Raw genomic sequence first — 72,089 nt, 5'->3', positions numbered from 1 at the left:
ACTCAGGAGATCTTGTTTTTTTCTACTTCCTATGTAGATTAAATCTATGTATGTCACTCTTAGCATCCTCATTGTTTTCAAGGTTCTCTGCGATTATGATTTCTAGGCTGATTTTCTTTATGTTTAAAAACTACTTATGAGTGAATACATATGAGAATTTTCTTTCTGGGTCAGAGTTACTTCACTCAATATGATCTTTTTAGCTCCATCCATTTGCCTGCAAATTTCAAGGTATCATCATCATCATTATTATTATTATCATTATTATTTGCTGTATAGTCCTCCATTGTACAAATTACCACATTTTCTTTATGCATTCTTCAGCCGTGGGGCATTTAGGTTGTTTTCAGTTTCTGGCTATGACAAACAAAGCTGCTATGAACATAGTTGAGCACCTGTCCTTGTGGCACAATTGAGCATCCTTTGGATATATACCCAAAAGTGGTATTGCTGGGTCTTGAGGAAGGTAGTTTCCTAATTTTCTGAGAAATCGCCACACTGAAATCCAAAGGAGCTGTACCAACTTGAATTCCCACAAGGAATTCAGGAGTGTTCCCTTTAACCCACAACCTCTCCAACATATGTTGTCATGAGTGTTTTTGATCTTGGCAATTCGTATAGGTGTAAGATGGAATCTCAGAGTTGTTTTGATTTGCATTTCTCTTTGATGACTAAAGATGTTGAACATTTCCTTAAGAGTCTTTCAACCATTTTAGATTCCCCTATTGAGCGTTATCTGTTTAGGTCTGTACTCCATTTTTTATTGGATTATTTGTTATTTGATGACCAGTTTCTTGACTTCTTTGGATATTTTAGAGATCAGACCTCTGTCTGATATGGGGTGGGTGAAGATCTTTTTTCCATTCTGTAGGCTGCTGTTTTGTTTTGTTAGCCATATCCTTTACTTTACAGAAGCTTTTCAGTTTCAGGAGGTCCCATTTATTTATTGTTTCTCTCAGTGTCTGTGCTGCTAGGGTTATATTTAAGAAGTGGTCTCCTGTGCCAATGCATTCAAGTGTACTTCCCACTTTCTTTTCTATGAGGTTCAGTGTGGCTGGCTTTATGTAGAGGTCTTTGATCTATTTATACTTGAGTTTTCTGCGTGGTGATAGATATAGATCTATTTTAATTCTTCTAAATGTTGATATCCAGTTATGCCAGCACCATTTGTTGAATATGCTTTCTTTTTTCCATTTTATATTTTTTGCTTCTTTGTCAAAAATCAGGTGTTTGAAGGTGTGTGGATTAATATCCGGGTCTTCAATTCAGTTCAACTGGTCCTCCTGTCTGTTTTTATGCCAATATCAGGCTGGTTTTAGTACTGTAGCTCTATAGTAGAGTTTGAAGTCGAAGATTGTGATGCCTCCAGAAGTTCTTTTGTTGTACAGGATTGTTTTAGCTATCCTGTTTTTTGTTTGTTTGTTTTTGTTTTTCCATATGAAGTTGATCACTGTTCTTTTGAAGACTGTGAATAATTTTGATGGGATTTTGATAGGCATTGCATTGAATCTGTAGATTGCTTTTGGTAAGATTGCCATTTTTACTATGTTAATTCTACCTACCCAAGAGGATAAGAGATCTTTCCATTTTCTGGTGTCTTCTTCAATATCTTTCTTCAAAGATTTGAAGGTCTTGTCATACAAGTCTTCCACTGTTTGGTTAGAGTTACTCAAAGTACTTTATGTTATTTATGGCTACTGTGAAGGGCAATGTTTCTCTGATTTATAAGTCTATTTATCATCTGTGTAAAGGAGGGCTACTCATGATGCAGTGAGTGCCATTGTTCTAGTCACCCCATTGATCACTCTGGGTTCCTGGAGGTCACTCAGCACTCCCCGGGGTGGAATATGATTCCTTCTAAATTCTGTGAATAACATTGGTTAATAAAGAAATTAATTTTTTGGCCTGTGCAGAGCAGAATAGCGATAGATGGAGAAAACTAAGCTTAATACGGGGGAAAAGAATGCAGAGTGAGTGAGCAGCCATGTAGTACTGGTAAGCCATAGCCATGTGGTGATACTCAGATTAATGAAGATAGGCTGGTTTAAAATATAAGAGTCAGCCAGAAATAGGCTTAAGCTATTGGCCAAATAGTATTGCAAATGATATCGTGTCTATGTGATTATTTCAGGAGTCTGGGCAGCTAGAAAACAAACAAGCAAACAAGCAGTGTCCCACAACACTGGGGTTTTCTCTGCTACCATGGAGTTTACTGTCTCACCCTGCTCTGGCCTAGGTTGTCAGCTCAGGCATGTTTCTGTAAAGGTCCCTAGTCTGGATCTGCTCCTGTAGATGTCACTGACTTGGGGTTGGTCCTGAAAAGATCTCTGGCTCCAATCTACTCCGGCAGAGTTCCCAGACTTGGGTGCACCCAGACCGCAGAGGTCTTTATTTTTGAAAGGGAGTCTCATGAATCTCACGCTAGCCTTCTACTTACTATGTAGGGTACAGTGACCTTAAACTTCTGACAATTCTCGGCCTCCATTGCCCAAGTGCTAGATAGCAGTCAGGTATTCTCAGCTTATGTGGCACCAGGAAGCTAATCCAGGCGGGGCCTTTCCCATGCCAAATTCTTTATCAACTGAGTGACTGACTTCAGTATCACTTGTTCTTAATCTTCTCATTCTACAGAAACTAGAAACGCTTGGTATATACCATGGAGAAGGGAATGATTGTGTTTTCACTGCCATTTTCCTCACCAACAGAAACGTAAGCCTTGATGAAAACTCACCAAGATGTTCATGGACAGGTTATTGTGCCCCAGACTGATATTGTATTTATCTGTAGAAGCGGTAAGTGATTGTCTAATACACTGATATATTATACATGTATATCTATATTGTAAACAGAACATGAAGACAGGGAACTCTTGTTAGACTGTGGGATTAGTATAATAAAGTTGAGTGTTAGTGGAGATGTGATGTGGCAGAAGCGGCACACATAGAACCCTGCTAAGCATGGGTTTCCACTCTAACATGACAGCTTTGACCGAACCATTGAAGAAACAGCCAGATGAGTTATCACTGGTGACAGAATCTTATATTTCCATTTCGAATTCCTGACTCTCTTCCTCCGTTCTTCACATACTTAGATCAAAAACCTCTGATCTGTGTGAACTACAGCACATCTGTGTTCACATGGAGTTCAATGACAGAAGAGGAATCTTGCCAGTTCCTCTAGACTTAGACAAGTTAAGGTCAGAGGGGAAGGCTAGAGGAACTAATTTGTGTGGGATTACTTTACTAGAAAGAAAATGAACTCATACAAATGGTCACTGTTTATTCTTTCTCACTCAATGATATTGACCTTTCATTTCCTTACAATAACAATTCCTCTTTTGTTTCTCAGATCTTCTTTATCCCAAATCTTAAGCATTTGCACACTTTGAAATTACTAAACTGGCTTAAATATGAGGTTGAAATACTGAGGCTTTGTTGCTTATCCAGAATCTCTTGATTACAGACCGGGTGGCAGAATTTTTCAGATAATTGCATTTAACAAAGAACAACTAAAATTACTTACAAATTTCTAAGAGATAGAAAATTAAGAAAGCCCACTCAGCAGAGAAAGGCATCTTTGTTATAAAGGAGGATCTTCCAAGTCTATTGGAAACTGGAAACCTACTCCACTTATAGTCTTAGGGATTGTCAGTCTCTGGAATTAATATTGGCTTCTTATTTAAGAGAAAAGATACAGTTGAAAAGTCCCAAATGTGAAGAGCATTATTTTCTTTTCAAAATTGCATTTCCTTTTCGGCCTTGCACTCAAAATATATTTTGCCTGCCTTGGTTGATGCAAGTTTGGCAGATGAGAACTTGATGGTGCTTACGGGGTGTGATCAATCTTCACATTGGTGGTGCTCGCAGAACACATCACGTCACTGCAGAAGCCACAGACAGAGCTCACAGGGATTCTAGTGTCAACTCACTCGCAGAGCAAAGGGGGTTCTAACTTCATGGATTTCTATGTTTAGCAAGAAATTTCATGATGTTCTCATTTCCTCTACTAGTTACTTATTAAATCTCATAATTTGCTAAATCTTACAATCTTATAATCCATCCATTAAAATATATTCATACATGTATGTTAAGAAAAATACTTGAATATATTATACATCTTGTTCACCCTTTAAATTATTCTGTAATTGGATATCCTAATCGCCTTAAGTAAGTTCTTCAGTAGTATTTTAGACTAAAAATATTGCTTAAAAAGGCAAGCCAGTCCAGTCCAAATGAACAATGCTATTATTATAAAAGTGTCAATGTAGACTATTTACAATGTGTCAAATGTAACAAACAGGTCTAGAGTAGTGTTGCAAATAATACGCTAGCTGAGAGAGCTGAGTTAAAAGGGACTCAGCCGCTGCCCCTTTTATTTTATTAATGGCTGAGTGCCGAGATTGATGGGCGGTACTGCCTATGGATAGAAGCAATAACGCTTTCTGCTTCATGTTTTTCATGCTGATAAAAAGTTAAGTCTAGAAGGTTGTATCGCACAGAGAATAAACTACGTATGAATTATTTCTATTAAAAAAGATTTCTACATTTGCCGCAAAGCTTTTGAATCCTTCCTTTCACTGAGGTGTCTCACTATGCCTTTGTGTATTTGTTGAATAGCTTTCAATGAAAGCTTTATTTTCCTATGACCATGTACTTGCTTAGGAACATTTCATAGCCTAGAACTCCTGGCCTTTAAAAATACAGTTTATCCACTTATATTACATCTCTAACTCTATCTCTATCTATGTATCTATCTCCATCTCTCTCTCTCTCATATATATATATATGTATATATATACATGTATATATATATACATACATAATATACACACACTCCTACTTCATTACACACACACACAGAGAAATTTATACCAGTCCCCACAATTATAGACTTAATTGTTTCACAATGATCACAAGAAGGCTTGAAAGACAAAGCAGTCTGTTTCTGCTTAGATAAAGACAGAAGCTTTAGAACAAGAGATAGCAATGTTGTGCCCCAGACTGAGGCTGACACCCTGTGAGCCCCTTGGTGTTCTGCTGGTACTAAGCAGGGTTCCAAGGTTGAAGACTGTGGAGCCTAGTTAGCAAGGCTGATGGGAAGAGCAAAGGACATACTACTCATCAAGATGCTGCGCACCACGCCCCTGTCTGCGCTCTATGCGCTAGAACCCAGTTTGCGAGTTTCGGGCAAGGGGATGAAGGTTGAGGAAACACACGCAGAGATAGACCGACACACAGACCTTCCAACACTGGTAGCAAAAAGCCCCTTTTTAATAGCACCATGGAGGCTTAAATACACTGCAGTCAATGGCCAACAGATGAAAATCCCATACTCTGATTCTCTAAGCTAGGCACAGCTTCTAGTAACTTCCATTAGAAGGCTCTAGACAGGGGAGAGCAGCTGAAAGCCAGGACTCAATTAGTCCCAACAAAGAGTCAATGGACTCAGTCACAAGAGGTGCTGGCTATATTCACTGTGGGTTTTTCTTCCCAATTTGCCCATCCCTTCTGGAAACATCTCATAGCCATACCAAGTGTACACTGCTAGTTTTCCAAGTGTCTCAAAACCCAATGAAGTTATCATCCACAGTCAGTCACCATGTTCTTTTGGATTCTTTGTACACCAGTTATGTCAATGTAATTTTTGTCCTAACAAAAGCCCTACAATTTGATGACCACACTTCATACCACTTTATCGTCCTCTCCATGAAGCTGAGATATTTTCATATAGAACTAAGACATGAAGATGTCTTTCACCATGACTTGAAAATATCCACTATAGATTATTACTTTGAAATATTTACTTTGAAATTTTAATCCCTAGGCAGTGGTGCTGTTTTGAGACAGTTGGAGAAGCAGGTCCTGGAATCATGTTGAGACCTTGCCTTGCTGCTTTCTGTCCTGATGTCTGCTTTCCATTGACGTGCTACATACTTCTCCAATTAAAGTGGTTTTCACAGTACATGGTATCAACAACTCATGTGTTGAAAAACTCTGAAATTGTGAGTCAACGGAAGTCTTTCTTCCCACATGTTGTTCTCTTACTACTGGTCACAGTAATGCAACTGTAGTGTCGGAAACAAGAGGACCTAGTAAAAAGTCTGCAGAATATCAGCTCCTGTTATGTGAATCTGTCTTTTCTCCAGATTTCAAATTTTGTTTCTGTTTATTCATCCTTACTCCTTGAAGCAGGCATAGAGCTCAGCAGTAGAGTCCTTTCCTAGTATGTGCAAGGTCCTGTGTTCAATCCCAAGAACAGTGCACAAAGTAAAATTAAATTGAAATAAAGAAATCTTGCTCTTCTCCATCAGAGGTCATACAATCAGCTCCAGAGCCTCATCCTTTAACTTGGCCCTATAATCCATTGTTTTCTACTGCATTGTGATCCTGTTAAAGTAATTTTCTTTTTCTTCCTTGTCTCCATCAGGACCGGCATATTGTTGTTAGCAATAGAAAAAAAAAAGTCTTAAATATGTTCCTTAAAATCAGAAGTATAGTCCTTTGATTATAAATTCCACTGTTATTATAAAGCCAGTCTCTTGTCTTCCTTTCTTAGGAGAAAAGTTGCAAAGTGGAGTTTGTAGTCTCTGTTTCACAAGAGAAATTCCACTGTGTGAGGAAAACATGGACTTGGAACTCAACTTGAGCAGAAACTCTGTTCAAGCCACAACCTCTCTTAACAAATTATGTAAACCATTTTTGAATTTTCTGTAGCCATATAAGGTGATAAAGCATCATTGATTACTGGAAGAATAGTTTATAGTTAGACTCTGCAAGTCACTTAGTGATTCTAAGCGCTGATTTTCCTCTTGACTTGATGGTTCCCCACCAACCCTTTCCACACCTTTGACTCTTGTTCCACAGTGCCATGCTCATCTCTTCTCACCTGCTTACTCAATAATCCCCCTCTTCAGGATCTCTTTACCTCCAGTGTGTTCTAACTCATTTCTTCACTAAACCATCAGAACATTTCTGAAAGAAATTTGTTAAAGAAATATCCCTTTGTTTTTGGAAAACACTCTGAATGAGTTCCTATTGCAAAGTAAGAGTTCAAAATATTTTATATATGGTTAAGACACAGACATTGATAGAGCCAATGTTTCATATTTGTGAGGCTTTGCACTAATACACAGACATGCACAGAGTTCTATGTAATTACTGTCACTATACTAGTGATGCAGGATCTTTAATGATTTATTTTGTCTTATACTTCATTATAAGTAGAGCTTAGGTGTGATATATGTATATGTGTGTACAGGTGTACATGTACGCAAGGCAGAGTATAACCTTGGGGAGTCAATTCTTCCCTTCTACCTTTGGTTGCAGAAACTGAACTCAGAGGCTTGTATGACAAGTACTTTTTGCTCACTGAACCATCTGCCTGCTCCTGAACACCAGCTCCATTTTTAATCTGACTGCCACTCCGCATATTGTCTCATTGCTCACTTGACTTCCAGTGAACTGTGCCAAGTCACAATCTTTTGCCATTGTGGAGGATTTCTAGCTGGCCTGGAGCACCTCTGCAATCAGGTAATTAGTTATTCTTTACATTTCTCTTAATCCAACACATTGTTCCTGACTGCCAGCTCCACTCACTTTTTTCTCCATTCTTATATGAGTTGAATGTCCTCCTACGTTTATATTTATATTTAGACTTATTGCTTTGACATTTTAACATCCAATTGTGTTTTTCTTATGGAAAATGAGAATCTTAATCTGGACATTTCATATTTATTATACTGTACTACTTATAATAGATACCATATGCTGATTTATTCTTTAGCCTATCACTTGTTTACTAATATATTCATTTACTTACAAAGTTAACATATTGTGCTATTGATATATTTATTTTTATAACCATACAGTGACTTAGATGAATAATACATACAATTCATGAGGATTTTGTCATTTATGTAAAGCATATGGAAAAAGAAATTGAGCTGACTTCTTAGAATAAATGCATGTTCAGTCCTAACTTTAGTGATATTTACCATCACAATTTACACATATTAAAGCAGGGTCACCCACTAAGATGTAGGAAACCTACTAGTGGCCACATTACTGTTTTTTTTTTAAGTGTCTCTCTTTCTCTCTCTTCCCCCAGAAACCTGGATTCCAATAGCTCTTCAGCTGGGTATGGGTCCTCTGGACAGCACTCCCATCCTTAAATTTTGATTCTCTTGATGTGTTGTTGGCCAAAGGTACGTAACCACAGTTGCTATGAGTTTGTATGTGCAGCAACTAAGTCAAATCTAGAGGACAGTATTTCATAACACTCTTCCCCAACTGCTGGGTCAGACATTCTTTCTGCCTCCTTTTCCACCATGTTCCTTGGACTATGACAGGAACTGGTGGGGGATGAGACTTGATACGGATGTCCTATCTAGGGCTGGGCACTCACAGGCACCTGTTCCCATCAGCAGTGTGTCTATGCATTTATCCATCCACAGCTATACAAGCTTCTCTGGCCAAAGTTGGGAGGAGCACAAAAATATGTTATAAACTCAAATATTTAGAAGGCAATTTTGCAGCTTGACCATTTAGAAAAAGCAAAAACAAAACAACAGCCGTGAATTTTAGACAGACCTCTCTTTTGTCTCTCATAGTTGCTCTTTAGAAAACTTACTTGACTGTGAAAGAGTGATTTAATTGAAAGCCTAACTTTTTTTTTTCTGTGGGAATACGTATGGAGGAGAGAATAGAGGTCAAAATCTTCCACAGATGGAGATGAAACACTGGGTTTAAACTGATTTAAGATCAGAATTACAGGAATGCGTCCACTGCACTTGAAAGATGTGCCAGCATTAATCTTTCTGCTAATTCTGATTCAGACAGAAACCTTGATGTAAGCTTCAAAATGCCTGGAGGCCACAGAGTGACAGTAGCTACAAGTCTAGCTTGTGATTGGTGAAAGGCAGTTTTCTCTCCAACTTGTAATCCTGAAGGTATCACAGGCCCTGAAATAAAAACTGCAACCTCCTTGTGTTTATTTTATCTGAGAAACTTTTACAAAGTATTTGTGTGTTTTAGAGGACACAGCTATCAGAGGTTGAGAAGGTTCCCAGAAACTAGACATAATCATGTTTAAGAGAAAAGTTGCTGATCTCTAATCACTTTAAGGAGCAGCTATTGGGCCCAGTGTGTGGGAAAACCAAATTTTATATTCTTACACAAACCAGTTCCTCCCTAGCTATTACTTCTCCTCAAAGTTAGTACTATAATTCTCCCAGAAATCTGGGTCTCTTGAGATTTACAGTACTTCCGGCTCACAGTTCATAGTCTGGAATGTGTGACTGTGTGACAGGAAGATCTTCCCATTATTGCTTTTTAATTGTTTTTGTTTCAGAGGAGTTAAGACGGAGTGTAGGCATGTGAAACAAGAAACCAACAGGGAGACACATGTACATATTTGTTTCATTTTGAGTATGCCTTTCAACCGATCCTGGAGCTTAAAGCATGCCTCACCACAGTCTAGTCCAAGGAAAAGCTTCTATTACAGGAATCTAAAACACAGTATACAGATTTTTATGGGAAAAGCTTTCATTATTTTCATTTATCAATATGAGAAAATGCACAATATCTTGTTAATTAAAAAAATATAACAGAGGCTGTCTCTACTCTTTCACCAGCTTTTGAGACCCTGCTTCTCATACTAGATCGTCTTGCTCAGCCTTAATACATGGGAAGGTGCTCGATATTACTGCAACTTGACACACCATGTTTATTGATTAGGATGCCTGCCTGTTCCTGTATTGAGATGGAAGAGGAAGGGCATGTGGGTTGGGAAAAGGAAATGCGGGGAGGCTGTGACCAGGATGTAAATTAAATAGATGAATAAAAATATTTTTATTAGACAATGGTAGATAAGTATAGAATAACCATTGAAGAGAAGCACACACACAAAAGTTACAGGGCAGGCAAAATGGTTCTGTAGGTAATGGTACTGCTGTCTGGCCTGAGAACCGGAGCTCAGTCTCTGGAACTCAGGAATCAGGCAGCAGAAGGAGAACTGACTTGTGCAACTTGTTCTCTGACTTTCACATATCCTGTATCCACCCAGGTTCTCTCTCTCTCTCTCTCTCTCTCTGTCTCTCTCTCTCTCTGTCTCTCTGTCTGTCTGTCTCTCTCTCTCTGTCTCTCTCTCTCTCTCTCTCTCTCTCTCTCTTTCTCTGTCTTTCTGTCTCTGTCTCTGGCTCTCTCTCTCTCTTTGTGTGTGTCTCTCTCTCACACACACCTAAAATCAAGCAATAAAAAATGTAGCAATTCTTTTAAAGTTGTAGCAGGGATAAGAAGATAGTTCCACCAATAAAGTATTTTCTGGGTCAGCATATAGACAAATTTTGATGCCCAACAGCTCCACAAAAAGCTGAGTGGAACACTATATGCTTTTATAATTCCAGAGCTATGGGTAGAATAGGGTAAGAAACATTGAGCAGGGGCAGGAAGATGCTTGTAACTTGCTAGCCAACCAGCCTAGCTGAGTCAATGAGTTCCCATTTTAGTGAGAGACCCTGTCTCAAAAGATATGTGGAGAGTGATCAGTGAACACACCTGACATGGCTTGTGGCCTCCACATTCCCACGAACATGAGCATCTCCTTGTAGCCACTCACATATGCATATACAAATGTTCTTTATCACTTCCTTAAACTTCCCTAGGCCATAGACACAATACTCAGTTGTGAAAGTGGTTTACATAAACTAATCAGAGAAAGTGGTTTATTCCCTTGGTCTTATTGACCTTGCTGAAGGCAGTAGAATCCTAGTACCAGCCACCTGCCTTTTTTCTACTCTAAATGGTGCATGAACACGGTCACCACCTTGTTTCTTTTTCCTCATCTGCGTGCATCCTGGCCTCTTTTCTTTAAGCTGTTGGTGTCAGGCTGAGAGGTTTCTTTATCTGAGTTGATAGGCAGCAGGGAAGCTTGCTTCTGCGTGCTTACATCTTTCAGTGAGGAAGTAAGATTGGGAAACAGATTTATAACAATATATGGATGCACTGAATTAGAAAAGACAGTTTCGGAGCAATGACAAGCTTTTATTTCCCCTCTGATGCACACTCCGCTGAGATATGTCACCGATGTGCCTTGGAGCTTTATGTGCTTTGAAAGCTCTCCCACCCCCTTTCCTGGTTTGTCTCTGTTGTTCTTTTTGTTTCCTCTCCCTTTGTTTGTTTATTCTATGAATCAGGAATATACTTCTCAGGTATCTTCTCTGAAGATGTATAAATAGTTTCTAGTCTAGCATTCTAGGCCTAATTGATAAAAAGGGGATTGCTAACTATATTTATCCTAGCAAACCTTTCAAGAAGCACATACACAATAGACATGCTAAAGTGGAAGGGGGAATGCCCACAAGGTCTCAACTATAAAAAACTACAGGCATCTGAGAAAAGCTGAGCGCAGGAGAATTTACTTCCCCCAGGAAAGAACTTGTAAAGACAACCTGCTCTTATTTCCCAGCTACCCAGACCCAAATAATCACACAGAAACTATATTAATTACAATGCTGTTTGGTCAATGTCTCTAGTGTATTCCTAGCAAGCCCTTAAGTTTTAAATTAACCTGTTTTTATTAATCTGTGTATCACCATGAGGTCATGGCATTAGCTTGTTTTCTACAGGTCTTGTTTCCTTGACGATTGACTGCCGTGTTTTCCCTTTGGCAGTTAGAGCACACCTACTGGTTAACTAATGTCAAATGCCCAGATCTAAAACATACATAACTATAACATTATACAGAATGTAATTTTATACAGATGGATAAAGCTTTATGTGTATATATATATACATATATGTGTATATATATTATGTGTACATATATATGCATGTGTATGTATACACATACACACATATACATGTAATCACAATTAGTGGAAAGAGAAGTAATGAGTTTGAAAGAGAGTAATGGTTTAGAGGAAGTAAAAGGAGTGAGGAAACATTGTAATGATAGTAAAATCTCACAAAATAGGAATAAAAATAAAGTGAATCATCATGTCAGCAGAACCGCACATTATCACACAGAACCACTGCTGGAATAAAACTGCTTTGAGAACCATTCCAGAAATCCACTTCCTAGAGGACACACAGGCTTCTAGAAAGTCCAGACTTATGGTCTCCATATCTCCAGCTGCCCCACTGAAAGGGACACATAATCAGGACACTTTGGAAATGGTGCTTACCTGAGTCTTTACTACCTGGGTCATTAATGTCTTACTCACAGTGAGGTAATTTCCTCTGTAATCTCAGATTTTACTTAGTAGATATTATATTTTAACTAGCAAGATCAAACTTCTAGGTAATATGTTTCTATTTGGAGTATGGGATTTTTATTTTTTGAGTTCAATGTTACTCTGCACCTCAACGTTTCAAATGCTGCAACTTTTCATGGAGATCATGTTGTGATGATCTCCAACCATAAAATTATTTTCATTGCTGCTTTACAACTGCAATTTTGCTACTATTATGAACCATAATGTAAACATAGTTGGAGGTAGAGGTTTGCTAAGGGGTTGCGACCCACAGGTTGAGAACCACTGCTCTGAGGCATACGTGGATCATACAGTTCTTCTCAGACTTTGTGGTCTGATTTAAGGTGTAATGTGTCTGTTAGTAACTACAGAATAAGGGAGCTGTAACATTCTTCTGTTACACAGAGGTGCCTCTGTGCACACTTAGGAAAATTGTGGCTTGCTTTGTATTGTGGTATTTGCAATTATTCACTGGGAACACTAGTATCTATTATTAATTTTGGTGTGTGCATGTATATGTTTATGGGTGGGGGCATGTGTCTAAGCAAATTTAACACAGTTGTGCTGGTCATTATACTGGCAAATTGCAGAGTCTGTCATATGTTCTTTATCAGTCTCGTGTAGTAAGAACAGGAGAAATGCTGGTAACAAGTAATTAAAATAAATGCCATCTAAAATAAAAGCAAATTATTCAGTCACACAGCTAAAAAGTGGAATATCCCCTTGATGAGTGCATTGCGCTGGTGACGATTGTCATCCCAAGGAACTCCTGGGATGCTAGCGAGTACACAGTGGTAACTTCAGTTTTGATTGACAAACTAGTGAATGAATGAATGACCTCACACTGATCACTGACTGTTAGTTCATGCCTTTTTCTCACTAGGTAGAGAACACAGTTTGAAGAAATGCTCAGTGCCCAGGTAATTCCTGATTGATGCTTTCAGAGATTTGGGAGTGCTTTAGCTGAACTTAAACTTTTATTTCTTATTTAAACATTCCCAAATGTGGCATAACACACATTTTCCTCTTAAATTTTATCAGCATTGTATAGAAAGACAGGAGCCTGCGACTTATTATTAGGTGTCTCCCAGCTAAAGTTAGATTCCAGTTTCGTGGGGACCATATACTAGGCCTGTGATCATGGGGAAATAAAAATTTGAAAGATCTCCTAAATGGCAAGAAATGATATCTATCCATTTGCTTATTGTAAGGCTTAAATTGGACCACCTAGTATTAGCTGCCAATACAGAGCATGAAAAAAATACTAGAATCCTTTCCATTACACAATTATAAACCTAACTTATTTTATCTTGTGATTTTTCCAGGACACTTAAAATCCTTTCAAATTATGTTTTCCTAACCTATGAAATCCATAATATATAGTCAAATGTTTAGCAATAGAAAAATGAATAAATAGAGCTGTTACTCAAAGTACCTAAAATATAAAGAAATATCTATTTAATTATTTGTGTATGGGTGCTTTGCCTGCAAGCATGCTTGTGTACTACATGTATGCCTGGCTCCTATAGAGGCCAGAAGAGGGTGTCAGGTCCCCTGAGAGTGGAGTAATAGTTGTGAGCTGCCATATTAATGCTAAGAATTGAACCTGGGTCCTCTGCAAAAGCAGTTAGTGCTCTTAATTGCTGCTGAAGTACCTCTTGATGGACATGAGTTTAACATTTTTGCTTGGATATTTCTGATTTTTTTTCTTGATCACAGATGTATGCCACCATGCCCTGCCTAAAATTCAACTCTAATGCTGACTTTTCCACATGCAGTGTCCTTGAATGGTTGTTCCAAATCACATGTGTCTTTGGAATATAAAGTTTACAAATAATACATTGAAAGCCTTTGTTATCATTCCCTTCTCCATCTCTTCAATATAGAACACTGTACATAGATGTGCAAGGATTCCAACTCGAAAATGTGCCTATACTTTAGTCAAAGTTGGAAAATCGCTAAAGAACCTTGGGAAACAGAGGACAGAGAGACTGGCAAAGATATTTTTTGATCAAGATTTCCCTGGAAAAGCTGGATTTACTGTGTCAGAAAAGAATAAGAAACTCAATGTCATTAAGCATTCACAGCTACCAGGTGTGTCTTAGTTCGGATTACTATTGCTGCAATGAAACACTATGATCAAAAAGAAATTTGGGGAAGAAAGGGTTTGTCTTTCTTTTATTTCCATATCGCTCTCTACCATTGAAGGTAATCAGGACAGAAACTCAAGCAGGCCAGGGACCTGGAGCCAGGAGCTGGTACAGAGACCATGGGCAGGTGGTGCTTATTGACTTCTTCCTCTTGCTCAGTCTGCTTTTCTTTTTTATAGAACCCAGGACCATCCATCAGCACAGGAAGAGCACCACTCACAACAGTCTGAACCACTCCCCCGCTTCTATCACTTATTTTAAAAAAATGCCTTACCTAGGAAGTGGTCTCCTGTGCCAATGGGTTCAAGTGTACTTCCCACTTTCTCTTCTGTGAGGTTCAGTGTGGTGGGTTTTATGTTGAGGTCTTTGATCCATTTGGACTTGAGTTTGTGCATGGTGACAAATATGGATCTATTTTCATTCTTCTACAAGTTGACATCCAGTTATACAATTTCTATTTGTTGGATATGCTTTCCTTTTTATTTTATATTTTTAGATTTTGTCAAAAAATCAGGTGTATGTAAGTGTGTGGATTTATATCTGGGTCTTTGATGTGATGCCACTGGTCCTTCTGTTTTTAATGCCAATGCTAGGCTGTTTTCATTACTGTAGCTCTATGGTAGAGTTTGAAGTCAGGAATGGAGAAGCCTCCAGATGTTCCTTTATTGTACAGGATTGCTTTGGCAACCCTGTGTGTTTTGTTTTTCCATATGAAGTTGAGTATTGTTCTTTTGAGGTCTGTAAAGAATTTCAGTGGGATTTTAATGGGCATTGCATTGAATCTATAAATTGCTTTTGGTAAGACTGTCATTTTTACTATGCTTATTCTACCTACCTAAGAGCGTGGGAGAGCTTTCCATTTTCTGTTGTCTTCTTCAATTTCTTTCTTCAAAAACTTAAACTTCTTGACATAGAGGTCTTTCACTTATTTGGCTAGGGTTACCCCAAAATATTTTATGTTTTTTGTGGCTATTCTAGAAAGTTGTCCATTTCCTTTAAGTTTTCCTGTTTTGTGGAGTATAGGTTTTTGAAGTATGATCTGATAATTCTCTGGATTTCCTCTGTGTCTGTGGTTAAGTCCCCCTTTTCATTTCTGATTTTGCTAGTTTGGATATTCTCTCTTTGCTTTTTGGTTATTTGGATATAGATTTGTCTATTTTGTTGATTTTCTGGAAGAGCCAACTCTTCATCTCATTTATTCTTTGTATTCTTTTCTTTGTTTTTATTTTATTTTTGATTTCAGCTCTTAATTTGATAATTTCCTGTCATCTAGTCCTCCTGGGTGAGTTTGTTTCTTTTTGTTCTTGAGATTGCAGGTTTTCTGTTAACTCACTAGTGTGGGATTTTTCCAACTTCCTTGTGTAGGCATTTAGTGCTTTGAACTTTCCTCTTAACACTGTTTTCATTGTGTTCCATAAGTTTGGGTATGTTATGTGGTCATTTCACAAATGAGCACAGATATTATTCCTAATTTAGTAGTGTAACATTAACAGTGAAAGGTATTTTGCTTAAGGTAGTATACAATGTGTATAGTTCAAGCTTAGATTATGCCTGGCATATGTTTCTTTTAAAAAAGCAAATGCAGAAACGAATACAACTCGTAGTAACTGACTAATGAGGTAAATAACTGCACTGGGGTTGAGTGTCATTGTATAGATTTGCCCTGTGTTCTCTGTGTTACTCTGATCAGTCCCTCACACTAATCATTCATTTGTTCTTTAAAGGAAGAAACCAGAAAATGCTTGGCATCATATATCTACCCTCTACTGATCAATAGCACACACAAAAATCCAAATGAGTGGAGTATCTCTCAAGTTCTGGCTTTAGTTACTCATGGGCAGAAATACACAGGGAACAGTTCTCAGTCTGTTCCTTGTTTGGTACTTACATCAACTAAGCAACCAAATAAATGGTTAACTAGTCAATAATAAATTGAAATTAAAATATCAACTCATTTCTTGATTGAAAAAAAAAGAAAATTCCTTGCAGGTGTACCTACATCCTAATGTTATTGTGACATTTTTTTTCAGCTTTTTATTGATTCTTTGTGGATTTCACAACATTCATCCTGATCCCACTCAACTGCCTTTCGATACTGAGACCTCTCTGGAACTCCTCTTGGTGCTGTCTTGGTATCATGGAGTTCCTGTAGCTTTGGATTTGCAGCTCTGCCCCCTTTACCGGCCCCAGCAGTTCATAGATGAGGTGGGAGCTGGCATGGGCCAACTCATAATCCTGGTTCTGGGCCTGGATGGTAGCTTGTTTGGCCAGTCTGCCAGCTTTCTCTCATGGTCACCACCCAGGTGAGCCCTCCGGCACAGCCCCGGCTAGCTCTCATGAAGTAGCAGACAGCAAGGAGTGGGACCAATTCTCCTGCTCACACACCCTCAGGTCCAGCTCACCCACTCTCACTACACTACCAGGGCCATCTCTACTGTTGTACCCAGGCAAAGTGTAGGGCTCACTCTCCAAATTGCTGCACTTTGTGAGGGCCAGGGCCGACTCTTCTGTTTTCATGTCCCCAAGATTGGCTTTCCAGGCTATTGGAGGTGGCAAGAGATAGGGAGGGGCATACTTCCCTTACCCTTGTCCACCCATGGCATATGAGGGAGAGGGCTGAGGAAGGTCTCCTGTTCTCACACCCATGTGCCTGGTTCACCTAAGCCCCCACCGACAGGTGAGCTCTGTTGTGCTGCCCAGGTGAGGTACATTGCCTGCTTTCCTTAGTGCTACTGCTGCGGAGGGGCAATGCCAATCCTCTCACTCTTATGACCGCAGGGCCAGCTCTCCCACAACATAGTCACCTGCTCCTCCCTCAATGGGGTCAATTCTACGACACTGCTCATGCTTGGTGCAGGGCCTGCTCTCCTGAGTGCTGCAACAGGTAAGGGGCATGAACAGTTCTTCTACCCTCATGACCCAGAAACCAACATTTCCTGCCTGCAGTAGGTGGTAGGGGGTGAGGGGCAAGGAGCAAGGGGCATATCCCTCCCTGTCCCACATGGTAGCATTTTTAAAATTAAAGTTTCTTCTATTCAAATGACTCTAGCTTGTATCGTGTTGACTTAAAGCTATCTAAGGCAATGTGGAAATGGTGTATCAGTAAAATTGGGTAAAGAGAGGTGACAGAAAACTCTGAGGAATGTTTTGGGCTTTATATGTACTTGTTGAACTCTCTACTTAGATAAGTACTGCAGACTGCACAAAAGCTGGTCTGGAGTTGTATCCAGAAATAACAGTTTCAGGGCTGAAAGGATAGATCGCTGGTGTGTCTTAGCCCAGCAATACAAGTCCCTGTGTATGATCCCCAGCACCACACACAAATGCAAAGTTTCAGTGTCAATCATAAATGCTTAGTAGCAGATACGATTTCTGTGGAAAGAGGTCAAAGACAGGAGACAGCAGATTCAGAAAAGTAAACCTGAACTCAAGGCAACTTTGCATTTAGACAGAGGGAGCCCTAAGGAAGGATTGCCATCAGAATCAGACTATAGAGAGCATAAGAAACTGAGAACTGCTGAAGAGAACATCTGTGTACAAACATGAACTTCCTGCATGTAGCATGTGTTTTGCTAATTATTCCATACTACTAATTATTGAATTATTGGATACTCAATATGACTAATATAAAGCATATTTGCAAGCAAGAAAAATAAATGATTCTTTTCATGTCTCCATCTTGAGCATACCTATTTACTATCCTTAACCTTAATTTCTGGTTATGTCCCTCACATACTGTGTACTTATTCATTGGCACTGATATATTTTTGCTTTAATATTTAATAAATTACTATTTTCATTGGAGTTTCAAAGTTTCTTGCAATTATTTACTTTTGGTGTGTGCATTGTGTGGCTATACACTTTGTGGAGTCTGTTCTTTCCCCATAACATGTGGATATTAGGAATCAAACTCAGGTTGTCAGGTTTGGTGACAATTCTGTTACCCACTCAGCCATATTGCTGACCCAATTTTCACTACAGATTGTTTTCTCAATTTTTTGCTTTATATTTATTAGACTAAAGGAATGTGATATAAATGAGAGTTAAAAGAAACCCTTTTTGTTACAAGCATTCCCTTCCTCTTTAATTAAACCAATGTCTATGTGACTATCACCTATCAAGACTAACTAAGCTGGCCCTTTGTCTGCGAGCGAACCAAGCAGCACGGAGTTTCATCAGGGCACCTAGTGAGACATCATTGTGGTGAGCGAGTGCTGCGGCACCCGGGAACAGCCCGCCTACACTTCCTGATCAACCTACAGGGCTACACTGCCCGGTACCTCCTCTCTCTTCCTATCCCATCCAGCTTACATCCAGATCCCCCCACCCTCTGTTTCTCTTCCCCCTCCCTTCCCTGGTGGCAGAGAGCCTCCCTGCTCTGCCTGCTTGGGCGCTGGGTCCCAACCCCAAGCGTAGGGTAAAGGGGAGCTCGGGGGCTTCTTTGTCCCCATAGCCCGCCTGCAGCAAGCAGGGTGGGCCCTTTGTCTGCGAGCGAACCAAGCAGCACGGAGTTTCGATCAGGGCACCTAGTGAGACATCATTGTGGTGAGTGAGTGCTGCGGCACCCGGGAACAGCCCGCCTACACTTCCTGATCAACCTACAGGGCTACACTGCCCGGTACCGCCTCTCTCTTCCTATCCCATCCAGCTTACATCCAGATCCCCCCACCCTCTGTTTCTCTTCCCCCTCCCTTCCCTGGTGGCAGAGAGCCTCCCTGCTCTGCCTGCTTGGGCGCTGGGTCCCAACCCCAAGCGTAGGGTAAAGGGGAGCTCGGGGGCTTCTTTGTCCCCATAGCCCGCCTGCAGCAAGCAGGGTGGGCCCTTTGTCTGCGAGCGAACCAAGCAGCACGGAGTTCCATCAGGGCACCTAGTGAGACATCATTGTGGTGAGTGAGTGCTGCGGCACCCGGGAACAGCCCGCCTACACTTCCTGATCAACCTACAGGGCTACACTGCCCGGTACCTCCTCTCTCTTCCTATCCCATCCAGCTTACATCCAGATCCCCCCACCCTCTGTTTCTCTTCCCCCTCCCTTCCCTGGTGGCAGAGAGCCTCCCTGCTCTGCCTGCTTGGGTGCTGGGTCCCAACCCCAAGCGTAGGGTAAAGGGGAGCTCGGGGGCTTCTTTGTCCCCATAGCCCGCCTGCAGCAAGCAGGGTGGGCCCTTTGTCTGCGAGCGAACCAAGCAGCACGGAGTTTCGATCAGGGCACCTAGTGAGACATCATTGTGGTGAGTGAGTGCTGCGGCACCCGGGAACAGCCCGCCTACACTTCCTGATCAACCTACAGGGCTACACTGCCCGGTACCTCCTCTCTCTTCCTATCCCATCCAGCATACATCCAGATCCCCCTACCCCCTGTCTCCCTCCATCCCTCCCTTCTTGGAGCAGAGTGCCGCCCTGTTCAGCCTGCCTGGGCGCTGGGACTGAACCCGAAGGTGAGTGCAAAGGGGAAGGTGGTAGCTCCTTTGTCTCCATAACCTGCCTGCAGCAAGCAGGGTGGGCCTTTGTTTGGAAGCTAACCAAGCAGCAAGGAGATCGGAACTGGACTCCAGGAGAAGCATCACGGGGGAGTGACATCACTTGGAAGGTACATCAGTTGGCAAGAAGACCTGATCCTGTAAAAGAAGATCCATAGGAGAATATTGGAAGGAAGAGATGGGGAGACGCCAATGCAAGAATTCACCCAACAATCTGAAGAACAACACGAAACCACCAGAAGCCAGCGACCTCACAACAGGAGGACATGAACACCTTAATCATGAAGAAGGAGAAAAAACTGACTTCATGACAGTGATTGACACCCTTAAACAGCATATAAAAAACGCCCTTATAGAAATGGATGAGAAGTATAACAGAAAGTTCGAGGAATTGAGTAAATCAGTGAATGATACCCTAGGAAAGCAAGGAAAAACAATCAAGCAGATAATGGAAACAGTTCATGATTTGAAAAATGAAATGGAGGCAAAGAAGAAAACACAAACAGAGGGCCGGCTGGACATGGAAAATCTAGGTAAACGAATAGAGACTACAGAAACAAGCATAACCAGCAGAATACAAGAGATAGAAGAAAGAATCTCAGAGTCTGAGGATAACATAGAGAAAATAAACGCACTGATTAAAGAAAACAGCAAGTCCAACAAACTCTCATCACAAAACATTCAGGAAATATGGGACACAATAAAAAGACCAAACCTAAGAATAATTGGAGTAGAAGAAGGAGAAGAAGTGCAGCTCAACGGTCCAGAAAATATACTTAACAAAATTATAGAAGAAAACTTTCCCAACCTGAAGAAGGATGTACCTATGAAGGTTCAAGAGGCATACAGAACCCCAAATAGGCTGGATCAAAAAAAAACATCCCCTCGCCATATAATAATCAAAACACAAAATATACAGAATAAAGAAAGAATATTAAGAGCCGCAAAGGAAAAAGGCCAACTTACTTATAAAGGTAAACCTATCAGACTTACACCTGACTTCTCTATGGAAACCATGAAAGCCAGAAGGTCCTGGATAGATGTACTGCAAAAACTAAGAGACCATGGATGCAAGCCCAGACTACTATATCCAGCCAAGCTTTCGTTCACCATAAATGGAGAAAACAAAATTTTCCAGGATAAAAACAAATTTAAGCAATACGTAGCCACAAATCCAGCCTTACAGAAAATAATGGAAGGAAAATCACTAACCAAGGAGTCCAACAAAGACCTCAATAACTCAGACATCTAGAGACCCTTCACCAGCGCAACTCAAAGAAGGGAAACACACAAACCCTACTACTTAAAAAGTGACCGGAGTTAACAACCACTGGTCATTAATATCACTTAATGTCAATGGACTCAACTCACCTATAAAAAGGCACAGGCTAAGAGACTGGATACGAAAACAGGATCCAACATTCTGCTGTCTACAAGAAACACACCTCAACCACAAAGACAGGCACCTACTCAGAGTAAAGGGCTGGGAAAAGGCTTATCAAGCAAATGGACCTAAGAAACAAGCAGGTGTGGCCATACTAATTTCTAACAAAGTTGACTTCAAACTTAAATCAATCAAAAGAGATGGAGAGGGACATTTTATACTCATAACAGGAAAAATTCATCAGGAAGAAATCTCAATCCTGAATATCTATGCCCCTAATATAAAAGCACCCACGTATGTAAAAGAAACATTGCTAAAATTCAAGGCAGCCATCAAACCGCACACACTAATAGTAGGAGACTTCAACACTCCTCTTTCACCAATGGACAGGTCAATCAGACAGAAACCTAACAGAGAAATTAGAGAATTAATGGAGGTAATGAAGCAAATGGACTTAACAGACATCTATAGAATATTCCACCCAAATAGGAAAGAATATACCTTTTTCTCTGCAGCTCATGGAACCTTCTCGAAAATTGACCACATACTTGGTAACAAAGCTAACTTACACAGCTACAAAAAAATATTACTAACCACCTGTGTCTTATCAGACCACCATGGATTAAAGTTAGAATTCAACAACAATGCTACCCCCAGAAAGCCTACAAACTCATGGAAACTGAACAGTCAACTACTGAACCATACCTGGATTAAGGAGGAAATAAAGAAAGAAATTAAAGTCTTCCTTGAATTCAATGAAAATAAAGAAACAACATACTCGAACTTATGGGACACTATGAAAGCAGTCCTGAGAGGAAAGTTCATAGCACTAAGTGCCCACTTAAAGAAAACAGAGAAAGCACATATTGGAGACTTAACAGCCCACCTGAAAGCTCTAGAAAAAAAAGAAGCAGACTCACCTAGGAGGAGTAGAAGACTGGAAATAATCAAACTGAGGGCTGAAATCAACAAAATAGAAACACAAAAAACAATCCAAAGAATCAATGAATCAAGAAGCTGGTTCCTGGAAAAAATCAACAAGATTGACAAACCCCTATCCAAACTAATCAAACGGCAGAGAGAAAATTTGCAAATTAATAAGATCAGAAATGAAAAGGGGGACATAACCACAAACACAGAGGAAATTCAGAGAGTCATTAGATCTTACTACAAAAGCTTGTATGCCACTAAATTGGAAAATGTAAAAGAAATGGACACTTTCTTAGATAAATACGATTTACCAAAATTAAATCAGGACCAGGTGAACAAGCTAAACAGACCTGTCAGTCGCGAAGAACTAGAAGCTGTTATCAAAAACCTCCCTACCAAAAAAAGCCCAGGGCCAGATGGTTTCAATGCGGAATTCTACCAGAACTTCCAAGAAGACCTAATACCTATACTCCTCAATGTATTCCACAATATAGAAACAGAAGGGTCATTACCAAATTCCTTTTATGAAGCTACAGTTACTCTGATACCAAAACCACACAAAGACTCAACCAGGAAAGAGAATTACAGGCCGATCTCACTCATGAATATCGACGCAAAAATCCTCAACAAAATACTGGCAAACCGAATCCAAGAACACATCCGAAAAATTATCCATTATGATCAAGTAGGCTTCATTCCTGAGATGCAGGGCTGGTTCAACATACGAAAATCTATCAATGTAATCCATCATATAAATAAACTGAAAGAAAAAAACCATATGATCATTTCATTAGATGCTGAAAAAGCATTTGACAAAATTCAACATACATTTATGTTAAAAGTCTTGGAGAGATTAGGGATACAAGGGTCATACCTAAATATAATAAAAGCTATATACAGCAAGCCGACAGCCAACATCAAATTAAATGGAGAGAAACTCAAAGCCATCCCGCTTAACTCAGGAACACGACAAGGCTGCCCACTTTCGCCATACCTCTTCAATATAGTGCTGGAAGTTCTAGCAATAGCAATAAGACAGCATAATGGGATCAAGGGGATTCGAATTGGAAATGAAGAAGTTAAACTTTCGTTATTCGCAGATGATATGATAGTGTACATAAGCGACCCCCAAAATTCCACCAAAGAACTTTTACAGCTGATAAACAGCTTTAGTAATGTGGCAGGATACAAGATCAACTCCAAAAAATCAGTCGCCCTCCTATACTCAAAGGATATGGAAGCAGAGAGGGAAATCAGAGAAGCTTCTCCATTCACGATAGCCACAAACAGCATAAAATATCTTGGGGTAAATCTAACCAAGGAAGTGAAAGATCTATTTGACAAGAACTTTAAGGCATTGAAGAAAGAAATTGAAGAGGATACCAAAAAATGGATGGACATCCCTTGCTCTTGGATTGGGAGGATCAACATAGTAAAAATGGCAATTCTACCAAAGGCAATTTATAGATTCAATGCAATCCCCATCAAGATCCCATCAAAATTCTTCACAGATCTGGAGAGGACAATAATCAACTTTATATGGAAAAACAAAAAACCCAGGATAGCCAAAACAATCCTATACAATAAAGGATCTTCTGGAGGCATTACCATCCCTGACTTCAAACTCTATTACAGAGCTACAGTAATGAAAACAGGGTGGTACTGGCATAAAAACAGAGAAGTCGACCAATGGAATCGTATAGAAGACCCGGACTTTATCCCACAAACCTATGAACACCTCATTTTCGATAAAGGAGCTAAAAGTTTACATTGGAAGAAAGAAAGCATCTTCAACAAATGGTGCTGGCACAACTGGATGTCAACCTGTAGAAGAATGAAAATAGACCCATATCTATCACCGTGCACAAAACTCAAGTCCAAATGGATTAAAGACCTCAATATCAGCCCGAAAACACTGAACCTGATAGAAGAGAAAGTGGGCAATACCCTACAACAGATGGGCACAGGCGATCGCTTCTTAGGTATAACCCCAGAAGCACAGACATTAAGGGCAACATTGAATAAATGGGACCTACTAAAACTGAGAAGCTTCTGTAAAGCAAAGGACACTGTCACTAAGACACAAAGGCAACCTACTGACTGGGAGAAGATCTTCACCAACCCCGCAACAGACAAAGGTCTGATCTCCAAAATATATAGAGAACTCAAGAAACTAGACTTTAAAATGCTAATTAACCCAATTAAAAAATGGGGCGCTGAACTGAACAGAGAATTCTCAACAGAAGAAGTTCAAATGACCAAAAGACACTTAAGTTCATGCTCAACCTCCTTAGCGATCAGGGAAATGCAAATCAAAACAACTTTGAGATATCATCTTACACCTGTAAGATTGGCTAAAGTCAAAAACACCAAGGATAGCCTTTGCTGGAGAGGCTGTGGAGGAAGGGGTACCCTCATCCATTGCTGGTGGGAATGCAATCTTGTGCAACCACTGTGGAAGTCAGTGTTTCGGTTTCTCCGGAAATTCGGGATCAACCTACCCCTGGACCCAGCAATACCACTCTTGGGAATTTACCCAAGAGATGCTCTATCACATGTCAAAAGCATTTGTTCAACTATGTTCATAGCAGTATTATTTGTAATAGCCAGAACCTGGAAACAACCTAGATGCCCTTCAATGGAAGAATGGATGAAGAAAGTATGGAATATATACACACTAGAGTACTACGCTGCGGTAAAAAACAATGACTTCTCGAATTTTGCATGCAAATGGATGGAAATAGAAAACACTATCCTGAGTGAGGTATCCCAGGCCCAAAAAGACGAACATGGGATGTACTCACTCATAATTGGTTACTAGCCATAAATAGGGTTCATGGAGTCTACAATAGGCGAATCTAAAGAAGCTAAGTAAGAAGGTGAACCCAAGGAAAAACATATAGTTATCCTCTTGGATAAGGGAAGTAGACAAAATTGCCGGGGGGAAAATGGGATCTTGGGGGTGGGGTGGGATGGGGGTTAGGGGAGATGGGGAGAGAAAAGGTAGAAGGGAAGGAGGGTGGACTTGGGGAAACAGGAGGATCGGGATAAAGGAAGGTTGGATAGGGGAGCACGGAACCACAATTCTTAGTTAAGGGACCCACTTTAGGGTGGGCAGGAGACTTGACCCTAGAGGGGCTCCCAGGTGCCCAAGCTGAGGTCCCCAGTTAGTTCCCTGGGCAGCTGAGGATAGGGAACCTGAAATGACCCTACCCTAGAGCAATACTGACGAATATATTGCATACCACCCTAGAACTTACATCTGGCGATGGATGGAGATAGAGACAGAGACCCACACTGGAGCACTGGACTGAGCTCCCAAGGTCCCAATGAGGAGCAGAAGGAGTGAGAACATGAGCAAAGATGTCGGGACCACGAGGAGTGCACCCACCCACTGAGACAGTGGAGATGATCTACTGCGAGCTCACCAAGCCCAGCTGGACTGTTACCAGAAAAAGCATGGGATAAAACTGGACTCTCGGAACATGGCGAACAATGAGGGCTGATGAGACGCCAAGGACAATGGCACGCGGTTTTGATCCCATGCCATGTGCTGGCTTGGTGGGAGCCTAGCCAGTCTGGATGTTCACCTTCCTAGATATGGATGGAGGGGGGAGGACCTAGGACGTACCACAGGGCAGGGAACCCTGACAGCTCTCTGGACTGGAAAGGGAGGGGAAGAGGAGTGGGGGGAAGGGGAGAGGGGTGGGAGGAGGGGGAGAAGAGTGGGAGGAGGGGGAGAAGAGTGGGAGGAGGGGGAGGGAAATGGGAGGCTGGTGGGAGGAGGTGGAAATTTGTTTTTTTTTTCTCTTTTCTTTATCCTCCTTTTATCAATAAAAAAATAAAAAAAAAAAAAAAAAAAAAAGACTAACTAAGCTTCGTACCTTACAGGAGGCTGTGGGATTCCCGTATATTCTCTACTTTTTGCATTATAAACAAGTTTTTTTTTTACAAGAAACAGTCTTTTAAAACCTTATTCAAATAGAAAATCATTTCATCCTACAATCTTTTTTTTTTTTTTTGGTTTCTTAGATGAGTATTTTTCCTAAGAGATACTTTTCTTCCAATCTTATAATAGTCTCTCTCATACACTCTCTTGTACGAAGTCTTTGATTATGTCAATGGCCTGTTTACTGATGCTTAAAAAGTTCAAATCAGCAGCCTAGAGGGATGAGTCTTTAACTTAATAGATTTCACTTCACTAAATGTCATTTTTAAAAAATAGAACCCTTTGGTGTATGTGAGAGTTTTTATTGTTATGTTTATAACTATTCCAGCCAATAAATTATTATACATTTAAAAAATTTCTAGTTAATTTAGGCAAAACAGAGTTTGATAGTTTATTCAACTCAGAATGTATAAAGAGACAATTGACCAAATTAAAGGGAAAGATAGATCTTGGCTCTCACAGATGAATTGTTTATGCAAATTTCGAAGACAATGTGCAAAGAATCCTCAAGTTTGCATGCAAATATACGTAAGCCTGTGCAAAAATGCTAATTAATTGACTTACAGTTTCAGTTCATGGTCAGTTGGCTCTGTTTCTTTTTAGTGAATGAGAATATATGTTAGGAACGTGGACAAGTAGAGCTTCCCAACTTGTAAGACAGGATGTGAGAGAGAGGGGAGGAGAGGCAGGGCGGAAGAGAGAGAGAACAAACAACTTTTAACTCCAGAGGTTAATTTATGAAGCATATTACTTCTTGACTGTCTCAGATACAAAGATAGATAACATTATATATTTTAATCTAAGATAGCTCAAATTGCATTCATATGTGTAGAGAAAAATTTTTTACCTTTTTTTTGGTCAAGAAATAAGAGAACATAATACTGAGAAAGATTTCTAACAATATTTTGGAAGCCCAGATTAAGGAGGCCACCATTTATTTATATTAATTTCTAGTGAGTAATAAACAAATATATTATAAACATAATATATGAAATTATAAATTTGTCATGAATAATGATGAATTTAATATACATTACTTATTTATATTATATTTGGGGTTCGCTTTTGCCAGGGTAGTGAAAAAAAATCCATATAATAAGAACAATTCTAATTCTCTAGTTTGCAGTGGTACGTATTGGAGAAATAATTATATAATTTTAATTACTGAGAGATGCTACAGAGGAAAAACAGAAGCATTATACAGTAGTTGGAATGAAGAATTTGGAAAAGAAGCCTTGAACACGACCACCTATGATGAAGCAGCTTACTTCACAGTGACCTTAATCCCAAAGACAAATAAACCTGTATTGTTCAGGTTTGTCAAATATAATCAAAAGAAGAAGTGTAAATAAGGGTACAGAGCTTGACAACAATCAGAAGGTAGAGACTTAGCTTCCTAATAATACTATATTTTTATAATACTTAGTTTTTTAAAAAATTTATTTTACATGCCAGTCATTTTACATGCCCCAACTACTCCTCAGAAAGGGTAAGGTCTCCCATAGGGAGTCAACAAGACCTGACACATTCAGTTGGTGTAGGTCCAAGCCCCTGCCCTCCCTGCATCAAGGCCGAGCAAGCATCCCACCATATGGAATAAGCTTCAACAAGCCCAGGGATAGATTCTGGTCCCACAAATAGCCAAGGGTACAAAATTGTCACCCACATACAGAGGGCCTACTTGTTCCCATGCAGGTTTCCCTAGCTATTGGTCTAAAGTCCATGAGCTCCCCCAAGTTTGGATCAATTGTCTCTGTGCATTTACCTGTCATAATCTTGGACACACACACACACACACTCTTATAAACCCTCCACCATGTCTCCGGCTGGACTCCCAAGCTTTGGTCTGGTGCTTGGATGTGGATCTGCATCTGCTTTCATCAGTTACTGGATGAAGGTTCTATGATGAATGTTAAGGTAGTCACTAATCTGATTCCAGGAGGAGGCTAGTTCCAGCACCCTCTCCCCAAAGACACTGGCTCAGTTCTGTTCATAGCAGCATTATTCGTAATATTCAAGAACATGAAGCAACTTAGATGCCCCTCAACTCAAGAATGAATAAAACAAATATGTGGTACATTTACACAATGGACTATTACTTAGTTGTAAAAAACAATGACATCATGAAATTTGCAGGCAAATGGATAGAACTAGAAAAAATATCATCCTGAGGAAGGCAATCTAGACTAAAAAAGATAAACATGGTATGTGCTCACTCATAAGTGATAATCAGACCAAAATCCACAGAAAAATCCAGAGAAACTAGGTAACAAGAAAGATCCTAAGAGGGACCCATAGACCTTCCCAGGAAGAGGAAATAGATGAGACCTTCTGGGCAAACTGGGGGTGGAGGGAGCAGCCAAGGGTAAGGAATGGGAGATGAGAACATAATATTATATTCTAATTAGAAAGGAAAATAGTGAAACTGGTCATTTTTGGAGTTCAGTGTTCCTTTTCTTCTCCATAACTCCTGTCTTGCTTTGAATTATTTGAATGAAGAAAAACTATACCCATATTTCACAGTAGCATAGAAATTAGCAACAAATTGAGATAAGGCAGTAGTGGTGCTAAGCAAGATGACTCAATGATATGTCTGTCCTCTAGACTTCTACTCACTTCTATCCTCAGAGCCTACAAGGTGAGAGTACTGGAACCCAAGAGTTGTTTTCTGATCTCCACATGTGTGCTTTGCCAGCCACACATGTGCATACATGCACACACATACACAAACAGACACATGCAAACATACACACACAGAGAGGGAGAGAGAATCAGGTAGAGATTAAAAGCATGTTTAATGGGACAACATACAAAAGCAGCCTCATAGTACGGCTTTCTTCATCTGTTCAATAGACTTGCTGATAGTCTTGCTATAAAGATATAAGAACTCAGAACTCAATATCAGAAATATGTGTAGAACATATACAATTTCAAAGGGACACAAGCATAGAAGGTCATGTACTTCCCTAATTAAAATTGTTAAATTGGGAGTTAGCATTGCATACCTTTTATGAGAACTAGTTTGATTTCAAGGCATTGTTCCTCCCTATGAAACCTGTCTCCCACATGCAAACTTTATGATCTTATATTGCTCATTAGGACTATAGAATCTCAGGTTACTCTTCTTAAGAGTGAGATGGGTCCTGGGGGTCAACTAGCCTCCCAGTAAGGAGAGAGGAGGGCAGAGACAATATGCAGGAGCTGGAGAAGATAATCAGCACAAGGTCATTATCTCAGCTGCACAGATGAAGAAAAAGATGCAATTCCATGTAATTACTAACTATTGGAGTCAGTTTAGACCAAGGCGGTCTGAAACCAGGACTCATGGTTGGTTTCTCATTATATAGCTCTACCTCTTATTGTCTGTTTGCTTTAGTGCTGACTTCAACATCCAGTGAAGATCTTTATCCATCAACAGTGGAAATGGATATTTTTTTTATGCTACATCATCAAGTATAGTGTGATTTGGAACTTGGAGATGTGCAATAGTAGAAATATTAGAACTTTTTTGGAGGCCAGGGATGCAGCTACACAAACCATAATACTCAGGTGGTAACCCTACAACCCACAACAATGAACTATTTAGCTCAATGTATTACTCCTGCTAAGACTGAGAAACTAAGTTGAGGCATATATCTACTAACAAGGAAGAGGCAGCACACAGCGTAAAAAGAACAAACTACAAGCATGTTGAAAGGGGCCAGATACAGAGTCAAGAATATACAGAATGTATTTACTAAAGTATAATATAAAAGAGTTGCCATTTCCCTTGAAAGCCATAATCTGCAAGATTGGCACGGAGGAAATGGCCTCCACAAACTACTGCTTTTTACTTCAACTCCTTCTTGGCATATGATATTACTTTTCAGAGATGTGATACAAAGCAAAGAAATGAGATTTAACCTACATATTTTGCAAACCCACAGTTTTTAAGTTTTGCAGTGTGTGACAAGCAAATACAGTATCTATTGGATCTTCTTCAGGATAATGGATAGTCATTGAGCAGGCCTCTATTAAATCCTCCTCATAAGCATGCTTTTGATTAAGTACTAGAAAAACCCAGTATTATATAAAATCTAGTTTCTTCCCTGCAGTGGTTCTTTGTTAAATTTTGGGTAATTGAGCAGTTGCAAGTTCTTTTTCTGCTCCTTCATTCTAGAAGCACACCTCTTTCTTAGGAGCTATCAGTTCTAGCTTGCTTTCTACTGCTGTCAGAAACATCATGCCCCAAAGCAAGTGTGGGAGGAAAGGGTTTAGTTTCTCTTACAGTTTGCAGTTCATCGTCAAGAGACGAGAAGGTAAGAACCCAAGGCAAGAATGCAGAACAAAATAAAGCAGAGACCCTGGTGGAAACTGCTTGCTGACTTGCTTCTTCTGATTTGCTCACGCCACTTTCTTATCTAGTCTAGGTCTAGTTATCTTATATAGCTCAGGCCTGCCTACCTAGGGACTGTGCCTCCCACACAGCCCTGGGTCTTTCCACATCTGCTTGAGATCAGTCAAGACAGATCTCAAGCAGTCATGGTTACGTATCAGTCATGTGGAGGCAATTCTTTTATAACTACTCTTCTCTTCTCTGATAACTACTTTGTTTCCAGTTAACAGTAAAAGCCATCCAGTACATCATCATTTCAGATATTGTGTGTTAATGATGCAACAACAAAATAGGTAGTAAGAGTTAGTTGGTTTAAAGTAATTTCAGGAGAAAATATTTTCCAACACATGGAATAAAACAAAATATCACAAATCATTCTGACTTTGACATAAATATATCTCTAGTACCAAAACTTATGAGCTCTTAAATTATTTGAATTTAAGCAGTGTTTATAGCCATACCATTCTGAATGCACCGTAGCTAGTCTGAAATGAAGTGGCTATGAACATCATGCTACACTGAGTAAAAGGAGAGAACTCAAGTATGGGTTTCCCATTTGCAAATGCTCCCAAAATTCTGTGTAAATAGCTTAGTTTTCTTTAAACACGGAATGTAGATTTGACTAAGTAACAGTGACGAATGAGATGGCTTCTGAAAACAGACCTCATTTACAAGTGGGATCAATTACACTGTAGAATGGGTAGAAAAGAGAAGTGGCAGGAAATCACAGAAAGGGCTCATTTAGTATACTGCTTGCTGATCAAGTAGGAAGACCTGAGGTCTAATCCCAACACTAATGTAAAAACCTGGGCACAGGGAAGTGCACCTCTAGTCCAATACTAGAGAGCTAGAGACAGGAGGATCCTGGGAGCTCACTGGATATCCAGTCTAGGTGAATCAGTGAGTTCCAGGTTCATTGAGCGACCTTGCCTTGGAAAATAAATTAGAGAGCAATGAAGGAATGCACTCAATAAATAAATGTCTCTCTCTGAATGCTGCAAGAATACACACACACACACACACACACACACACACACACACACACACACACAGTAGTGGTATTGTTGACTTCTGGAAATAAATTAAAGCAGCATATGCCATGGAGAGGCTTATTGCTTTCTTGTCTGTTCTTGAATTGGTAAACAATCTTGTGTTCCTCATAGTTGGGTAGAATGCACTAGATGTTTGGGTGTTTTCTAATTAAAATGGTAGTGCTTAGAGCTCCTTGTTCTTCACTGTTGGAGAGGAATATGGGTATTTTGTGAACATTTTATATCACATAGAGATATCTGTGATTCTATACTCCTTAGGCCCATGACAGGGCACTGGCTCTTTGATCTCAGTTTTGCCACTGGTACTGGGAGAATAAGGTTTTCCCTCAAACACAAAGGCAAACAGAGCATCTATCAGCAAGATCAATAAGAGGTCAGCAGAGAAAGGCCACTGGCTGATTGACTTCTGAAGAGGGAGAGTGAGTCGGACTGTCCAGGAAGAGCTGTGTGTAGAGGGCTTTGACACAGCCATACCATGAGCAATGGGACAAGGGGGCTGTGCATTTGATTTCAGTAGCTACTCAGTGCTTTGGCTCCTAGTGAGTTGTGCAAAGAGCTCTGACAATAGCCCAGTAATGGAAGCAGCACGGATATAATGGAAGTGATTTTTCTTTTAGTTCCCTCTAAAATAGAGGGAAAATAGGAATGAGCCGTCACTCTGTGATGAATATAGAATATCAGAAAATCACTTCCCATCTGCTAGCTAAATAGACAAATAACCATAAATCTTTCCAATGACAAAAACAAGAAAATGTAGTACATATATAAAACAATTCTCTTAACGTCTCCTACGAGAAACCTAAGAAGAAATGCTTATTTAATTATTAATGTGCTGACTTTTTCGTAGGAAATTTAGTGCTAAGTTACCATTTTTAAGAGGAAAACATTATTGATAAATGGATAATTTAAATGTTTTCCTAATTGTATGGCTGCTTAGGGCAAATGTTTCCTAATTGACAAGGGTTTCTTTCCTTTGTTCTGGTTCCGGTGGCCAGTATTACCATACATTTTTTGATAAAGTATATTGCAGTCTGCATTTACATTATTAGGATTTTAAAAATATAACTGATGAAATTTTTAGCTTCTTTAAAGTGTATGTTTCTATTCAGGACTAACTAGCATACAGTTCTGTGTAATTTGCATTGTCCTGGTTTCTAGCGTCTTTGGGGTGGTCAGTATTGCTAATAGAAGACAATGCCTCATACTTATTCCTCAATACTGTTGAACTTAATTCAGAGAAATTTGAGTTGAATCTTTTGAGAGAATGATTATATATATTTTGTCTCTCATTGACCCTAGGTGAAGAAAACACAAACAAATACATGCAGACACACTCACACATACATACAAACACATACACATGTACATGCACACACAAACATATTAAAACATGATATTACTCATATGTAAACTTACTTAATGACTATTCAGAATTGAGGTTGGCTATCAAGTAAATCTTTTGATACCACACATATATACTACTGAATTTTTTGTATAATTGAATATGTTGCTTTTTTTTCAAAAAAATTTATCATGCTTTATCTAAGTCTTAGCTATTTTCTTAATTCACTTCAAGTTGCTACACTGAATATTTGGTGCATTTAAAGCTTAAAGAGCAAGTACCTTTCCTAGTTTAATAATTTTAAGAAAAGTACACATCTTTATTAATATCAGCAAATGATGAAATTGATACATTTTTTCAATACTTTAGGTTGGTTGCACATGAAAATAATAAGGATAATGATATGATGTCAGAATAATGTTATATATTACGGCAAACTAAATAACCTCTGGGGAGCTCAGCTTCTATGAAATTCATTTCATATCTCATCCATTATGGAGGACCTGTGAAAAATAGTTTACTCTTCCCTTTCTGAGCTATTTGGCAATGCAGGCGAGCCTCGTGGAAGCGGAAAGATTAGATACTGTCACTTTCAAAGGGTAAAATCTTTGAAATTCCCTTCCTAATTCTCAAAATGTCTGGGCAATAAAAATCTCTTTATGCAAATAATGTAGGAGGAACAAAACCCAGTCATTTTTCCCCATAGCTTTCAAAACACATATATTCTTTTCCTTTAACATGACACTTAGCCCAGGGGCTTTTCCTGTACACACAATCTCAGCTCTATGTTCAAACTAACTTCTCCAAGGCACCTCTCTGAAGAAGAGCGTTTACACTACCGTACCAGGGAAAACAGGAGAATTTTAACCCCCTCTTGCCCTTTTCTAGAATTATAGTAGACAATGACTCTGTTCTCACCAACCCTGACTTGTTTCTTATCCATCATAAAAGATGTGCTTTGGGAAGAATTCGGACTTTAATTGATTTTCTACTGTTCACAAATAGTATGTTATGATGGCTCAGGACCAATCTTTAAAACTGGGAAAATATCCACAGAACCTCTGGGTGTGCACATGGGCCTGTGCACAGATTAAATAGTACAAGCTTTCCCAGCCTATTAGTTTGAAGAAAAGGATACACATTCTTTACTAAATATGCAAATGATAAAATTGATTTCTTTTTTTCAACACTTTAAATCGGTTTTAGAGAAAGGTTGCATTGGATTGATCCAGGGTCTTTCACACAATATGGTACAAATACCTTTTGACACGGTCTTTCGATCATCCTTGTTCCACTTTTTGATCTGAATTGCCAGTTATATCACCATAAAGGTGCAGCAGCCTAAAATTAGCCCTCCAATTGAATACCCTTGGCTTTCACCTGATCTCCTTGTATTCCATTTCCATGGATACAGTTCTTCATAATTCTTAGTATTTATTGTATGGAATGTCTCATTCATGGAAGAATTTGTGGGCCAGTGAGATAGTTCAGTGAGTTACGGTGCTTGACGTCAAACCTGATGACCTGAGTAGTTTACAATCCTTGGAATCAACATGATAGAAGGAAAGGATTGACTTCTGAAAGCTGTTTTCTGACCTTCCCTGATCAAAAACATGCATAATACAACATACACAAGAGAGAGAGAGACAGAGAGATCACATAAATGAACAAATAAATAAATAATAGAATGTTTGTGATTCCTCTAAGAGAAATTAAATTCTTCCCCTTTCAAAATTCCATTTTCCAGCTATGTCCCAAATCAACACTGGCTGCACAAGTGAACACAGCATCTTCTTCAATGTGCTGCATCTCCTTGAAGCTGATTTATGTTGGATTTGTTGGATCCTGTGCCTTTCACAGGGTCAGCTTTCACAGAAAGCCAAACCCAACTAGGCTTCAAGGTTATCTTTAAACCACCCTCTGCACTCAGTCCCTGACATGAGCAGGGACAAGCACCCATGTTCTGAGCTATCTGTCCTTAGGAAATTTTCTTAGTTTCTTTTTTCTTTTTTTCATTTTAATTCAATAATTTACCCCTTTCCCTTCTGTTTTTCTTCTTTGGATGAAAGTGAAATGTACATTGTGGTGAATCCCTTTGCAAAAGCTACCTTTACTTTCCTGTATGGAACAATTTATAGCAACTTACCTAATCAAAACCCAATGACTATTTTTCTTTATTCTTTGACTTCATGCGTCAAGGGCAGCATTTTATTTTGCGTATTTTCTTTCAAAGTCTCACTGTGTGTATAACTGCAAGGAGCAAATCACAGAGGTCTTGTATACCCATTAGAGACTTTCTGGCCATTTTCACAGCCACAGAATTGACACAAAATGTCATTCTTTACACATAGGTGAGTGTATAGCTCTGCCATTTTTGACTTCTGGGATTTTTCTCTCCAGATTTCTTGAAGATTCCTCTGGAGAAGCGTCATACTCCTAGGTCAGTAATTGTCCTCTTTTGCCTAGGCATGGACTTCCCTCTCAGCTATGACTTTCCAGAACAAGCGCTTTCTCACTCCATCAATCTGTGTGTGGGCTGTCTCCTCCTGCCCACTACACATGCACACACAGAGACATATGCACAAACACACAAGCAGGCACACACAGAGACTTACACAGAGAGAGACACACACAAAAGCACACAGACTGAAATACATACATACATACACATACACACACACACACACACACACTCACACATACACACATACACCCATCTCTTAAAAACTTCGTGACTGCCTGAGTTTGTTTATGCTGCTACTATGCATTTTATTTTAGACTTTCCAATCTCATGTGGAACCTGCTTCAAAGTTTTAAGTGCTTGGATGAAGTTCGAAATTCACACTATGTGTGAAAATACTTTCGACACTGTTAAACCTTCATGAGTATGCTATAATATGTCTTTGAAAAACAATTTTTATTCCACTATTGGTGATTAATGAAAAATATTGTATGAGCATAGACTGCCCATGGAATAGCTTTGACTTTTATTTCAGCACTTGTGGAATGTACTTGTTGAATTTAGCATCTAGATATTCCTTTCCTTTAAGGATAAGAGGTATAATGTGAATGCTAAGATTTCCCAGTAGGGAAAAGATGGGGGAAATTCAGAGAATTCTGAAAATCAAAGTCATTGACAAAGATCTCCTTGGCAGTACCTGAGAAGTAACATAAAAATACAGTCATATCCCAAGAGCCATATCTAATTTTCTCATTGCTGGTTATAAAATCTAACTTCTGTATTGTCAGAAGGGAGAAAACTGTGGTGAGGGGGATTAAGAACAAGAAAATGATAATTTATGTTTTTAAAATATAAGGTAAATGGATTTATTATTTCAGTTTTTTATTTAACAAAATATATCCAGTATCCAGTGTAGGCTGGTGTTGGGACCATTTGGAGTCCTGGCCTCCAGCTCTTCCCCGTTAGAGATCTTTACTTCTGATTTGAGTTACTGAAAGCTCTGCTTCATGAGCATGTGTTGCCTTGCCTTGAGTATCAGAGGATAAGGTTTTCACCTGTTGGCCCATTTGTCTGTTGGGTATATAAGCCTCCATGGTGCTATTGAATAAAGGACTTCTTACCAGTGACTAGAGGTCCATGTCTCTGTCTCTCTGTCTGTGCTGTCTCTCTGTCTCTGTGTGTCTCTGTATGTTTCAACCTTCAGCCCCTTGCCCGAAGCTCAGAAGCTCGCTAACTGTACGGTAGCGCATAGAGCGCAAATAGGCGTTGTGCACAGCAGGCTGGGGTTTGTGATCACTGTTAGAAATAAAATAACTTGCACGATCACTATTGATTATCACCCCCTTAATCTTAGAATATAAAGTAGAATATTAAAATTAACTCTTTTGGCAAGATCTTTTCCCCATGTTACTCAGCTGTGTTTCTCACTCTGGGATATATTTATCGCTTATTAATTACACCATATCAAACATTTGTAATTTCCTGACTGAAACCCAAACAATCCCATAGCAGCCTGAAAGCTTCTGGTCAGACTATAAGTCAATAAAAGATTATAAATCCCTAGTAACTCTGAGGTTGCATGCCAGAGTCAGGAAAGGCCACTTGCCAGAAAGTCACACTGCTTGGAACAATTTCTGAATTACTGGCACTAGACATTTCCCTATTGATTTATTGACTAAAACAATAGCAACCCAAGCTTACATAGCCACTGTGTCAGTGATTTGGGGGTTTCTAATTGTATAGCTAGGCTTTCAAAAATAAGTCATAGTTTTCTTCTTTAACCAAATTTGCTCCCGATACCACTATCACATCTTAGCAAATCTTAATATTGTAAGACATTTCCAATTGTTAATTTATTTATTTAGACTTACAGCTCAAGCTGGTCTCATGCTTACGATGTACCCTACGATGACCTTAAAGTCCTGATGCTCCTGCTTCTCCTTCAAAAATGCTAGGATTTCAGAAATGCATCATTATTCAGGCTAAGTTTGTCTTCATTGCCTCCTTCTTTGTCCTTCATATTCCTCTTTTAAGTTTATACAACGTAAAATTTAATTGAAAAAGAAAATAAGGGTCTTATTTTGTGATGCATTGAAATGTCTTTGCATGTAGAGTTTGGTACATCAACTCCAATATTACTTATTACTGGAAATTTTTGTTGAGGATTGAAATTTCTTTTTTTTTTCCCCCTTTGGTAGAATTCCCTACATTCTGAGTTTTTCTGATTGTCTCCCAGCAGGGTCTTTAGCACTGTTTTCTTCTCTTTGATTTCCTGCAGTTTAGGAACTAACTGTAGAATTCGGGTAGATTCATGCTGGATATCTCCAGCATGTTTGCTTGTTGAGTGGCGACAGGTGATTCCATCTGAGTCACAAGAGTCTGGCTGCCTTCTGTGATACTGTCAGGCACAGATGATGGCTAGGTCTTTCATTCAGTTTGTATCTTAAAATGGTCACCTTCCATGTTTCCCATGCTCATGATTCATTTTCTTTGACTGGGTTAGGAAAATTGTAATGAAGAAAACCTCTGTATGTTGATTCTGGTTACCTACCAGTAGATGTTGTTCCCAAAGGAAGAATAACTCAATGTCTCACCTCAGTTATGAAATATTTAATTCCCTTTGGTCCTGTAAAAGCTCCCTTATAACTACTGTTTGCTTTTCATCAGTATCCGGAGTTGATAGATTTGTGCTTATTTGCATTATTTTGATACTTATTCTCTACGATGCTCAAATGGTTCCACACTTATCCAAGGATAATTTTTTCCAAGTCTCAGTCTGAATCTTCAAGACCTTATTTTCTTAGGCTTTATTGGCAGGGTTTTTTTTTTTTTCTGTTTTGGCAATTGGATCTAGGCTGCTCTGACACATTTTCTGTCTCAGACCAAAAACAGCCACTTCCCCAGTAAGCCTTATATTCCCTCAATGTAAATAATGTTCAGAAACCACAGTTATAACTATAAAGAATCACATTTCTAATAAATTAGTTACTGATTATATTCAGTGTTAATAAATAGAAGCTTTAGTGAGTATGTGTAATTCTTTTTGTTGCTGCAGTGTTTCAAATAGGGTCCCATACAGCAAAAGCTGATCTCAAACTGGTTTTGTAGCAAGGTTAATCCGTAACTCCTGATGTTTCTGTTTTGAATTCTCAACGTGCTTATATTATAGGCATTAGCCACCATGGCTGAAGCAGTGTGTGTGATTTTAAAAGATAAAGCTCTAGTTCATGTTTGCTTCTTATTTCATTTTTTAGTTCTGGCTTGCATCTTTGCTTTACAATTATGGAGAATATTATGAGGATTACAAGGTCCAGTGTACAACCAGTATATGTTCAAGATATCCCAGCATTCATCTTTCTCACTTCATTTCATATGTTTTATTTTCTACAGATTAACTTAAACAAGTTTTGTGGCTTTTATATATCCTTATTTTTAGAAACAATAACACTTGATACAAATACTGGTACTCAACATTTTTCTGATAATCTACAACATATTACATGCAATTTTTCTTTAACAGGTTACCACTGCTTAGGATGACTGTTTATTCTGCTTGTATAATCATATGAAGGATTTTTAGATAATCCTAATTGTCCCCTACTAAACGTGACTCTTATTCTATTGTAGATTTATTTTTGTGACCTTGAATTCTGATGGTATAAATACTTTTGTCCATAGAATTCCCTTGATTGTATCCACTTAATGTTATGATTTGAAGGTATTTAGTTGTGCCAGAAAATGAAGCAGTAAGAAAACAAGTTAAAGATTGGTCATTTGGTTGATCTGGTCAAATGATTAAAAAAAATATATTGGTGAAAGAAAGAAAGACAAGCAGATAGTAATATTTCTTCATAGTTGATATGATTTAGGGCAAATCTCATCTCAGTGACAAAGATGTGTCCACAGACCACTGTCAACCTGGCATATCTCTGAAATCCTCTTTCCCAGGCTTAAGCCTCTGGTTCTCTGTGACCAGTCCTTTGCCATTGCTTTCACTGTATTCATCAATTTGTTGATGTTGCTGTCTTTCCCTTTAAGACTATCTTTTACCCTTTTGTTTGCCATTTTTCATCCATAATATACAATTTAAATAAAGCAAATGAGTCCTTTAAACTTTTAGTACTTGAACTGTGCAGTAAGGTATCATATTACTCACGAAGCTTGGCACACACTGAAAGCACCATATAGTCTTCCAGGCACGCCTGCACAGTGATGGGAAGAAAATCTCTTTAGTTCTTTAACCTCGACTTGCTGCCCTTCCTACTTATGTGCATCATCCTTCAACGGTCCATCTACCTTACCTATGTGGCCCAACCCATTTACTCCTGAGATCTACTGACAGAACCTAAAGGCATATTGGGTAGAGTCACTGCCTCCCAATTTGTTCTAGTCTTTGTGGTTTTCACTTCACCTCATCTAACTGACTTAGACTATAACATTTGTGCTGGTGCTCGTCTTTCAGTGTTTCTACTTGCAATTGTCTCTGACCTGACAGTTTATATGTTCACAAAGAATGAAGAGGACATCTCAGGAGTCATGGATGTGGTTTTTATGCTCTTAGGATGACTGCATGGAAACACAGACAAGCTTATAGGAATTTATAAGCTTTTCTATACCTCTATACTCCCTGGAACAAGAAAACACTATATTTCTCGATAATCACCAAGGTAGAATGTGTTTCCAAATTAGTCTTGTTTTTAGTCAATAAGTTAAAAGATTTTGCTTAATGTTGATGAGTTGCTGTCTTTTCTCTGCATATTATCATTTATTTATGCTATTTATTGATGTGTTCTGTTATATAATTTTATGATATGTACATGTACACATATTGGGTAGAACCATTGAGTGTGTGTATGTGTGTGTATGTGTGTGTGCATGAGAGAGAGATAGAGAGATAGAGATAGATAGATAGATAGATAGATAGATAGATAGATAGATAGATAGATAGATAGATGATAGATAGATAGAGAAAGATTAATCTTGATTGTCATTGCTATATTATTTAGAATCATGTAAGGGACTCTGAGCCTGTTTCTGAAAATATTTCTAGAATACATTGGGAAGTTCTACACTGATTATAGATAGCACTATCCTACTGGCTATAATCCTGAGCTAAATAAAAAGGGGAAAGTAAGTCAGCAAAGCATGAGAATTTGTGATTGTCTTCTTCTTAACTATGGATGCTTCTTGTTTCTGCCGCCATTGTTGATATCGTGGACTGTACCCTCAGACTCAATGAACCAAACAAATCCTTCCGCAAATTGATTATTGTTGGATGTTTTCCATAGATAGTAGAAAACTAACTAATACATTATTCTTTTTTTTTGAATCCTGTGAAGATAAAGGATCATAGTGTAAGAAAAAAATGGTCAGGAATGCTCTGTCCCAAACTGACCCTGCTGCCTTTTACTCCGTGTTGACTTATGATGCCTTTCCCAACCTTCCAAAAATCCTCATATCCTTTCATCTTCTGTATTTCTCACTCTGACCATAACTTATATGTGCCTCTTTCACCTCTATATTTTAGTCTGAAAATAAATATACATTTTCTATGTAATTAGACATCATTTACTTATTCCAATATTATATGTATAATATGGGCATCATGGTCCAGGTTTTTTTTTTTAACTTTAGAAAGATGCCTAGTATTGATTCAACATGATAATAACCTGATGCAACTTTTCAAAATATCCAACATGAAATGCAGACCTAGGAAGTCAGATTCTCTGGTAGGCAGGATCCGAACATTAGTGTTGTGGAAATTTCTGAGGTAATCTCAACATGAAACCAAGGTGTAGCACCTTAAGAGAACACTGCCTTCTTCTAGGACTCATTTATTTGCAATTTTGAATCCCTAAGAGCAAGCTTTAGTGTGGCCAGCAGAGCCCCAAGCAGAAAAAGTTTTCAGAATCAATGTTATCATCTCTGCAAATCAGTCACTCCTGACAAAACCCATTAGCCAACCTACCGTTTATAATTAAAAAATTGCTAAGATAAAATAATAGCTTGAGGAATGCACTATAGCTTCATATTGACTTGAAATTGTGATTAAGGCAAAGGAGAGGTTGATGCTAACATGTAAATGACCAGCTTAAGTTACAGAATAAAAATCATTAAGGGTGATATTCAGCTTACCTCAGGAATGTGGCATTCATAACAGTTATCTTGCAAAACCATTTAGACTCCAACACTCTATTTTATAGTATCTTACTTTTATCCACACACCAACTTTTTAAATGGAAATTGCTCATATGCCATACAATACACGGTTGACTTATTTTATATTTTCTCAGCAGCTTTATGCTATGATTTAAGGTGACTTCCATAAGGGCAAAACAGTCAAACAATATCTTAATAACACAGTGATATTAAATGATGCTCACGGCAAAGGGTGACTGTGACATTTGAACACTGATTAGAAACATGAATATAATGCAGATATTTCATCTAACAATTAAATTCAGTGCAAAAATTTCCCTGAGTAGATAGTAATATTTTACCATTTGTCTTCCATAAGGAAAAGTGTTTTTTTTTAACAGACAAAGAGTAAGAAAACATTTGCTTTTATTTGGATGTATGTTAAGAGTTAGAAAATTCGGGTTACTTTTAATTATCATCGAGAAGGTAGCAACAATTTATATGTTGTCTTTGCTTGTTAAGAAGCGATAGCAGCTGTTTCATTATACATTGCAAATGTTCCAGGTTTGACTCTTATCCCTGAGAGCATATGCTCTTCAGAAACATTTTAGGAAACATTTGGATGTTGTCATCCTTATGTCTCTAGAGAGAAAGTGTGTTCTATTATTTTAATTCTATTTCATCATATGACTATATCATTTCATTTTCTCTGTAATGTATATGTCTTGAATATATAACCAAATAACAAAGATATGTGTACAAACTATGACTCACACTCCTGTAAATTGGATGTTAATGACACAACTGTATTATGTGATCACTAAAAAACGTATCACACTACGATTTTTTGTAATATTTGAAATGCAATTTACATAGCTTCCCTATGTTTTGATTTGAGCAAATCTAATATTTTCTGTAATATATTAGCCAATTGGAATATTTGTACAAGTTCATGCCCCAAACCTAGGCAAGTGTGTCATGGGTTTGGTTAATGGCTAGGACAGTGCAAATCCATGAAAGAAGAGACTATCTAAATGCAAATGCTAAGAAAGTTATCTAGGTAGATGAGAAAAAAATCTAGTGTAGGAAGTGGAAAACTTGACAGGCTGGCAGCATAGTCCAAATCACCATTCTAGCAATACTTAGCAACATAGAAATCACAGGTTCTCTCCTGTGGAGCAGGTACAAAGAACGTGGGGGCTAGGAAAGTGTCCCAAACTCATCAGCGTCATTCACCTGCTTGTGTGGATACAATGACAATAGCCACAAAGAGTTTGGAATAAGAGTCAAAAAAGAGTTGGAATAAGAGTCAAAAAAAGTTGAAAAAAATATTTGAAACTGAACTGCTTGGGAAATTTACCTACTAGAATAGACCAGTAGATAAGGATGATATGCTAGGGAAGGAACACGTTCAGTTAAAGCTTTGCAAAGGCTCCTCCCCCTTTTCTTTCTGAGCTCCAGTGTTCATCTCTACTCCCTGACTCAGACAAAGATTGGTTTCAGATGTACTGGAGCAGAGCTGAGAACTTCAGGGGAGGAAGGGCAGGACCCAGCTGCATAGAGAGGGAAAGAAGAGAAATACCAAGGCTATGAACTGGCTAGCACACATATGGGGACCAGGACTCAAGGCACAAATCACATGCATCTTATTCTCACAGATGCAACTTTTACAATAATTCATAGCAACACCTCTGCAGAGTAGGGAAGCTAACACAGAGATTTGCAGCTTGGCTAAATCTTTGTGGATCATGGAAACAGGCAGAGATGGAATAACAGAAACAATTTCAGGTACTTTAGTCTGTCCTGTCAAGAACTTCTGTGTGCAAATAAAGTGCTTGGATAAAGTGTTATCACTTAGCAAAGACAAAAAAAAATAAATTGCAAAACCCCTAGTTACCTATTTATAACCTTTATATTTGTTTAAGTAGTTCGGAGGAATACATTTTCTTTATATTCAGAATTTTATAACTTACCTTTCACATGTGAATTGTAACAGACTATAAACATTTAAGTATTTAAAATGAAGAATGGCCCCTCAGCTACGTGCTGACAAGTTTGAGTTGTATGAGGCACCTGATATTTATATTATTTTTCCTCCTGTTTTATTTGGGGAAATTTTTATTTTGAATGGCACAATACAATGCTTTATAAAATGAGATTTAAAAAACAAGCTATATAACCTTTTAAAGTGTTTTGATTCCTGAGTCAATGAAATGACTCAGTGGATAAGGAAGCTTGCTGCCAAGTCAGAGGACCCGAGTTCAATCCCTGGGACCCATAGGGTGCAAGAAAAGTACTGGTTCTTATAAGTTCGCTGAACTTGTTTCATGACCTGTGGCATACACGTATCTCTATGCCTCCATAAATAAAAAAAAAAAGTGTGAAAGAATTAAAAAACAGCTTTGTTTCTAATGGCAGTGTACATGTGTGTGGTCTTTGAATATTAAATGTTTGTGTGTTCTGTGTATTTGTGAGCATAGATAAATTGTGCATTTGCATCTTGTGACTACAATGAAAAGCAGAAAGAATAGTGGAAGGCTCAGTGAACATAAAAATTCCAGTCTTGGCATTGCAAATGGTTTTTCCTAATTGCATTCAGTGGTGTAAAATCTTCTATAGTGCAGACAAGTTTGCAAACTTTCTCTTACAAACCTAAATTTTAAAATAAGTACATATGAAAATTTTAATTCTATTGGTACAATGCTGCTTCAAGTCTTCAACTGCCTAATCTCTCTTTTGTTGTTGTGAACAAAGAAGACTTATTTCATCTGAGTGCATTGTTCTATGTAGTGATTCCTCAAAATTAAGCTTTATCGTTAAAAGAAGATTCAGTTTTCAAATCACTTAGTTTATAACAACGAAGGAGTTTTTATTCAAACTTCTTTGAAGTCTACATGCTTCTGTTTAAATTGGGGTGAATGTCATATATTTATTGCCTCACTTGTCCAGAATTAGCTTTTCACTAAATGAAGTTTATGAATATTTAGTTTAAAGGACTATGTAGTTAAAGAGACCATGTAGTTAAAAAGCCTGCATGGCTTATTTTTCAGGCAACATCCCTGATATGTATGCATTTTAACATGGATTGAGCCAGAGTCCTATGAAGGCAATCTTGTGTTGTTCTTTCCCTCCCGTATATTCTGCCTAACTGAAAATTAGTCGGTGTTCTTTTTCTATACAGTTGTACTCTTGATTAAACTTTCCGTATGATGCAAAATCTGACCTGGAGCTAAGGATGCAGCCAGGGTAACTACTTTTAAGTGAATATGTTCGAGATAAACACACGTCTTCGAAGGAGATGTGATCTTGAGCGATGACGTGGCAGGTTCCAAAACACAATTTCCAGTCCAGCTCTGACAGTTCCTTTCATGATCTGGGTTATGTCATCTTTACTCCTTCAATTTTTGTTGCTAGAGCTTTCTAGACCGGGACCCCTATCTTGGAGAACCACCCTCCCACTTGAAGGCCAGAGAACTCTTCCCTCCAGATGAACGAAAAGAGGCACTGTCACGGAGGCAGCAGGATGTAATCCTTGGTTGTGGCTGCCCAGCCAGGCTGCAGAAGCTAATTGTGGGAATGTTAATGAGACCAAGGAGGTGGCAGATGCTCACGTGCCTTTACAATCCAAATCCCACCAGCAAATGCCTCCAATAGAAACTGCAGGGACATCTTGGCTCCCTGGAGTTGAGGATCCACCCACCCATAGCCACATGCCACCTGTTAGATCTATTGTTTTTACAAACCCATGACAATAACAGCATTGTTTGTTGTTTTCAGCAATGACTTTATGGCACTAGATTTTTTTTTTTTTTTTTTGCTATACTGGAGGAATGGAACATCAGATTCTTTATTAGGAAGTATTTGCATCCACAGAAGTTACAGAGAGAGATTTTTGTTCGTATTACACTTCCTATAACTGAATACGAATCAATACATACACTGATAAACGCTCTGCTCTTGAAACAGTTGACCGAGGTTATTTATGTTACACAGACATATGGGACCATAAGGTTTTCATTAAGAGCTTGAGGAGCATTCTTGTCCTTAACAGGAAAATTACAATAGGGAATTTAGGATTTGCCTCCAAAAATGGTGATGCACGCCAGTTATTTAGCCCACCATTTAGAAAGCTAAAATAGGATGGTATGTAAATCCCCAGCCAGTGATATGGTCTGAAATATAAATAAATAAGTTTGCGATTTAGCGTTATTGTAAGTTGTTACCTATAATGAAAAAGTAATAGCATTTGATCCTCCAGAGCATCTTAGCCAAAGTGCTCTGCAGAGACCTGTCTTGGTCTCATTCGAGCTGTTGCTCAGAAATGAGCAGTTATTGGTAACCAAGAATCACCCAGTTTGTATCAGTGCATCCACGTCATCAGCAGATACCAAATGTGACACGTGCTATAGACCTTTATAAAGCCTGTGTCTTTCCTAGCTGCTCTTTTTCTCCTTCAACCTCTTTCTTTTGGTCTTTGCATAGATCGCCCCACCCCACCCCTAATAAATCTCTCAAGTGAGGGCTGTAGCATGCTGCGGCCTTGTGGCATTCCTTGTCCCCATCTGCCAAGTTACTCTTTTAGTATGAAGCCCTAACAGTCACGCTCCCTTAGATATGTAAGACTAGAAAGACTTGAGTGTTATGTTCAAGGAAATGAGATGAGTGATTATAACGCAGGAGAGCAGATCTGAATCGATAGTGGCCAGTAAGGGATATGTGCCAGAGCTTTCCATTGGGTGTTCCAGAAGTCTCCAGGAAATTAGCAGAGGATGCAGAACTCTGGGAAACTGAGTACATATCGGTTACTTTCATCACTAAGAACACATATAGTGGCTTTGCAGAGATGTCGTAGAGAGCATCAGACCTGATTGTAGTATTGAATTTGTGGTAATTTGTCCTACTGGCAAAGTCCCAGAAGGGAGGGTCCCTCTCTGCCAAGGTAAGCAAAATCTGCTATTGTTATGGGTGTCCCCAAGAAATGACCCCTCAGACAAAGTTTATAGTCAGTTGAAAGTCTTTATCCCATCCAACCGGGACTACACTCGGGTATCAGGAAAACCTTTGTCCAAGGGTCTAGAGCATGATGTTTTTGAAGGCAAAAATATGCTCTGTCATCTCTCTTGGCAGCGGCAGTGGGTGGGATGGTAGGGGGGTGGCCATGGCTGCCTACAAGCAAGCAGATTTTAAGAGAAGCTTGAATAAGCAGTTAGCTGGGGGTGTGATCTGCAAGCAGTTAGTAGATAAGATAACTGGGGCATCTTGACCTTGGATTCCAAGAAAAGATTTGGGTAATTTTCCGCCTTCTCACCAAAAAGATCTAATTCTAGCGAAGCCTAAAATGGATTCAACAAGAACACAGGACGGAGGAACCTCTGCACTGTCTTGATCTCATATTACAGTCTCACATCTCTTCAGCTATTGTGACCCTCACTGATATAAAAATAATTACTTAGGTTGCAATTTCTGCGTTCATTGTGGAATTCCTTTTGTCTTCATGCATTAAGAATACAGATTTGTAGATAGAATACATTTTATAAGCTTATACCGCTGTTATCCATTCAGATGTTGGCTGTGTAGACTCTGTGGCACAGGATTATTCTGCTTATAAAGATCTTAGAGACTATAGTAAACAAAAGCCGTGTTCTTTTTAACAGTGTAGCATGTGCTTCTGACTTACTGAGAAGTCAGATATGGAGGCCTGCGGGAACAATATGTAAATGCAGGCAGGCTGTTTACGCTGGGATCTGTTCCTGCATAGTAATCATATCCAATCCTAGCAGAACCTTCCGAATTTCAAACACAGAGGCACAGCAAAACAGACAGAACCACAGCAAGCAGTGGAGGGTGGCTTTGAAGTGCTCAAATATACTCACGGTTCCTGAAAATCAGAGATTTCTGTAAGCTTAAAGATACATAAAAATATCTTTTTAATTATATTAGTGTGCTCCGGTGAACTGCTATGGGAGGGGGAATCATTTTGAGATTTGTTCTCCTATACTTTTTTTTAATATATATTTTTCTAAAAGAATACATTGAAGCAGAAATAATAACCATTTGAAGAAAAATTATTATTGAGGGCAATAGGGATTGTGAATATTATTTCATGATTTCATTAAATACACATTAAGAACTCATATATTCTATGTTCTTTATGTTTCTTCTGATCTAAAGAAGGGTTCTTTGTAATTATTTTGTGGTCGCTGACTCCAAAGCTTCTGCCTGAATATCGGAAAGCACATATGCTTGCCTTAAATTAAGCCATAGTTTTCACTACAAATGTTACTGTCTTTTATTTAGCAGAATTTCTGTCAAAACATGATGGAAAGTACTCCAGATCATCAGGACTTCTATTTATGTCTCCTCCCCACACACACCCTGAGTTTGGGATTTTTTTCTTTTATTTGAAAATAAAGAGAAGACCACTGATGGGATGCTGAGGCAACATCAAAGAGCCGGGAGGTGGGAAGTGTTCCTTTTTGATCTCTTGCCCCTATCAGTGCCCTGGACTCTGCTACCCTCTGAATTTTGTCAGTCCTCCGAATGGCTCTGGTTAAAGTTAGGAATACTTCTGATTCCTGTATAAACAAACACCCCTTACTCAGTCTCCCAGGGACTTTTCTCTTGTGTCCAAGAAGATAAAGACAATTCAGAGGTGATTTCTTCTAGATAAATCTAGTCTCAGGGAGATTTTGTAAATTTACAAAGTTCTTCTACCTAAAGAAACTGAGATATTTAGAGCCGGTTGAAGCCTTGAGTGTTGACTTTGCCTCTTCAATGTGCCCTCACCTGTGCCAGGGGAGAGCTTCAATGAATCCTGTGTCAGCAGTCTTGGTGTTCAAAGGGACTGTCCCAATCACACTGTGTCAGTGGATTTCTGGTTGCTGGTTTTATTGCACAGGTTTCATTTTCTTTCCATAAGAAAATTGACCTTTAGGTTGGAAACATGGCTCAGTTGGGAAAATACTTACTGCTAAATGTAAGGACCTGAATACAAATCCCCGGGACTCATGTACAAAGTCAATGCTTCATCTTAGTCCTTGGTAGTTGGAGCAAACCGGCTCTTTCAGGCTATCTAGCTTTATTTCACCTGTCAGTGATCTTGATCTTCTAAATATGTTGGAGATACGCTGGAGGAGCACATGACGTCAACCTCTGGCCTCTATACGCAGTAGTACAAACATATTTGTGCCCCTGTATGCACACATCTAGATATGTGAATATGTACTTACATCGCACACTCAAAAAGAAAAAAAAACATCACCTCAGTTTCTTATTATTCTTTCTTCCATAGCTACACAGTTTAGGGGGAGAGGAAACTTTAAATATACAGTCACATTTTTCCCATTATCAAGAAACAAGCCATTGCATTTATTAAATTGTAGCTCTCTGAAAAATAACTTAAATATTATGAGTTCTAGTTCCCTTATACATAAATGGTTCTAAGATTAACTTGATCAACATGAGTTGGTGATGATTCAACATTATTCAGTGTGTACTGTTTTAAGTTGGTGACTGTGTTTCAGCTCTTTGTTCAATGTGAAGAGAAGAGACATTTCTATATCCCAGGGCAAAACCGCTTTGCTCTGGATCAATCACAACAGCTTCATTCATTCTCTTTGCTGTAGGTGGCTGAAAGGATAAACACGGGACACAATTTTATCTAGGGAGTTTTGAGAGGTAATCAGCTGTAGACATCTAGAAAATACTCTACTTCCTGATGAAAGATATAGTATCCAGATTGTGGCTCTATGTTTATTGTGAGTGAAGTCATGTTTCTTATAAGTATACGGCTGTCCTGAGGTCATAAAGAAGCATACTCTAGGAAAACCCAGCATATTGACATCACCAGCAGAAAGACAGGAGGCACACAGTTCATGAAAATATCATCAATGCCTATTTATTTAGGATTAGAAGTGTCTTTAACGTTTGCATCATGTGATGTGAAACAAAAATTCTCTCTTAAATCTTTTACCCACATTCTATTATTTATATCCTACTCATTTTAAAAATCATAAATGTTTCAGTGCAAACTTTACATATAGAAATAAATGATAAATGTGTATGCATATATAGGCATGTATTATGTGATATATATATATAAACTCTACTTGAACATAATAGTTTTCAGCAATTGTCACCCTTATTTTTATTACATTCTAAGAGCTACATTTCATTATTAAATAGGATATTGCTATTTTAGGTGATTCTTTTTTCATAAATTGCGAAAGAGTTCATTTTCTTTTTTATTTATTTATTTATTAAAGATTTCTGCCTCCTCCCCGCCAACGCCTCCCATTTCCCTCCCCTTCCCCCGATCAAGTCCCCATCCCTCATCAGCCCAAAGAGCAATCAGGGTTCCTTGCCCTGTGGGAAGTCCAAGGACCGCCCACCTCCTTCCAGGTCTAGCAAGGTGAGCATCCAAACTGCCTAGGCTCCCACAAAGCAAGTACGTGCAGTAGGATCCATTGCCATTGTTCTTGAGTTCTTAGTAGTCCTCATTGTCCACTATGTTCATCGAGTCTGGTTTTATCCCATGTTTTTTCAGACCCAGGCCAGCTGGCCTTGCTGAGTTCCCGATAGAACATCCCCATTGTCTCAGTGTGTGGGTGTACCCCTCGCGGTCCTGAGTTCCTTGCTCGTGCTCTCTCTCCTTCTGCTCCTGATTTGGACCTTGAGGTTTCAGTCCGGTGCTCCAATATGGGTCTCTGTCTCTGTCTCCTTTCATTGCCTGATGAAGGTTAATATTCAGGAGGATGCCTATATGTTTTTCTTTGGGTTCACCTTCTTATTTAGCTTCTCTAGGATCACGAATTATAGGCTCAATGTCCTTTATTTATGGTTAGAAACCAAATATGAGTGAGTACATCCCATTTTCCTCTTTTTGGGTCTGGTTTACCTCAGTCAGGATAGTGTTTTCTATTTCTGTCAATTTGTATGCAAAATTCAAGAAGTCATTGTTTTTTACTGCTGAGTAGTACTCTAATATGTATATATTCCATTTTCTTAATTCTTAAAATATACATATTTTTAAAAAATGATTAACTTCATTTGAATAGTTATTTTCTAAGACGTTCTATGCCTTAGGTGGGAATCTGCTTGAGATTAAAGTATTCTGGGTATACAATATCACGTATAACTGGCTAATTTGTCATATTTAAATTGACTTTTCCATATCTGAAAGAAAATGAATTCTGTGATAAGAGAGGTATAATGCTCATATAAATAGTAGCATGCTATGTTTCTTACTAGAAAAAGTCATTTTTTCAATTAAGCTTTAGATTCTCTTCTCAGTTCTATTCTCTTTGTAATATTACATACATATAGACATATAAACATATCCACATGCACAAATGGCTTTTTTTGTTTATCTGTTTGTTTGTTTGTTTGAAGAAAGTCTTTCACTGTTTATCTCCAGTTGTCCTCCAACTCACAGAGATCCGCTTGTTTCTGCCTCCCTGGGTATTGGGATTAAAGACATGTGACACCACTGGCCAGTCACAAATGCCATTTAATAGTGGGACTGTGCTCTGATATTAGGTGATGGTGTATGGATACAAATGGGTATATTTAGATAATGTCAGTTCCTGTTAATGTCACTAGGCTTTAATCTTAGGACACTACCAATATAAATCTCATACTCTTTTGAACAGAGATGCCTTGCTGAGTTCATAAGTATAATTCAAATACATTTGACATTTGCTTATACACACCATTGCTGTCATTTGTGAGCAGTTAAGATCTAAGCATTTGTATTTCCAGAATTCAACTTCATAGCTAGGTATCTGCTGTATTTATAGTTCATTAATCATTTGGTGTTTTGATTTTTTTGAAATTATTATTATACTATATTCTTAATTATTCTCATTGGAAGCTGTTTTTGAAAAGATATCAACTTTATCTTTTTTCCTGAAAAATTAAGTTCCTATAATTTAATAATCCTCTTTTAACTATACTGAAAGTCACTAGGTTAAAGTTCCTTTAAAAAAAAAGCAAGTAGTGGTTGATTACTAGGACATGACTAATTTTATACAAATACTAAGAAAATAAGCAACTGAGTCCTGGCATTACCAACAATATGATTATACTTAATAATAGTGATTTTAATTACATAACACATAATATTCAATAATTCATAATCAGCTCAACATTATATTAAAAATATCTGTTCCAAATGTTTATTCCAATTTAATGCACCCTGAAAAAAATTGCCTTAATTTTCATTATGCAAGAGAATCTGTGAAGTTCTCCTTTATAATCTTTGAACTTTTATTTTGAGAATAGTCAGTAGTCTATGAGTAGTAGAATGCCCAAAGTTGGAATGCTCAAATGCCTGGCCAAATAATACATTTTTTAAGGGTCATCCAGGAGGAGTATTGATAGAGGGGACTTAGAAGCTGATCACAGACAGTACACTTTCTGCCATGCTTCCACTTGTTCTCCTCGGCATGAACAAGAAGTCACTAAGTATAAAGAAGTTTAAAACTAACATTACTCACCAGTTTCAAATACACAGCCTGAAATCCTAAATATATATGCATGCATGTATATGTGCGTATTATACATATATACAAATATACACATAAGTAATGGAAATATTTTGTTTTCAGAAATTGCTGCCTAACAAAACCTAGATCTCTTTTTCTGAAAAATGTTTTCCTGTAAGTGAAAACTATATTCCCTGAATGGATAAACAGGATAATATCTGGAATAAGACATTGAATCCCAAAGCTTAATTTCCTTCCTTGCCATGAAACCAATAAGAGAAAAATTCCTTATATCATTTCTACTTAATGCTCTTTAATTGATAATGTCTGAGCTGAGGCCCTTCTTACGGTGATCATCTCCTCATGCCGATTTTCTCCATACCCTGGAGGAGCCAAGTCTCACAGCCCATAGAATTAAGTCCCATCTTTTTAGAACGCCTGCCACTGGTGACAATAGATGATTCGGTAACAGTGTTTCTCTGACTCCAGTGTACATGGAAACCACCTAAAGATCTTATTTTTTGCACAGCATGTTTAAGTAGGGTTAGGTTGCTGTCTGGGATTTTGCATTATCATAATGTTTCCATATGTAGCCCCGGCTACTGCTCTGTAGACCGTCACTGACTGGCCAGTTTTACTTTAAGAATGGAGATTCACTTCACTCAAAGTCATTTCAGCTACAACTATAATAACTACGTAAGCTGAGATTCTTGCTTCAGGAATTCTTGCTTTTGAAGGAATGGATTTTGGAAGCCCGGTGTAGTAGAGCAGACCTTTATTTCCTGCACTGGGGAGGCAGAAACAGGTGGCTTTCTGTGAGTTTGAGGCCAGCAAGAGCCAGAGCTACAGAGATAAACCATGTCACAAAAACCAGAAAACAAAACAAAATGAGAACAGATTTAATGCTATTAATCCCAATGTCAATCTTGCTGAATCTAGTTTACCTGTGACCTGGTCTTAGTCTCAGACTCTGACTGGGATTACAGTGTGGGCTCATTTCCTAGTCTCCAGGTCTCTGGATATGCCTCCATTTTGTCTTCATTTTGATCTCCACTCTCATAACCTGCCTGTTGTAGAAGACCTGGAGCCAGGTAATGAATAGCAACTCACCTAGATGTCTCTCATTTGGACTCAGAAGATCATCTTTTGCCAAACTTTAAGTCACCTACTGGAACTTGGCATGGACCCTTTGGCAGGACATCCCAGATACTGATTGCCCATGCAGACACAATTAACCTAACACCTGTCACTCTGGTCAATAGATTCCAGCTCTTTCTGGCTCTTGGCTTCCTCTGCCTCCTGAACAGCCATGTCTTCAGGTGTGTGGCTGTCCAGTGGTCCTTAGCCCATTTTGTTTTGATCAGAGTTTATCAGAGTTTCTTCTACTCCACAAGTTGAAATTCTGGATAGAATTTTATTTTTCATGTCTTAACTTAGGTTGGCAAATTTGTGCCAACAGGAGGTAGATACTGTTTAGTCAGTTTTTACTATTATATTCTTGACTAGATTAGTTGAGGGACTCCAGAGAAAGTAACATAGAAAGATGTTATATGGAAGGAATAATAATATTTTTAAATAAAAATATTTAACAAATTTTATCTTTCCTTATCTTTGACAAAATTTTATATAAAATTATACACACAAATATATATATACATACACAAATATACATATATATATATTTATATAAGTATATATACATATCTGTATATGTGTGTATATGTCTATATCTTTATTCCCTTTAGGTCATGTTAGAACAGGCACAACATACAAGATATATATCTGATCTAATATAAAGATTACTGAGTACCCAGAAGATATCTCTTAATTTTAGAATATAGAATTAGATGTATTTATATGGTAAAGAATCTACTTAGATATGCTTAGCAAATCTTATAAAATTTTCTTCAATGAAACCATAGCCTTTCAAGATCGTCATATCTCCATATGGCTGTTTTTGTCTGTTATGCTTCGTAGGTGGCCTTCATAAAGTCAACTGGAGAGAGTTTTAGCTTTCCAGCCTAAAATATAGGATGGAAAAGGATTATAGATATAACACACATTTCCTTTTCTTCAACAAATGTCAAGCAGAAAATGGATGCACAAAGGCTAAGAAAATAGCTCTGTCGTGGGTCTACTCTGACCCAGCCTTTGTGCATTTATCAATCGTTAAAATTCTTGCAAGAACTTTTGGAGAAAGTTATTATTGTAACCACCTCTAAAGGATGATGTGGACCCATTAAAGTCAGTTGAATGTCTCAGAATTCTACAGCTTTCAGTGGTTGGCACCTGTAATCACTCATTGGCTGGACTCATCTACCAAGCACTTTCTTTTAATCAGCTCTGGAGTACTGGGTTTTCTTAACTTCACAAATCTTTGATAAAGCCCCTTCTCTTTTCTAATTTCCCAGGATACCACTGTAGAGTAATTATTGTAGCTTATTATGCCCATATGGTGTCAAGGAGGGTCATGCATTCCTTCTACAAAGCAGTGCATAATAAATGCCAGGGGAGACTGAAATGTTATCTCCGTCTAGAAGAGAACAAAATATGTGCTTTTTTCAATTTTCAAAATAGTAAAGATGTGATGTAGTGATGGCAAGTGAATATGTACTACTCTAACATTCTGATTTTAAATTTCCATATGCTGCTATGAAATATAAATTAATAAATATGATGTTTAAAAAATCCACTTCTGCATTTCACAAATGAAACTTTACTTTTATATTCCAATACCAAGAGAAATATTTTTCATTTAATATGAAGAAACTTAAGCCTTAGAAGTGAGGCTTAGTTTTTCCTTACTCTTTAATATGAAGAAAAATTTTAATGACTCAGGCATAAAAAACTGGCTTTTCTTTAAAAAAGAAGGAATCAACATAGATCATGCATGTACATGTAAACACATGCATACACATGCATGTCTACTTCCACACACCCCACATGCATGTGCACACATGTAATCACAAGTATTTACACCTCCCTATGCACATAGAAGGAAAAACATGTAATGAGAGAGAGAGAAATCATGGATAAAATATGTCCAACATACTGGACAGAGTCAACTTCAAATCCAGAGACCCAGGACTACTCTCATGTCTGGCTTCACTTACATGGCCACATTATTAAAGCCGTGAGAACATTCCTCATGTTTATCACCAGAAGCAGCCATAGACTTTTAGGACTTTTAGGACTATGGCATCGGCTGTCTTTCACTGGCTGTCTGAGAAGTTCTGTGAGAAGATCATCCATGGATTCACACGTTTGCCAAAGTCCTAAAGAAGTAAGTTCTACAAGCCCATGGTCACATGACTCCTTAAAAAGAAGCTCATCGTCTTCCTCCTCAGTAGTAGTCTCGATATAGTTTGTTTGCAATCATCTGGTGGGGGTATTTTAGATAGAACCCATAGGAAGAAAAAATAAATAAAGATATCAAGAGGATATGTAAACAACTCAGGAGGGCATTAATCTGTGAACAAGAAATGATATTTGGTGCCCAGACTCCTGTAAGTGAAAAGAGCCATCCTCCATAAGATGATTCCAAAATCATTAAAGTCATAATCACAGAAAAACATTCTTGATGGCTACATCTCACCTGGCAATTATGATAATTACCTTGGGGAATGACACTGAAGTCATTTTCATAATATTTATGTGCAAGCAGACTGTCAGAAGTAAGAGGAAGATTTTCTAAAGCATTGCATTCTAAGAAAAGGGGAAGGCTTATCCTATAAATTAAGGTAATCAAATCCTAGTCATAAGTTTTGGGGGTATGCTTACCACATTCCCAAAGAAAATTCTTCTCCTAATGGAGGAATTAGATTACTTTGGAACACCCATTCCCCCAAATTTGAATAGTCACTGATTTCTTTCTTTGCTTCTTTGGCTTTTACAGAGGGGTTCACTAAAGCCTCAACTGATATAATTATTGGCTCAGATTGTTAGCGATCTAGGCCAGATGGCTGTGGATTTCGAAAGTCTCTGTTGCTTGTGGTGGTTTTCAGAGTTTGTCTATAGGGTTTGGGGATCAGCAGTTTGAAAGGGTTACAAACTTGTGAAATGGTGTTATTCATGGGGGCAGAGTGTTCATCAGCGTGACCCAGCAATAAAGGCATTCATTATGGCTTCCCCATTCTGCACAATTTGCCACACAGCACTGGTTTCAGGAGGGGGGAAGAGAGACAATGGCTTATAAAATGCTTTTGAATGCCTAAGACGAAGGCGAGTTCGTGCTGGGACTCTTTGATTTCTTCTTTGGGAAGAACCTTCTCAGGTGACTTTAGCTGAGTTCTGCTGAGAGTAAGCAAAGTGGAAAAATTGGAAAATTACTTTTTAAAAAATGTGTTTCTGGGGGGCAAAATAGAGTGGGAGAAAAATAAATGGCAAACAAGTTACAGGCAGATTCTGTGAAGCAGGGACTGTGCAAGTGGCGGAAGACTGCTGGGGAATAATGCAGGCGGTGGGGGAGGGGAGCAAGAATGGAGCTACAGTGATAAACTTAAAAAGAAGCCGCAGAGCAGAAGGAACATCATAAATAATCATATTTTCAAATAAGAATACCATATCAACTCTGTGACCTGGATACAGCACCAACCTCCTGAGATATTTCCAGCACTCTGATGCACACAAAATGCAATTTTCAGCTCAGGCATTTTATTTCTCAGTGTAAACAACCTTTGGGTTTTTTAAAATACATATCTGGAAACTGTTTTCATAAATAATGTATATAGTATAAAAATTTGACTTGTAAAGTATTGAGTCCATGTCCCCTCAGTACTCATCGTGAAAACTCACTACGGATAGATAATATTCTGTGGGTAGAATTCGCTAGGCAAAAACTACCAATTTTACCCAAGATAAATAGGATTTTGTTTTTTAAGTGCAAGACAAAGAAATATCAGACACAATTTTGCTCAAGCCAAAGAAAGGGTTGAAATAAGGCAGAATTACTTTGTTAATTAGTTCCAAATTCTGAGGTGTTCCTTTAAATCTTGCCAATTAAGAGACACCAGGAGTGTAAGATAGCCCCTTTCTTATCTTCAAAGAGTAAAGATGAAAGAAGACAGAAAATGAAACCTCTCCACTTGGGCTGCTCTTTAAAACAGAGGTCCAAGAAAATCGGCTCCTGTTCTCCTTGGAGAAGAAAAGACCCAAGTATTTGCCGAGGGGGAGGGGAAAGCGCATAATTAGAAGCAAGTTTCCCATTTTATTAAATTCCTCCACCGACAAAATGCTTGGAGGTATTTTAAGTGAAACCAGCATTTAAGGGACCCCGAAAAGCAGATGATTACATGTTTGTGGCAGAAGAAAAGGGCAATTAAAAAAAAAACAAGAACTATTTAATGTGCCATATAAATACAGGCGACCAGAAGTTGATTTAAAGTTTTCTCCTGCTTTCTTTTTTCTCTTTTTTCCCTGCCTTTTTCTTTCTTTTCTTCTCTCTCCTTTTTTCTTTTTCTTTCTTTTCCTTTCCTGCTGTAATTTGTCTCCCCTTTGTCGCGGCACGCTTGAGGAAAGTAGATGGAGGATGGAGGAGGGGCGGGGAGGACTGGAGCCCACCCCCGGCCGCGCTCCCGCGTCCCCCGCCAGTCCCTAGCCCGCGCCCGACACCCTCCCGCTCCCACCCTCCACGCGCGCCCTCCCTCGCTCCGGTGACTCCAGCAGCTTCGGATTTGGAAGCTCGCTGATTGGCTGGAAGCAATTCAACACACGCCAGGCAAAGAGCTTTGTCTGAGTTGAAGTGAAGTTGTAGAGATTTTTCAGACTGGAGTCAGCAATCACGGGTGTTTAGTCTGCAGTCGAGCAGAGAAAAGGAAAGGAAAAAAAGAAAAAAAAATCAAGAATCGCCCGGGAAAGACACACTGCAGACTCCGCCAGCACCCTGCAATAGATGGGGACGGAGTCCACGCGGGGAGCCAGGCCGAGGTGACACGCTGCTCCCAGCCGGGAGGACTGGCGGCCACCCCCACCAGGAGAGGACTTCACGCTCTCGTCCGGAAGTCTCCACACGGTGTGTATGAAAACTGAAGTTTGTGAGCTGCTAATTGCTGTGTGATTAAGAGTCGCTTTCAAGTCTCAGAGACCTGATGTAGCTTAGAGCTCTGAGTGGCGGGGAGGAAGTTGCTGGGATTGCCGGGCTGATTTAACTCGCCCTGGGAACGGAATATAGGAACCGACCAATGCACCAAATGAATACTAAAATGCACTTTAGACTCGCACTTGCACTTGTGATGGCGTTTTTCAGCTACGATGTCTTGGGTAAGAATCTGAAATACAGGATTTATGAGGAGCAGAGGGTCGGATCGGTAATTGCTAGACTATCAGAAGATGTAGCTGACGTTTTATTGAAGCTACCGAACCCTTCAGCCGTTCGTTTTCGAGCCATGCCAAGGGGGAATTCTCCTCTCCTAGTGGTAAATGAGAATACCGGAGAAATCAGCATAGGGGCTAAAATCGACCGCGAGCAACTATGCCAAAAAAACTTGAACTGTTCGATAGAGTTTGATGTGCTCACTCTGCCGACCGAGCATTTGCAGCTGTTCCATATTGAAGTGGACGTGTTGGACATTAATGACAATTCCCCTCAATTCTCAAGACCCGTCATTCCCATTGAGATATCGGAGAGCGCGGCAGTCGGGACTCGAATCCCGTTGGACAGTGCGTTCGACCCAGATGTTGGGGAAAATTCCCTCCACACCTACTCGCTCTCTGCCAATGATTTTTTCAATATCGAGGTGCGGACCAGGACAGATGGGGCCAAATACGCTGAACTCATAGTGGTGAAGGAGTTGGATCGCGAGCTGAAGGCGAGCTACGAACTTCAGCTCACGGCCTCCGACATGGGAGTGCCCCAGAGGTCTGGCTCCTCCATTCTGAAAATCAGTATTTCGGATTCCAACGACAACAGCCCTGCCTTTGAACAGCCCTCTTACACAATACAACTCTTAGAAAACTCCCCAGTTGGAACCTTGCTCCTGGATCTAAATGCCACCGATCCAGATGAGGGCGCTAATGGGAAAATTGTATATTCTTTCAGCAGTCATGTGGCTCCCAAAATTATAGAGACTTTTAAGATCGACTCAGAAAAGGGACATTTGACTCTTTTCAAGCCAGTGGATTATGAGGTCACCAAGTCCTATGAGATTGATGTTCAAGCCCAAGATTTGGGTCCCAATTCCATTCCTGCTCATTGCAAAATTATAATTAAGGTTGTGGATGTCAATGACAATAAGCCTGAAATTAGCATAAACCTTATGCCCCCTGGAAAAGAAGAAGTATCTTATGTTTTAGAAGGGGATCCCATTGATACATTTGTTGCCATTGTCCGAGTTCAAGACAAGGATTCTGGGCTGAATGGAGAAATAATCTGTAAGCTTCACGGGCATGGACATTTTAAACTTCAGAAGTCCTATGAAAACAACTACTTAATCTTGACCAATGCCACGCTGGATCGGGAGAAGAGATCTGAATATAGTTTGACTGTGATTGCTGAGGACAGGGGCACACCCAGCCTCTCTTCAGTGAAACATTTTACTGTTCAAATCAATGACATAAATGACAATCCACCTCGCTTCCAGAGGAGCAGATATGAATTTGCCATCTCCGAGAATAACTCACCAGGGGCCTATATCACCACGGTGACAGCCACAGATCCAGATCTCGGTGAAAATGGACATGTGACATACACCATTTTGGAGAGTTTTGTCTTGGGAAGTTCCATTACCACATATGTAACCGTTGACCCATCTAATGGTGCCATCTACGCCCTCAGGATCTTTGATCATGAAGAAGTAAGCCAGATCACTTTTGTGGTGGAGGCAAGGGATGGAGGCAGCCAGAAGCAGCTTGCAAGCAACACCACCGTCGTTCTGACCATCATTGATGAGAATGACAACATCCCTGTGGTGATAGGGCCGGCCATGCACAATAATACTGCAGAAATCTCCATCCCCAAGGGAGCTGAAAGTGGCTTTCACGTCACAAGAATAAGGGCGGTTGACAGAGACTCCGGTGCAAATGCTGAACTCAGCTGCTCCATAGTAGCAGGTAACGAGGAGAACATCTTCATCATGGATCCCAGATCATGTGACATTCACACCAATGTCAGCATGGAATCCCTTCCCTCCACAGAATGGGCACTCTCTGTTATCATCCAGGACAAAGGCAATCCTCCCCTTCACACTAAAGTCCTTCTAAAGTGCATGATCTTCGACTACGCAGAATCTGTGACCAGCACAGCCATGACCTCTGTCAGCCAAGCATCCTTGGATGTGTCCATGATCATCATTATTTCCTTAGGAGCAATCTGTGCAGTGTTACTGGTTATTATGGTACTCTTTGCGACGAGGTGTAACCGGGAAAAGAAAGACACCAGATCCTACAACTGCAGGGTGGCAGAATCCACTTACCAGCATCACCCCAAAAGGCCATCCAGACAGATTCACAAAGGAGACATTACACTGGTACCCACCATCAATGGCACCCTGCCCATCAGATCTCATCACAGATCCTCTCCATCTTCCTCTCCCACCTTGGAAAGGGGGCAGATGGGCAGCCGCCAGAGTCAGAACAGTCACCAGTCACTCAACAGTTTGGTGACCATCTCATCAAATCACGTGCCAGAGAATTTCTCACTAGAACTTACCCACGCCACCCCTGCTGTTGAGGTAAGAACATAGACTACATCGCCCAGCACAGTCAGCTGTGAATGCTCACAGGCTGAGCAGTAAGCACACTTTTTAAGACTGTCGTTGATAAGTAGCAATATCCAGTTCCCACAGGACTCAGTTCGCAGTGTGTCCCTATCTCAAATATGCCCTTTGTCATACTCTTCTATTTTTAATAAATAATTCACTTTGCATGTAATATGTGTGATGTTAGGGGATAAGTATGAAGCTCACACAGGACTCTCCACGAATTCCTTCACTTCTCAGAGTAAGATGTTGGGAAGTTAAAAAAATAAAAAGTAAAGGTACCCACTTAGTCTCTTTGTTAAAATCTCTCCTAAAAAACGTCAAGATCCTGGGCCTTCAGAATCTCATTCCCATGCATGCTGTCCTTGTAAAACTTTACATGGTTTTCTGGCATTGTTTTAATGAGGTAGGTTAGCAGTGTATTTTACTGGATCTTTTTGAGTATTTTTTTTTTTGTGTGTCTGACCATTTTATCTGAACTGTAAAAGAAGGCAGCTATTTAAAAGCAAGCGTTTCAAGAATGAGCAATTCAGCTGTGTTTTGAGATTATCCAACTCTCCCTGCAATATATTTTAGCTGTGTTTCCCGGCTGGCTGCACTTTCTGCACGGTCTAACATATGTAAATCACTGACATACAGAAATTGTGAGCTTGGCATGTAATAACAAGCCTCTCCTTTTCCCTTGTGAATGCTTGAGCATCCCCCCCCATACACACACACTCTTCAGAAATCAGCTCTGTCTCTTTGGTTTCCAGCAGGTTTCCCAGCTTCTCTCCATGCTTCATCAGGGGCAATATCAGCCAAGGCCAAGTTTTCGTGGAAACAAGTATTCCAGGAGCTATAGGTATGAATTATCCTTTGTCTGAGCTGTTATGTCTCAAGTTAACTTAAATGCTGAAGCATAAAATTGTGTTTTATGGTTTCACTGATCTTTCTAGATATGCCCTTCAAGACATGGATAAATTCAGCTTGAAAGACAGTGGTCGTGGGGACAGCGAAGCAGGAGACAGTGATTATGATTTGGGGCGAGATTCTCCAATAGACAGGCTGCTGGGAGAAGGATTCAGTGACCTCTTTCTCACGGATGGAAGAATCCCAGCAGGTAAGAGGAAAATGATAGCTAAATCTTTATTTTCACAGCTACCACAACCCCAGGATGATGGACAGCTTCTCCCATGCTGCTGCTTCTGCTGTCTTTGGCCTTCTCACTAAAGTGGGTGTCATCTGCACACTATTAACAGTGAACAAGCATGAGACAGTTACAGTTTTTTCTTCTCAAAATCCACAAGAGGCAGCTGGTAGAGAAGGAGCAAATATGAGGGCTTCATAAAGGAAGGAGTAAGAGCATGGAAGAAAAGCAAACTGCTACCCTTCTCTTTCTGTCCTATCCAGCAGTGCCATAGGGCACTCCCGAGCAACTCGAGAAAATTACTGGGTGGCTGTTTGTGTTCAGACAGCCTGTTTGGTGAACAGTGGTGGACTGGACTGTAATTTGGAGGATGCATTTCCTGTGATGGGAACCAACTCACCAAATCAGAGACTAAAATACCCTGGAAAGGGTATACTTTAGGCACTAAAAATAGGTGAAGGAATGTACCTTTGTAGGTGAGGAGGGGAGCATATTTTATGCCACTTCTCATTTGGAGTCTGTACAGCAACGGAGGAGGAAAACAAGCCCAGAGGGGGATTTATAAAGCACACAGTCAGGTAGAGGAGAGGCCATTAAGTTTTGAACCAATTTTTCCTTCGTGACTGTTACCTCTAATGGTGCAGCAGAAACGCTGATCCAACTGGGTAAATACTGAGAATATCAGTAGCCGTTCTGTTGCTAAGGGCTGCAGTAAGAAATCAGCTCTCAGGAACACAGATGTTTTCCTCTGCCTAGCCACATGTATAAATCCATTGTCTGTCAATCAAATGACTGTCATTTAACAATACACACAGAGAAAAAGAGCAATAGTTTACTTCCATCTTATTTCTGTCTAACATGAAATTTTTTTTTGTTTTTATTTTGGATAAAGGAGTATAGAAAATATAAGGGAGTTTACCAATCACTTTAGGAGATTTAATAAATAGAATTTAAGCTCTCATGAGCTATAGGAATCATGGTAGGACTAGCTAATCAGTGGCAGAGTTCTTCCCAGCTGTGTCCAAGGTGTCCTCTGGACTCAGGCTGCTCTGGGTTCATATGGTGTCTTTTAACCTGCCATTCCAGGCTTTGACACTGGAGTTAGCTATAGTGATGTTTGTTGACTTTCTACACATGTCAGTGAATAAGCTCTTATCGTTTTGAAAACATTGATGTTATGCTCTTTGGAGTTAGTTGTGGTGATGGCAATGACATTTGTGTTCATGTGTGATTTCAGCTTTGAAACCTGGAAGCTTATGAAGGTTACAATAATGTATCTCAGGCAGGCAGGCTGTGCCTGGTGGGGATGAGATGGTGATTGAGATATGAATCATTTTCCACGCCTCTAACCACGAATCCATGACTTATTTAGATAACAAGTGTTTTCGTTTAAATAAAAGGTCTATCTTGTTTCTTCCCTCTCTTTCTCTCTGTCTCTGTCTCTTTCTCTCTGTATGTGTGCATGCACATACATGTGCATGTGTGTTTACCCATGTGTGCCCATGTAGAGGGATGATGACAGTGGATATCTTCTATTTTTCTCTTTGCCTGTTGCCTTGGGAGAGTATGTCCCCTTCAGAAGCTTTGGATACAGCTATTCAGTTTACCAGCAAGCTTCCAGGACACCTGTCTTTTCCTTCTACTGCCAGCGTTAGAGGCACAGGCAGCCATACCTGGCTTGTACATGTTGCTGAGCCAGATCTTCTTGTTTATTCGGCAGTGCTCTTACCACTGAGCCATCTCCCTAGACCCATGTTTGCTTTTGTATCCTTTATACCAGCCTCTCTGCAACCACTAAGTGTTGCTCATTCAGTTGAGTTATTACAATGATAGATACCTTTTCTCTGGCTAGACAAATGTATAGGAAGGATGTCTAGTTGAATTGAAACACACTGTTGCATGGCAACCTTTATTTGCACAGTCACCCATAGAATCTATTATTTTAAATTTGTAGATTCTTTAGACCAATTTGGAGACAAATCTCTGAAGTATCTAAAGGAACAAACATGCCCCAAGACACCACACTCAAAGAGAATTAGTTTTATTTTTCTGGTTTATATAATGACGTAGGTCACTGAATTTCTATGATTCTGTCATATTATGATGCTGACAAAGCCCTAGAAAAGAATAGCAGAATTTCTCAGATTAGATTATTTCCTAAACAGGAACACATGATCATATCAATACTGTAAAGATCTTTTAAATGATGCTTCGGTTCACTTATTGAAATTTTAATTTATCTTGGCAATAAAATGGAGAATAAAAATAAATAATTCCAGAAAAATAACTGTCCCATTTGTAGACCTAAACAACATCTGATGTCTTTTTAAATTCTAAAATCACACAATTTGAATAGTTAACTGTTAGTGTATTATTTATGTACCCAGGCATTTATTTATTCCTTCATTACCTGCAATTCTGGGAACCGAACCAAGAATGTCACACAAGTCAAAACTGTGCTTTCTCTCTTCGCAATGCTTCTCATCTGGGTTATCTTTTAGAAAAAAACAAAAACAACAACAGCAACAAAAAAAAAACCCGCAAAAAACGGAGCCAGTCATCTTTCCCTTTTTCCTATATTTTCAAAGTTATCATCTTTCCATATGCTCATGGCAGGAGAATTATCTAGTACTTTAGCTCAGTAATGATTTAAAATACTAGTAATAAATATTAAAGAACAAAGAGAATGGGTTAGCTGTAGGTAACTATAGAAAACAGTCAGTCTTAAATATTAAGTATTTAAATCTCCATCATTATCACATAGTTGTCCAAAATCACAGACTTTGTGCATGTGTGTGTGTTTTTAATCAAGTATGTCAAAAGAGACCCATTCCTGTCTCGGTTGCTTCCTGCTTCTACATGTGGATGAGCTATTCTCAAGTTACAGAGAACTGGGAAAGGAGCAGTGATTGGTGGCGCTGTCATTATGTCCATGTTTTACCAGCACAGATTGCAGTGCATGCTGAGTGTCCACAGAGATAACCATCTTTGAACCATGATCATCATTCAGGTGACACTGTGCCGAGATCCTGCTTTCCTGTTTATTCTGGCGATTCTGCAGGCACGTTAGTTTGTAAAACTTGTGGTTTTCAGAAGTATCTAGCCAGGAAATACCCCGAGCAGGGAAAAAATGTTGGTCCACATCTGAATCTTATTAACAGAGATCAGCACAATTTTCTAAAGTATGTATATTTTTAGGACTGGAGTATCTCATTCCAACTGTTTTCCTGCATTGATTTGTGAACAAATATAGATTGTGTTGCACTGCATGGCTTGCCAACAGGGTCATTTCTGGTCATTCATTCTTCCAATTCCCACACAAATGTACTTTTTTTTGAGCAGCTAAGCAAACATGCATTTTTGTCCGTTGGCTCATGTTCGTCAACTCTTTTCTCCTCATTCAACTTTGAACTCCAACACGAAGCATGTGTGCACAATGCTTCCATGTTCCCAGTGTATGCTATACCACATAGATGATTTGTAAAGGCTCCCGTGCCTGGTCTTTTTTGCTACTTCTCTTGATTTTGTCTCTTCCACTTTTCATCATCTTTCATCTGTGAGTACTTCAAATACTCATTTTTCGTTTTTGTACTCTGCTCTTCTAGCAGGTGTTTTCGCTGGCTCCTGGCCTTCCTCCCATGGCTGGTTTATTTGTTCCAATGGGCGTGCTGCTATTTCACGTCTCTTGCCTCCTCCCACTGTCAAATGATTACTCCGTACAGTTTCACAATCTTTTCAGAACATTTTAAACCATTTTTTTTCTTGTCTCAAAGTCAAACCCTGACTCTCGTTGCTCAGCAACACTAAACACAACTATTATCTTTGTATTCCAAGTCCACTGAAATGCACTCTCGGCTTAATCTCAATCAGGTCCGTTTTGAATCCTTTACAGTGGGCAGAGAGGCTTCTTTTCTTTTGTACACACTGCACTTCCTATACGAAAAGCTGCCCTTCCCTCGCTTTGTGCACCTAATGCTGCTCACATATTACTTTCAACTTTGTTCCATCTTCTGAGGTACCCGTGTTCACATCCACTCCTTTTTCTTTCTCAACATATCCCAGGCGTCATCTTGCTTGCCGCTTTGCCTGGGTGTCTCTGATAGCCTCTGTGATATGCAGCTCAGAACTAGGTCGTAGCCCTGTTGACAGCCAGGCACTGAAATGGCCCATATATGATGGGATTTTCAAGGATGACCTACTAGTTACTTGAGAGTTAATGGCTTGACTGAAGTTCTCTTTTATGCTCACTGCACTGCTTCCCGCCACACATGTAAGGTACAGGACATTAATAAAATCCACAGTCATATCGTGGTGCTGGAGACCATCTCTTTTCACCTGTCGCTATCACCATAAAAGCTCTCCTTCAAGGGAGCTTTCAAATATTCCCAAGGATGGCAGAGAAGATGGCCATTGCTCGCTCAGCTACTCTAGATCCTTGCATATGGGATGGAACATTTGCAGCACCGAGCCATGCATGCGGTGTCCAGTAGCTGAACTCAAGAGTTAGGGGTGAATTTGAACACCCATAACACTGGACATCTTTCCTTTGCTCCTCTCAACAGCCCCCTTTCCCTTTCATTCTCCACCTTTCTTTCCCACGGCCTCATTTTTGCTACCCTTTCCATCAGTCTGTCTCCATAATTTCTCTTGTCTCCCCCATTTTCATTAGCGTGTGTGTGGTGTACATTTGAGTCTATGTATGTTTGTACATATGTGGGCATATTTGTGTGATATGTGTGCCTGTGGTGGTGGGGATACCCATACATGTGGATAATGCCTGCAATCATCTTTAATAGCTCTTCCATCCTATTCAATGGGCAGAACCTTACAACCAAACCCAGAGTTCTTGGATGTCAGTAGTCTAGTTAGCTATAGCATGTTCTGGGGATAACTTGTCTCCACTGCCCAAGGCAGGAGTTACAGGTGGACTGCCACATCCACTAGGCATGTCCATAGGTTCTGAGGATGCTAAATCTGGTCCTTGCAATTGTGCAGCAAGTGCTCTAACCACTGGCAAATCTCTCCAGTCAATTAATTATTGCATAATTAAATGTTCACTAATCTATTGTGCTATAAATATCATTCACTGCCTAACAACCACTCCTGAGAGGGTTGTGATAGTCACGTGGGTCAAATTGGTATATTATCTTGTTACCTACAGGCTCATTGTGTTCAGGTTTTGAGACAGCTTTTCTTTGGTCAAGATCTCAGAATCCCAGGTAATTTTAGTCCTTATTAAAGAGCCAAATGAGGCGGTACTGCAAAGAAATTCTTCCCAAGCCTAAAGACCCAGAGTTGAGGGCCAGAACAATACAGAAGACTCTGTTAGCCTTTCTTCCATCCAGAAGGGAGGCAGACAATATACACAGGTCTTGTTTGTTTCTTGTGAGAAGCTGAGAGGACGAAGCAGGGGTTGGGAGTGGGGGCATCGCCATGGTGAAAGTTCTCTGCTGAGGAAACCTAGGTGCTGTTTATATCAGCTGCTTTTCAATTTCTTTACTCTTTTCTCCACTGAATGGATTAGAATATGAGTTGACAAACACTTCCATGTGGCATAGTACCCAAAATTGGTCATTGCAACCTGTGATTTTTGTTCAAATCCCTCTGGTTTGTTCAGTTGAATATTCCCCAAAAGTTTTCTAAGACAAAGGTTCCCTGCCTCGATTCTTATTCTTTTCCCAGTGTTCTTTTCCCACTTTACAATTTTTGGATTCATACCATCTGGCTCCTTCTCTTACTGCACTTGTTTTCAGTTTTGTTCCTCACCTTTTCCTGTTTCTATTAAGAATGGAGGTCCAGCTGGGCTGGGTCTGAATGAGCAGGTGATCAAACCGGACTCTCTGAATTTGGCTGACGATGAGGGCGGACTGAGAAGCCAATGATAATGACATCACAGGGTTTTGATTCTACTGCATGTACTGGCTTTTTGGGAGCCTAGTCTGTTTGGATGCTCACCTTCCTAGACCTGGGTGGAGCGGGAAGGGCCTCGGACTTCCCATAGGGCAGGGCACCCTGACTTCTCTTAGGACTGGAGAGCGAGGGGGAGGGGGAGGGGGGAGAGTAGAAGGGAAGTTGAAGAATGGGAGGAAGTGGAAATTTTTATTAAATAAATTTAACAAAAGACCAGAATTAGCATGAAGATGAGTGATAAAGAGCAGTGACTTGCATGTCGTTAAAGGAGATCATTATATATCCTTTTCTGCTCACTTTTCATCCAGAAACTAGTGTGACTACCATCTCTATACTGCTCTTCTACCAGCCTGTAGCGAAGGCATTATGCACGTAGTAGGTGATTTGCTTCCCCTCGTAAGCAGCGTGGCTGTCATAATTTCAACACTGACCAAGCTGGAAATCCGCTCTCAGTAGTTAGCGCTGTAAAGTCAGTGCCGACCATGTCCCTATGGCTCGCATCCATCTGCTTTCTTTTAGATACGAGGGCGGCTTTACATTTTCTGAAATTCTGTTCTTTGTCTTAAAATGTAAAAACGTTGAAAGATCAGGTTTTCCTCTGAAAGAAGTGGTAGTTCTATGGAATACATGTTTGCATATTCTTACATATCTTAGGTTTTATGCAGTTTATAGCTGCTCTATATTTTTCTGCTTTTCTCATTTGTAGCATTTTCTAGGAATGTGATCACTCACAGCCCACTAGGTAACTGGAGCATATGTGAGAGTTAAAGAATGTGCTTTTCATGGTCTTCAGCTTTCGATGACTTTTCCATGTGACTAAATACTAATGTATTTCAAACCTTGAAATAAAGACCTTATAACAGGCCAACTCAGGATACCTAAGGTAATAATTAAGAACATCTTGCGTTGCTATTTTAATTAACTGGCCAGTAAAAAATGTATAAAACCCCAAGAGAAGGCTGGGCAGTGGTGACTCATGTCTTTAATCCCAGCATGGGAGAACAAAGTCAGGTGGATCTCTGTGAGTTCGAGAACAGCCTGGTCTGCAAAGCAAGTTCCAGGACAGGCTCCAAAGCTACAGAGAAACCCTGTCTAGAAAAACCAACCAAACCCTAAGAGAAGGCTGGGCAGTGGTGACTCATGTCTTTAATCCCAGCATGTGAGAACAGAGTCAGGTGGATCTTTGTGAGTTCGAGAACAGCCTGGTCTGCAGAGAAAGTTCCAGGACAGGCTCCAAAGCTACAGAGAAACCCTGTCTAGAAAAACCAACCAATCAATCAACCAAACAAAGAGAAAACCCTTAAGAGAGACTGATACAATGCAGATGGTAACCGGAGAACCATATTAATGTCTCCATTTAAATAAAAAACAGGTGGAGAGTTCTTATAAAGAAAGTTAGTGGAAGATTCATTGGAGAGATCACCTGGTGATATTTCAACAAAAGATCTCACCTTAAAATCAATTTCTTGCTATTGTCATTGTACAGCCCACGCTCATTTTCCTTCCTTCCTTCCTTCCTTCCTTCCTTCCTTCCTTCCTTCCTTCCTTCCTTCCTTTCTTCCTTTCTTTCTTAGAGGGTTTCTCTGTTTAACAGCCTTATTTATCCTGGAACGAGCTCTGTAGACCAGGCTGGCCTCGAACTCACAGAGATCCACCTGCCTCTGCCTCCAAGTGCTGGGATTAAAGACATGTACCACCACCACCCAGGCTTATGTTCATCTTTTATTTGGTCACCCAGGCCTTGACTCTTTTGGCCATGTTTATACTTGAATGAGCAACAATACCAGGCCTGTTCTCCTATCTTCCATCAGGATGGGACGCAGACCATATACACAGTCTCATTTCTATGTTCAAATAATATGTATAAATAATGTATACATAATGATATGATTTCTTATGTTCAAAGTGGACTACCAAAAATAATTACTTTCTTCCTTTAAATATGTGGAGGGGACGGATATAACAGCAAGTATGGTAACTGGTCCATAAAACCAACATACACATGAAAATTAACTGTAGTCTATGTAATGTGTGCAGGCTAGCATCATGGCAATAATACAAAACCTTCTCTTTCTACTCTAAGAATAAAATGGCATTCCCCACGACTTTGAGTGTTGCCCTGTATACTAACAGACCCTCATTGCTTTGTTTGTTCCTAGCAATGAGGCTGTGCACAGAAGAATGCAGGGTCCTGGGCCACTCTGACCAGTGCTGGATGCCCCCGCTGCCCTCGCCATCCTCAGACTACAGAAGCAACATGTTCATCCCCGGAGAAGAATTCCCAGCGCAGCCTCAGCAGCAGCTCTCGCACCAGGGCCTCGATGATGACAGCCAGCCTGCAGAATCTGGGGAGAAAAAAAAGAGCTTTTCCACCTTTGGGAAGGACTCCCCCAGTGATGAGGACTCGGGGGACTCCAGTACATCATCCCTGCTCTCAGAAATGAGCAGTGTGTTCCAGCGCCTCCTCCCTGCATCCCTAGATACCTATTCTGAATGCGGCGAAGTGGACCGGTCCAACTCCCTGGAACGTCGGAAGGGTCCAGCACAGGCCAAAACTGGGGGTTACCCACAAGGGGTTGCGGCTTGGGCAGCCAGCACACATTTTCAGAACCCCACCAGCAGCTCTGGAACCTCTCTGGGGACTCACTCCAGTGTGCAGCCTTCTTCCAAGTGGCTGCCAGCCATGGAGGAGATCCCTGAAAACTATGAGGAAGATGATTTTGACAATGTGCTCAACCATCTTAGTGATGGGAAACACGAACTCATGGATGCCAGTGAGTTGGTGGCTGAGATCAACAAACTGCTTCAGGATGTCCGCCAGAGTTAGGGGACTTTAGCGGAGCCTTTGTGTTTCCATGTGTGTGGAAGTAGGGGACAGGAAAAACCCCGAAAAAAAAACTGGCGTTGCCAAATAGTTGCATTTATCATAAATGTGTCTGTGTATATTGAATATTAAATACTGTATTTTCGTATGTACACGATGCAAGTGTGATTATTTTAATCTGTATTTTAAAAATACATTTGTACCTTATATTTATGTGTAATTTAACAGACAAATTTTATTTTTTTACTCCCATGACAAACATGTTTTCCTAATCATGCAGAAGCTAGCCACTATTTGAATTTATATCCTTTTCAACCAAAGGTACTGCTTAGATTAGTTAAGCTGGGGCAGAATTATTATGCTGTATGAACAACCCCACTGATGCATTAGGCAATTCTTAGTTTCATTAAGCGATGGAACTCCTTTTCAATATTTACAAAAAAATTAAGCATTGTTAGAAATAGTAAACAGTATTATGATCAACATTCTCACTGCATTCTGTTAGCTATGATAGATCACTTCTCACAGCAAAATGGAGGAATGGCATAAAAAAATTTTAGACCTAGAACCATCCTGTGGTACCTGTGGGAACGCAGTGACATGGGACTTCTTCCTAGCAATGATGAGCTTGGTCTTGAGAATATTTTACCAGCAGGAAAATGTCTGCTTGTAATTTAAACTAAACAGCGAATCTGATTTAAACCTTGGCATATGAAATATGATTTAATGAAGTAGAATCTGTACTCTAAATGAATACATTATGTATTCTACCAGCAAGGAGTGTTAATAAACAAAGACAGATAAGTCAGTACTATGCCCCTGCCCCACCCAGGTTAGTAAACATAATTGATTTATCTGAAATTCCTGTTTGAATCTCTCCCTCTTTTCTCATAGTACTTGAACATTTGTATCGACTGCATTGTCTTTTTTGGCTATTATTATTCATGTTTAGCTTTTGTCTCTTGTGCATGCTTTTATGGATTTGCTTGTATTTTTAGCATATGAACATTTATAAAGTCATGTTTTGGTTACTGCAATTTTGTTTGATTTATCGTGTGACAGATGAAAACTTTATTTATTGTGCTGTTATCTTCTGTGTGGAATGCCTTGGTACGCAAGATCCTTATTATGACTATTATCGTTTATGTTCAAGCTTCTATGAATGTTATTTCTATTAATACACTATCTTGATTGTACTCTCCTGAAAATTTTACTGTCAGTGAAAATAAAAGGAAAATTAAAGCAAAACTAAGTCTATGAGTCAGACTCCTGCTCTGATGTTTTAAATACTTTGTGTGCTCAAAACTCTCCCTGAGGGGGGATTCAGCATTGGGCATCAAATGACAGAAAGGGAATAGCCAAGAGGCTTGGAAGACACTGAAGATGAAATGAGACAGAGAAGGGTCAGAGGAATGAAGGTAATTGATCGGGTTTTTCTGCATTATGCAATCTAAATGTATGTGGAATGTAAATGAAAACACAAATATTAACAGCTTTAATATTACTCTAGTTACAGAAGCCTTTCTCAGAATGTGTCATAC

General features: G+C 39.4%; 1 protein-coding gene across 2 annotated transcripts; it reads left to right on the top strand.

The window, feature by feature from the left end:
* The first annotated feature begins 57,691 nt into the window (after nt 1–57,691).
* Nucleotides 57,692–71,807, top strand: Pcdh18 (protocadherin 18). Of its 2 annotated transcripts, none has more exons than XM_075950710.1 (4): nt 57,692–60,658; nt 61,444–61,529; nt 61,624–61,787; nt 69,884–71,807. In XM_075950710.1, exons 1-4 carry the CDS (start codon nt 58,172–58,174, stop codon nt 70,549–70,551), a joined length of 3,405 nt encoding a protein of 1,134 aa, XP_075806825.1. In that variant the 5' UTR covers nt 57,692–58,171; the 3' UTR covers nt 70,552–71,807. The 2 variants fall into 2 exon arrangements, with proteins under 2 accessions (XP_075806825.1, XP_075806824.1); XM_075950709.1 differs by having other exon boundaries at nt 57,831–60,658; nt 61,441–61,529.
* The last annotated feature ends 282 nt before the right edge of the window (nt 71,808–72,089 follow it).

The sequence above is a fragment of the Microtus pennsylvanicus genome, chromosome 16 (genome assembly GCF_037038515.1).
Source record: "Microtus pennsylvanicus isolate mMicPen1 chromosome 16, mMicPen1.hap1, whole genome shotgun sequence".
NCBI classification, from domain to species: domain Eukaryota; kingdom Metazoa; phylum Chordata; class Mammalia; order Rodentia; family Cricetidae; genus Microtus; species Microtus pennsylvanicus.
The sequence above is the reverse complement of the archived record's forward strand: the minus strand, read 5'-3'. Positions and strand labels throughout refer to the sequence as shown.

Coding starts and splice junctions, on each gene's coding strand:
- Pcdh18 (XM_075950709.1), top strand. CDS start 58,172: ATGCACCAAATGAATACTAAAATGCACTTTAGACTCGCACTTGCACTT. Junction 60,659..61,440: donor ACGCCACCCCTGCTGTTGAG/GTAAGAACATAG, acceptor TTTGGTTTCCAG/CAGGTTTCCCAGCTTCTCTC. Junction 61,530..61,623: donor AAGTATTCCAGGAGCTATAG/GTATGAATTATC, acceptor TGATCTTTCTAG/ATATGCCCTTCAAGACATGG.